This window comes from Leuciscus leuciscus, assembly GCF_965113295.1.
Source record: "Leuciscus leuciscus genome assembly, chromosome: 4".
Lineage (NCBI taxonomy): Eukaryota > Metazoa > Chordata > Actinopteri > Cypriniformes > Leuciscidae > Leuciscus > Leuciscus leuciscus.
Genome location: NC_138728.1, coordinates 29637372 through 29709460, shown reverse-complemented (window position 1 = coordinate 29709460; position 72089 = coordinate 29637372). Strand labels below are relative to the sequence as shown.

Genomic DNA, 72089 nt, shown 5'->3' with positions numbered 1-72089 from the left:
TCCTTGATTGCTGCAGTGAAACCTGATTGCGACCATGGGTGGGAAAAGGACGTCGAGGTGCTGGTGTTCCTTTACTGGCTGGCCCATGCAGCATCATAGCGGGTGTCACTCGCCTTTGACATCCCAAAGTCTACAATATTGTGCACAGAATGAGCAAGGCAGTCATCTGCATTTTGAGGCAGCTTAGCACTTTCCCCAGCGCAGATGACCTGGAGGCAAATTTTGCCCAGCTGGCAGGGTCTCCAGCTTTTAGTGTAGTAGCTGGTGCAATAGATGGCCGTCACATTCGCATTAAACCACCAGCAAGTGACGTCCAGTGCTACTTCAACCAGAAGCTGTTTAATTCTGTACAGCTGCAGGCCATCACTGACCACCAGGGGAAGGTCCTCAACATTTTTGTCGGGTATCCTGGGTCAGTGCACGATGCCAGGGTGCTGAAGAACAGCCCTGTGTACACTGGCCGCCTGTTTCCACCTGCAGGAAAATGCATCCTTGGAGATGGTGGGTATCCTTGCCTGAGTGTGCCCATCTGCCTCATGACGCCATACAGAGAGCCTGTACAGGCTCGCTACAACAGGAAGCATTCTCGTGCACGGAACATCGTTGATTTTTTTTCAAGGCCCTGGAAGTCAGCCCTGCTTTTGTGCCAGATGTCGTTGCATGCTGCACGGTGCTCCACAACCTCTGTCTTCTCAATGAGGAAATTGTTGATCCAGAAGTGGAGGATGACGATGGCCCACCTGAACCCCGCAACACAGAAGCCAGCGCAGGAGAGCACGAGCGGGACAATCTAGCTGCAGCGGTGTCTGCACCAGGCAACTGTGTGCCTGCTCTTCATGAGCACGATTACCTGTAAGACACTTCAACAGGTTAAGACACTAAAAATCGGTTCTTGTTCTCAGATTGACAGTGTTCCAGCTTGTCTATGTTAGTTATGTTACACTCAAAAAAATGAACGAGGAAGGTTGTGCACTTTACATAATATATTTATATTTAGTTTACTTATAATAATTGTGTTTGTTGACTTGAAATGTTTTTTTTCTATTAAGGTCCATTTAATTATGTCTCAACTTAACAGTACAAAATCCTAACGCGTTGTCTAAACACAAACCATTTATGTTAAGTAAAAAAATCCAGATGGTGGCAGTATAGTGCGACGCCAACTGCCATTTTGCCCTAATTTAATTTGATTGTGTTCAATCTGCTTATATGTAAAATGTAAGTTTACTTAATCCGTTTGTGTTGGATTACTTGAATGATTTGTGTTGCATTAACTGAAACTTGGCGGTGCTTGTTAGTTCCCAGCATGCTTTGCATATGGTTGAATTAAGAGAGAATAAATGTTAAAATTAAGTGTTATTTTATGGGGTTTTTTTGAAAATGAGAAAAGGGGAAGACTTGATTGTGTGTAATTGTGTTTAATGTTCAGTTACATTGGAATTATTAGAACCATTTAAATTACAGTGGGTTACCATTGTGGAGAAGAGTGGAGCATTTTGTTTGCTGTGGACTGATTCAGTTACTTTTAAATGTTTTGGTTGAAGGAACATGTAAATCTTAGCATTTAAGATGCTAATATGTATTACTGCTAGCTGATAGCTATTTATAGTCTATCAATTTAATTATGTGTCACTAAAATGAATGAAATATTAAATAAGATGGATGCAAATTAAGTAAATTAGTTGGGCTGACACTATTAAATTAAGCTGTGCCCAACCATAGTAAATAAGTTGAATCAACTTTAATAAATAAAGTTGACCCAACGTAAGTACATTAAATTGGAATAACAGAATTGCATAATGCTGAAATAAAGCAAGTTAATCATGTGGAAATCCTTTCCATGATTTTTTTATGTTCATTCAAAGAGTTATTTTTTTTAGTGTAGTTATTATGTAAATAGTTAGGTGTGTGTGTGCTGTGATGCGTACAGTGCAGTGGTAGTAGTTAGAGAGGTGCATAGCTATCCGTGTGCATCTCTCTGGCTTACAGTTCACTGTCGCTGGACAAAGCCTCTCCATCACCAAGACTCCTGTCGGGCCTTCTCGCGGCTGCACATGGTAACTGGGGATATTGCAGACCCAGGCTAATCGACAGGGGATAGTGGTCCATAGAGGTGACACCCACCAACCACTGGCACACTGCCTTAGGCTGTGTGTGAATTTGTATACCAAATCTTTAAGATTCTAGCTACATATCACATATTTGAGCTTAATGTTTTGCAAATGATTTATTTCAAGTGGAAATCCAAAAATTACCCAAGGCGTAAAATCCTCATCTTGTACACATGCTTTGAAAGAAACATATATTGAATTATTTTAAAGTGATATCCTACAAATGAGATTGCTAGTATCAAAGTCCCTTTAGATCTTTTAGAAACCTGTGAAAATGACCTTACTGAAGCTGCTGAAGTTCATTTTCTTTCCTCATGATGACACTATAATAAAAATGTTTTAATACTTTTCCTTTTGGTTGTGCTTTAAGCTCTATTATACTACTTTATGCCAAAGTTATTTGACTTTGTTTTAAGCTTTGTATTCTGTATCCATTTAAAAGTTAAATACAGAAAAATAAAACAAATACATTTTACCGGTGTCTGGAGTGTGTGGGTATTTCTCTACAGTGCGACACTTGTTTCAAAAACCATCTGGAATCTGCTACAAAATACACACACAAAACACTTAAAAAATATTAATTACTCAATGCCACCTATTAAGCACTTTACAACTGACAATCTAGCTACTGTAAATCCCTGGGAATTAAGTGTTTTGTAATAAAACTTGTAAAAACAGCATGACACAGTGAACTTACTAACACATTAAATGAAAAGAGAGTGTGTATCATTTGATTCCTTAATTAATATAATTTTTTTGCAATTATTTCTAAAAGCTGAAGAAATCTTTCCTCTCTCTCTTTTTTCTCCCTTTCTCTCTCTCTCACTTCTCGGTCTCTTCTTTCTTCTCTCTCTCTGGCCTCCTGTTCTAGTCTCTTCTCATGCTCTCGTTGCTCTCTTTCATCTCTCCATCGCCTCTCCTCCCTTTCAATGGCATCTCTTTCTCTTTCAGCTTCCCTCTCCTCCATCTCTCGGATCAGCTCCTCAAAATCTTTTGTTTTCCTCCCTACTCTTTCTTGCTCTGACCTCACTGAGGATGGAGAGGTAACAGCAACATCCGGGCCAGATGAGGCAATAAGGGTGGGTGGTGTGATGGAGGGTCTGCACCCTATTGCCTCATCCATGGCAGAATAACATTTCCAGGATGCTGCTGTAACCTCCCCATCCTCAGTGCTCACCCCAGTCTGTGGACTTTTCAGATCCTACAAATATTTGAAAACAGAATATCAAGGCAGTCAATTATATTGTAAAACATATGATTCCTTAAATGATTGCATTACAGGGCCAAACATGTTGGATTCAATCATGACAGAATTCTCATTTTGGGGTGAACAACAATAATAATAATAGAAAAAATAGTACTTTATTTTTTTGTTTACGGTTCTCCCATTTTTTTTTTAATCTGAACAGCAGACATTTTGCCCTCTAGCCTCTGCTCTGTGATAAAAACTCTGCAATAAATGCACAGAAATCAAGCATAAAAGGAATGCAGTAAGAGCTTGTGTAGAAATGTTTACATCTACAACTAACTTACCATTGAATCTACAGCACTTTAATAAAATTTAACAGGCCAAAGCAGACGTTTTTGTCTAAAGCGATTTACTGAATAACTTTTTTATATGACTGATTCGTCCATTTCTCTTGGGATGTAGATAACAGTTAACGCCATTTTGTGGTTATATTCGGCGACCATTAACGTTATACAACATCATGTGCATCAATTAACTTTGTTAATTATGTGCCCAGCAAGCACGTTATCTTTACCAATGCCTAATTTCATCGTGCTTAAATGATATTTAAAATATGCGCTCCCTGGGTGGTTAAATAAATATGACTCATTTAACTTACATTCGACTTACATTAGCTGTTTATAGTACAAACTCTTTTATAGTTTTTAGAACATGAAGCAAGACAATAAAGAATGAAGATCATTTTCTCAAATGAAAAGAAAAACATTACTAAATGCAAAACTACTACTAAAATTTTAACAATCTGAACTACTATTACTGTTAAATGTAAACTAATTGAACAAATAAACTAACTTAACTACTATTCCATTTTTTTGTATTCTTTGTGAACAAAGCTAATATCAAGTGCATGTCTATTCATGTGCTTGATTTCCAGGTTTGTGGGTAGTCGCTCCACAGAAAAGTTAGGGTTTTGTGGTCTTCAGACACTCCAACAACTTATATCAGTTGAGTCACTACCTCCCTCTCGGCAATCTGGATTTTAACAGAAATGTAATATACACTTTAGGTTTACATCCCCTAAAAATCACAGTGAATGTATGAGCTTGTAGATATGTGTGACATTGCACCCTATTAATTACACAAAAAAATAAAAAATATTGCTATAGCAGAATTATTAAAATTATATCAACTCATGTAACCAATATGTGGTTAATGCTACAAATGTAAAATTAATATTAATCAAACTATTTATTTGGTGCTTCTAACTTAAAGGTGCATTGCGCAACTTTTCATGTTAAAAATACCCGTTTTCTAACCCATACATGCTTAAACAATTGCCTGATGGGCTGAATGAGCCCTTCTCTGATCACTGCGATTGTCTCTATAATCCTGTACAGTAAAATAAATAAGGAATTTGAGACTGGGCGTGACATCATGCGCGTTCACGGCACGCTCACCTGGCTATGTCTGGCAGGTTTGTGTATTCGCCGCCATTCTCCGTAGAAGATGGATTCTAAGAGACCGGCTTGTAGTTCATTTCAAACACCAACGCAAACTCCACGTAAGATAAAAAAAAGAAAACTTTTGTCTAGTGCAAAAGACAACCTCTGGTTGCAGTTTCGCTTGCCGCCAGAGGGGGCATAGTTCTGCAAAAACTCAGAGACTTGCGCAATGCACCTTTAATGTTAGACTGAATAACCTTCTTACTCTATACACAGTACTTACTGGGGGTGTAACGAGACACTCGATTCAATTCATATCTCAATACCGAATACAATACTACCACACTATTTTAAGCCAAAATAAAGAAGTGTGTGTTTTGTGCTTTTGTATTATTAATGTTCTGCCAATTAAAATGCTAAATTTGGTATGAGCTTGGGGTGGTGGACTAGCCTAGAAATCTAGACGCACCCTAGCGGTAGCAAAATGTATTTTGCAGTCAGGGTAGTCTAGCAACTCTCCATAGACTTTCGAGCTGCAAAAACCTAAATTGGGTCAGGCCAATCACGTCGCTTATAGACTAGGCGGGGCGGGCTTAACATATGACGACAGAGTTGCGACGGTTACCTGCGACTTGAAAACAAAGAATGACGGCTGCTGGAGAACAGTCTTTCGAATCGGCTTTGTCCGCGACTCTGGAGGACTTGGAGTTACGTTTTTCTTTGAGAAAAGAGCAGAGAACGGCACTTAAGTCATTCTTAAAAAAAGGAAGATGTGTTCGTCGTTTTGCCGGCCAGATATGGCAAAAGTTGAATCTATCAACTAACGTTAGCTCCGCTGTTGGGAAAACGCTCTGGTTGGTTGAAGCGCTGTCCTATTGCGTGCAGAGGGAATTTGAAAGACAGTCGTTTATCCCGCCCCTCGGATTGAGCCGTGTCTATGGAGAGTTTCCAGACCTAACATCTTGATGTAGGTCTGGCTTGCCAGGCTAGTGGTGGACTTGACTTGAATTTGAACACAGAGGGCAATGGTCACATCAGAATAAAAATATTATTCTAAAGCTGAAAATACAATAGAAATATATGCTTTACTCTGTCACTGGCTACATATAATGTAAGCCCTTTTTTATTGGTATCAGACGTTTGGCAATATCAGGACATTATTATAAATGATATTTAACGTTATATATATAGTAGTTTGATGTAGTACTGTCTCTGAAACTCTGTAAACGTTCCAAATTGTTTTTCCCTTAATCACGAACCTAAATGTCCATGTTTACTACTGGATGTGTGTTGTAGTTCATCATATAAAGCCCTCGTGCCTCTTCAGAACACTTGGATTTGATCTTACATGAGAGTGAGTACATGATCACAGTATTTACATTTTTGGGTGAATTATACATTATAAATACAGTAAGCTGAGTCTTGGATAACACACTCTATATCGCGATTCACATCAACGATACATATTGTAGCAGTTTTATATTGCGATATCTCCATATAACAATGTGTCTTTACACACTTAGTACTTACTGGAAATTAGTTCTTGCAGTTTTTATGGAATGGAGTTCTGGATAAGGATGCACCATGTTAATCAGAAGAACGTCATCAGAATCAACTGATAAAGTATTAAATTATTGACATCAGCCCGATATGAATAATAACGCTGATATGCCATGCTGACATGTTGAACAAGTGGCTGCAATAACTCCTGTCTCGACACAGTACGTCATAGTATGATGTGCTAAAGAACGCTTGATCTGGAAAATATCTTCTGTGTAAAAACATTTGGTAAACGTCAAAGAAAAAGCAGTTTTACATGCATGTTGAATCATAAACCTCTTAAAGACATGTTCAAGATGTCTATTTAAAATGTGACAGGATATGTCTAATAAGAGACGTATTGCAGATGAGCAAAAATGCTCAAATCTGAAATGCTACATCTTGATGTAAATGCAAACATTAAATAGACATCTTTGTAATGTATATGTACCATCAGGGATTTGACTTATATTGCCTAATTGATGCAAACCTGACACCTTGTAAATCAGCCTTGCCCTCTTCTCCTCTTCAGCCGCCTGTTTTTTGAGATCCTGAACACTACTGGATCCTTTGCAGTGCATCACTCTCTCCTATCTCTCTGTGCGAAATACAGGGGCTCAACCCCCCCGGATTAACCCATGAGACCCCCTGAAAGCCTCAAGAGCAAAATTTGAAGGGGGTCTCAAATTTTGTCAAAAAAATAAAAAATAAAATATTTTATTGTCACCAGTGTTAATTTCGTAAAAAAATTTACGTCAAGGCGATGAGAGACGACACCCACGTCATTAAATGATAACTGTGACTATAGCAACACATGCAATATCGTTGACAAAAAAAGATGAGACTGAAATGTGTTTAAAAAAAAAAAAAAAATTGACCCAAACCACTTATTTTTGTCGAATAAAGGAGAAGACAACACATTACAGACTGTTTTTACGAGCGTTCATGCTTACGGTATCATTTAAACCCCAGTCAGAGCTTTTCTGTTAAAAGAGCACGTTTTCTACTCGGTATCTGGCAACCATACCGCTATCTACACTTTTGAAGAAGCGCGGATGATCTGAAAACACAGACAAGTAAGCTGGAGTTCCGCCATCTTCATTTGAGATTTTCATTGAAAAGATTTTATCTCGACCCTACCAGGACATTTGGGCCACATCTGAGGTTTCCTTGTACCTCCATCATCTTCACTGCTTGTATCTGCAGAATAATAGTTAAAGAAGTAATTCAAGTCAAATCACCCCCTTTACAATGTATGGTCTAGATTTGAGTTGTGCGAGTAATCTGTTTATGGTTGAACTGTTCATTTTTAATAACTTAAAGAGTTAAGGCCATTGCACACTGAGTCCGAAATTCGCATCCGAAATTTTCGCACGTTAAAAAAAATATTCGACCTCACGTTATGTCAATCACGCTTGCACACTGTCTACGAAACTTTCGTCCGTAATAAAAAAATTCGGATCGGGTTCGATTTTCTGCGTTTTTCGCATCCACAGCCAGTATTTTGAGAGTTTTTTTGGACAATTCAGAGCCACCGTACAAGCGAACGACAAAATCCACAATGGATTGAGCAGCCAATTCGATTACTAATCATGTATTATTTGGGTATAAAATATAACCTGTATACAGCTGTTCTGTCTGCCCAGCGCTTCCGCCGGCCGTGTGTGTGTGTGTGTGTTCGCGCGCGCGCCCATACCTTAGACATATACTGCCAGTGTCTTTTCAGGATCGATTGGTTCACGGAAATTGGTGGTCTTCTTTTTGGCTCCAGTATCGCTAGCAAAGCATCAAACTGTTCCACTGACATTCTGAGGTAAATTTTGAATCGTTTGGGATAATTTCGCAACTCTTTGATAAGGAGGTGAAACTCCTTCCTCTCGGCGCAATCTCAGGATTGGATGGACCCAATATTTCCTCTTTCTTTTTCTCTTTTTAAGAAGAAAGAGGGCAACAAAAACAAAATCATCCTCACTGCTTGACGAATCCATTTTGTATTTTTTGCGTTTTTTCCCGCAAAGGTTTAATAAATACGCATCGGACTCAGTGTGCAAGGTTTCTGTGCGTGACGAATTTTAAGGCTGACGAACACGAAAAAACGCATACGAAAATTTTGGACTCAGTGTGCAATGGCCTTTACTCTTTCCAGCAATTGAAAAAATTAAACTGGCCTTCTTTTAAAAATTCTCATTTATCTTCAGTTTCCCTGTTGCATAAGGGCCCGGTTTCACAGACAGTGCTAAGCTTAAGCTAGGACCAGGCCTTACTTCTTTTATCATATTTTAAAAAATTACATTACTGGTATCTTGAGACAAAACAATGGCACTGACATATTTTAAGATGTCAGTGAAAGTTATATTAAGGTAAAGGAATAGTTCAACTAAAAATGAAATTGGTTATTTATTCACCCTCGAGTTTTTCCAAACCTGTATATATTTATTTGTTCTGCTGAACACAAAGGAATATCTTATTAAGAATGTTTGTAACCAAACAGTTTTTGGGCACCATTGACTTCCACCATTGACTTCCTGGAAGTTTCTGGTTTGTCAAGTAAGATCCTGATAAGCTGGTTCAGGTGTGTTTAATCGGGATTGGAGCTAAACTTTGTAGGACAGTGGCCCTCCAGGAGCAGGATTGGACAGATTGACTAAACTGAATGAATAACTTAATAAAATAATTATGTGAGCTGCATGCACTTTTTTCCGACACTGGAGTGATTCACAATGTATTGCCATATTTTGTGTTTCTGCAGAAGAAGATGTGGGCAACATCATGAGGGTGAGAAAATAAATTGCATTCTTCATTGTTCATTTAAGCAACAAAGCAGTGCAGAATACCTTTAATCTTTAAGAAAATAACTCGCTTTGTCCACTCGCCCTTGGAGACGGAAATAGTTTCCCCTTGAAAAGATGTCCGCTTCATCGCCGTGTCTTGGTGTGATTGTGGATATTGGGCCTCTTTGGCAGCCTTTTCGTCCTGCTCTGTTAGTGAAAGTGGAGCTGCCCTGAACTTACAGGACGAGTGGACAAAATATCATTCTGACGGCCATACTTGTTGTTGACCGTGATTTTTTTTTTTGAAAATATGTCACACCCTCTTCAAAATTTGGTGCATCACTGTTGGTTGATGATGACAGATATAGATTTGTTCCGTCACTGAGCGCACTTGTTGTTCTGATGTTAAATTATGAAATTATAATTTTTCTGCCATCTGATGTGAAGGTGGTGCTGCTTTGTAGGTTGTCCAGTTTGCCACATGACTGCAGTGAATCGTGCCAGGTTTGAGTAAAGGCTTGGTGTTGCCATCTTGAGGGAAAGAGAAAATACACAAAATGCATAAGAATACTTATAATAAACATGTAAAAAAAAAAAAAAAAAAATATTTTTTTATTTTATTTACCACCTGTCAGAGGTAATAAAAACAATAATTGTATGTCATTAGTCACAACAGTTATCAGCTCAGCTAACAAAAAGGTTCCCCCTGACGATCAAGGGGACGTTCACAGTTCGCCCAGCGGCCATTCGGGATGTTTAGGGGACTTTTATTTTATTTTACTTTTCGGCAAGCCAAAGAAAACAGACATGTGAGAAATTGTAAGGAACAAAGTACATTTATTTTAACTGAACAATTGTAGCCTAAAAGTGATGTGCTCCTTCCGTGTGTGTGTCTAAAATGTTGTCTTGCAATAAAACCCCAAGCAATCTTTTTAAAGGTGAGGGGAGACTGCATTATCATGCTATAAAAAAAAAAAAAAGATCTGTGGGGTATTTTGAGCTAAAACTTCACATACACACTATCAGCGACTTATTTTACATATTGTAAAAAGTAGCATAGGCTAATAGGTGCCCTTTAACCTAATATTTTAATTTGTAAAGTGTGAGTGGGTAAATTTGGACAGTTTTTACCCATTGTGCATTTGTGAAAATGCAAACATCATACACCTCGATCTCTACATAATGTAACTTATGTAACTCCGTTTGCATGGCGACTTTAGAGACAGCTTAGAGATCATGTACTCACTGTATGAAAAATACCCTCTATTCTTGTTTTACTGTGACATCAAGTAATGTAAGTTATCTTATGACATTTATAGATTGTTTTTAGTATGATCTTTGATATTATTGCAGTGTTTCCCATAGGTTCAGAATTTACTTGTGGTGGGCAGGTGGCACTGTGTGGTGCTTATTGAGCGGGTTGGGAATAAACTAGTCAAACAAAGGTTTATGAACTATTAATTAAAGAAAATACTCAATATCATTAACAAATAATTTAGAAATAATGTGGAAATTCATATTATTACTCTTGCGTGACGTGACGATGGAACTCGCCGAGTTTCGGGGTCCTACGACCTTCCGTCTCCTTACGGCCACGCGTCCCTTTTTTTTGTAACCTTTCGACCCCTGTCAGCTTCTAAAAAAATTTAATGGGGCGTCATTCGTTTTAAATTCTAAAAACATGTATTAAACCACCTCTACTGTACTAAGCACACTCAACTGGACACTCAACTTTCACGTTTCAAGTAATTTCAGTGCTTAAAAAAAAAAAAGGACCTGTAAGCTAAAAATAAACAAATAAAATGAATAAATAAATATGTTTCTGTTCCTATGTCATTTTCATTAAAAATCAGACACCAAATATAAAAACTAGATACTGTAAACTTTCAAATGATTTAGTTTGTCAATATTACTTTAGGTTTAGACTAAGATATAATTGTTTTAAATGTAAAACGCCCAAAATTTTGCTGTGACCTTCCGGGACCTTATTCAGGGGACCTTTCGACCCCTGACCCTACCTCATCCCAAGGGGCATCAGGTGGGGCCTCGGCCTGAGAGAAGTCGAAGACCATGGGGATGGCTGGCTTAAAGAATAAAAAACTTAATGTATAACACCAAACATTTTGCGGTGACCTTATGGTAAGATTTAGGCCGAAATTATATATTTATATATATTAGGGGTTCCACGACTACTGATTTCTGCTAGTCGATTTCTTATCAAAACAATACTCGAGTTACTCGACTACTCGTGGTTCATGCTACTGTAAATTAAAAGACATGAAATAGTTCTTATCAATAAATGTTTATTAATTCATAGCCTAATGCAACAATTACATAAGTAAAATCTCAAAACATAATAATTATGACATTACATATTTAAATTTTCATATAACAGAGTAAAGCCAAATAAATAACCGTTTTTGCCTTTCATTTCAAACGCAATGTCTGCTTTAGGGGCTGTTCACATATCACGTCTTTTGAGCGCTCAAGTTTGTTATTTCAAATGTAGGTGTGCGGCAAGCACGCTCATAATAGTAGTCGCGGCGCGCTCATTTTTCCAGGCGCGCCTATGCCATGGCGAGATGAAAACATCTCAACTTTTCAGAACTGCAGGTCATGAGACAAAAACCAACCGATAAGCTTGCATTTCCGTAACAATATCGAAAGCTCGGCTGAACAGCTGATCATAGCTGTACAGGGCTGGTTTTTATTTATCATCTCCATAAATATATCTTGTAGTAAAGCTAATGCAAGGGCTAGAAATCATTAATCCTTTGCTGATACTTCCTTGTCATCATGGAGAGCGCAGTTCATGGTTGCATAGCAAAGACAGACCGCAAGCACTAGACGTGATATGTGAACGGCCCCTTACAGAGTTGGCAAATTACAATATTTGTGTCATCCTTGATGAAATACTTACACACATCTGATGTGTGGTGTCTGTTGGTGATGTTCGCCATTTTGAATTCATTTATGGTTAATGGGCGCTCGAGTAGTCGATTGTTTCCGAAGGCGCTGACTAGTGGTTGAAGTAGACTACTCGACTAGTCTGTGCAAGCCCTAATATATGCGGTTTATAATTCAAAATAATTGCACAATAACGCTTTATGAGCAGTGTGTACTGTGAAGTAACCAGACTGTACTGTACTGATCAAGGCAGAAAATTGTACATTGATACAATTTATAATAACACTTAACTGCATAAATTAAGATTGATATGTTAGACTCGAGTATCTCACCTTTATAGTCTTGAGTCAGCGTTAATGATCTTCTCAACAAAATGGTGGTTGCTACACTCACTTTTTTTGACCCAATAGCAACCGTCTTTAACACTAGAAGTGCCATGGCGGTCATTTTGACCTTTTTGAATTTTATATCTGCAATAACTTTGTTGAAAAAATCAAAATCCTGCTGGTACCTGACTTTTCCTAAAAGTGTCTGTATTTTAATTTAAAATGTTTTTCATATAAATTACACATACACATACAAAAAACAAACAAATGAACATATTTACCTATATCTGAATTTCACGGTATTCTTTTGTTACATTTCCCGCGGTTGACCTTTGTCTCTCAGCAACTTGCAGAGGAGCTGAGAGCACAGTTCATGGAGGAGAAAAGCATTATGTATGGCAGTTGGCACAAGGTTCCAGTCAGCAGCAGAAGCAACCACCGCAGACACCAAAGCGGAGGCAGTGCCACTAGAAGCTGCAGTCAAAACAAAACCCACGACACCTGCTGCAAATCCGTGTGTGGAAATTGTGCGAGGAAAAGAGAGGTCACTTGCCTTGACTGTGAAACTTAAATAGCCAAGCACTATATTGATGTAAATAGTTACCATACAATTTGTAATATAGGCTAGTGTTTTTATGTTTCTGTAGCCTACGCTTCCTTCTTGGTTCTTCTTTGTTTTGTTTTAGATCAGCTCGTTTCCAGCTTTTTCTATTCACCTTATTCCGCCCCGCCCACTTTTAATACTTCGCGCTTCCGCATTTTGTCATCCGACTTCCGCTAAACTGACACGGCACATCCGGTAGCTATTTCAGTAGTTAGAAGATTGTTTATAGTTAGCCAAAACTTTATCAAAATGACAAATAACGTTAATACCGTAAATGTTTAAAATTGGGAGCACGGAGAAAACTTCGTACGACTATCAGTTCGTCTCACATTGTCTCATCCATCGTCATTGTTAACGTGGCCAGAGGTAACGTTAACCTATGGGAATATTTAACTACGTCCTGTCAGGAGTTGATGGAGCAGCAATGAAACATTTTTTTGTAAATAAGAAGGAATGAGAATATTTAGGGTTAAGGATAGGAGATTAGGTAATTGGTTAAATATGAATGATTAAATAAGTTGTATAAAATCAGTTGTAAGAAGTGTTTGATGTTTTCAGGAAGCTAGAGACACCTTCCACTGACCTTCATGTAGATACATTTCACCATTTACATTTCATAAGTAATAAACCAAGATGGTATTCATTTGCAAACTTGACGTGACTTATTCCTTCTAACTAGAAGACTTAAAGGTAGGGTAGGTAATCCTGTTCAGAAACACTTTTTTTTATACTGGGTGAAATGGTCCTTCCATCCTGATAGTAGTCAATACATTATGTGTTTAGAAAAAGGAATGAAAAAAATCAGACCTCTGTAGCAGCTGCAGGACAGTAAAAACTCTGACCAATCACTGCCATTCGGTGCGAATGTAAAGAACCAATCAGATGCCTTCATGTCTCGTGCCCGCCCCGAGCCCCACTGCGCGCGCTGCCCGGCGTGCACTCATCACATGTCACCGTTCCCGGAAATATTCAGCTCAAAGCACCTGCATATGCAGTCAGCGAAGGCAAACAAGGCAAAAACTACTTCCTCGGACCCTGCCCGCACTCTTGAACGACCTCCTCTGCTTCGCCCTCGACCCCGGACCTGTCCTCGAACCGACGATGCGGTACTTGTCTCCGGACTCGGAGTGTACGTTAGTCTTCATTAGAGTCAACAATGTTTTCATCATGGAAACTCTTACATGCAAAACACCGTATATGTTATGAATCTTACACGAAATTCATCTTCATCACAGTGTAACTGATGGTAATGGAAAAACGTGTATCAATGCAACCTGTTTTTAGTTTTGCCTTATAAATATAGCTCGTTACCGAATGAAACTTTACCATTATCGATATGCTAGCTTGATAGTGAGTACTAAAAGAAATCTTATTTGTTTATATTCATAGTGATAAAGTTAGGTATTTTATTACATGTGATTCTGACATGATGTCACTGTATGTACTGCGCTCCTTCCTCTCCACTCGTCTCAGGTAATAAATGCGTCTTGTTCCAGCCTGAGCGTTTGGCGTCGCGCGTTCATGTGTTTTGGGGGCGTGGCTTTGGAAGGAGCTCAGAAGGGAGGGGGTGGAGTGAATGGAAATAATGAGCTGTGTTTATTGCAGATTAAAAGGTCTACAGTCACTCGATTTTTATATTTTCTTTTTCAGAGTACTTACATTTTAATTATGTATTGGTATATAAAGACAGTTTAAACAAATTTGGAATGTTTTTTTTTTTAGAAAAATGATTACCTACCCTACCTTTAATTCATTTAAGTTTTAAGGGGAATCTACAGAGCTTTATATATTGTATTGTTTTATAATAAATGACTGACAGGTAACATCTGGTCACATTGTAAAGGTTTATAAAAATAACTATTCAAAACAGGTAACATCTGGTCACATTGTAAAGGTTTATAAAAAATAACTATTCACAACAGGTAAAATCTGTTTTACAAGATTCACAAGAAGGACAAGTTTCACCTTCCTTTCATAGAGGAGATCGGTAATGGTGAAGCCTCTGTCTGCCATTACTTCATTGCCTGGAAGAAGTTATTAAGTGCACGATATTGAAGAAAAATGCGATAACTCATTAAACAATGCGATATTCGATATGCGATACGATAATGCTTAAAGTATATAAAATTAACTTAAATTAGATTTAAAATTATATAACCTACATATGTGTTTCACATTCTTTTTGTAACAAGAAAACATCCCTTCAACTTGTGAAAGTGAACATCAGTGTTTTACTGTATATAAGAAGTGTTATTTTAACATCAGTGTAAACCACAGGGTTCAGGTTATCCTACATTAGGTCTATTTAACAACAGAAACTGAATCAAATGTAAAAGTAAAACACTGCTTAGTTTTTCTCTGTATGAATTATATAAACTGATTAAAGTTTCTTAAAGCTAAAAAAAATTATGCATATTGTGATATATACACTTGCGATATTTTGATATATTGTGCTCTACATGTTGTGTTTGGAAACTGCTCTCTGAAACACTTCTCCATGATGTCAAGCCAACGCAAAATCACCTTGCTTACAATGGACTGAGAAACACCAAACCTTTCAGCAAGATCACCCTGCAATAAATTAAAGGGATAGTTCACCCAAAAATGAAAATTCTGTCAGTAATTACTCACCCTCATGTTGTTCCAACCCCGTAAGACCTTCGTTCATCTTCGGAACACAAATTAAGATGTTTTTGATTAAACTGAGAGCTTTAAACAGAATTTTCATTTTTGGGTGAACTAACCCTTTAAGACGTAGCTTCATCAGAGTCATCAGGAGCTGACCCCAAGTGTGTAGCTGAAAGCTGTTGGTGTATGAACTGGTAAGGTGCTCGGCAACTGAATGGAACGCATCCAATGTCGACCCTGTGTAGAACTGACAAAGGAGGTCTTTCTCATCAGAGTTATGTACTATGGCACTGGCTCAACACATTGTGTTCCCATTTCAGATGTAGGTGGCTTCAGGTTGAGTTGAGATTTTGAAGCGTAGTTGTGGTCAGAGACAGATGGATCCTCCCATTGTGTTTCTGCATCACAGGTCTGAGGCATGTGGCTGTGATCATCCTCACAGTTGTCCACTGCAACACTGACGCTCATCGATGTTCTATGGAAGTAACCATAAACATTTTGACATTAGTACTTAAAATAGATCATGAGAATTAATTTATGATGGCACTCATACTTAGAACAGTGTGAAAAGGAGAGATGCATTAAAAACGAGACACACAATCTCCTAACTCTACGTAGGTCAATATCAATATCTGAGTGAGAGATGTAGCTAGCTGGCCTCCTTACAGGAATAATGTGAGCTATTGTAAGACTGTAATGTACCATAATATATTGTACTATCGTGAATATTCATTCATTCTTTATTTCAGACCCTTAGGTCCATATCACAAAGTAAATGAAATAGAAGAAATATGACATATAGGTGATATAAACAATGCCAAACATTTCTTATATTTCGTTTACTTTGTGATATGGACCTAAGGGTCTGAAATAAAGAATGAATGAATATTCACGATAGTACAATATATTATGGTACATTACAGTCTTACAATAGCTCACATTATTCCTGTAAGGAGGCCAGCTAGCTACATCTCTAACTCAGATATTGATATTGACCTACGTAGAGTTAGGAGATTGTGTGTCTCGTTTTTAATGCATCTCTCCTTTTCACCAATGGGAATCATGCAAGATTCGTTGTATTTTGTGAACGGCTCGTTACTAATCTTAAATGTATTCATAGAACGGACTTCATCTAACGTTAGGCTAACAAGCACATAGATAGGTAAGTTAGGAAACAACAGTTAGGTAAGTTAGCTTACCTGAATCTGACAACCTGTTCAGCACCCGTCGGGACTTCTTTACCAGAACATCGTAGCCGAGCCTTTACTCTGGGTAAGGGTGTTCGTTCGTCAGTCTGCTCCCCGTCCATAAAATGGTACGAACACACATAAGAGCGCTTGGGTGAGCACTTCAAGTTTAGCGCCTTCCGCCACTGCCTCAGGTGCTCCTCCTCGTCGTCTTGAGGTGGTGGTGGGTGTAAATCATAAAGTACACGGCAACATTCCGATCGCTTTACATTGTGTTCGTAACACCGTTGGTTAAATTGTTCTATCCTCTTAATCCAATTGTTATGGCTAACTGAGCATATAATACTTAACATATTTTACCGTTACAACTATAGAATTCCGCTAGAAACTAGCGCAGGTCCTTTCAGCCGGAAGTTGAAGTCCCGCTCAGCCGGAAGTAAGATGACAAAATGAGCGTAATGGCGTCGCCCTTGTTGTCATGGAAAATAAGGTGAATTAGCCTATTTTCTCTGTTATTATATTAAAATAAAATGTTTTATAATTAAATAAGATACTTTGTAGATAGTTGTTATCTTGTTCTGAGTTAGCCTATGTTGAATGGATATGGAAATACAGCCGTTGTGAATTTGCGATAATTACGGTAGGCTACTAATGATATTATTATTTATAAATGTATAATTAAACTTGTTGAAATGTACAGTTTGGTGTTGTTTTGTTTTTAAAAGATATCCTAATACAATAAATGCATTAATCTCTCAAATGGGTATTTATCATTAAAAATATAGAGTTTGGAATCTAGCGGTCAAAATGACCGCTTGCGGCAGTTCTAGTAGTTATGGAATTCTGGCACTTCTAGTGTTAATAACCATGCCAACAAATCGCCTGATTCATGAACAAGGAACGTCCATTAATCTGATTTGCCCTGCCCACTTTTAAAATAATTTTTTTCCATTCTTTATTTTAAATGTGTTTATGCATTTTTTTTTGCATAAAAAAAGACAAGACAATAGGTACTTTTCAAACATTTATTATAACAAAAACACATTACAATGGAACAGATTAAAAACAACACATTATAAAGGAAAAACACATTAAAAATGGGAACACATAAACAGAACTAAAACAATTGTGTTTGTTGTGTGACTTCAATGGGGACAGCTGGATCATCGCGTACTTAAGGCTCAGGTTTGAAGGAATGAAGACCCTCGGACGGCGCGTCGCTGGGCTCGGCCCCTCCTGCAAAGAGCGAGAAAGGCAAAGAGTCAACGAACACGCCCACTCATCAGACAAACGTTAAATAGACTCACCAGAAGATGGACTTACTGAAGCGAACTCCCTCGTCTCCGGGTCCTCCTCTGCCATCTGCGGAGGGATGGCGGTGGGGGTCGGCCCGGCCGGCCACTTACGGGTCCTCCTCGCCCCCTTTGGCCCGGAGGAGGTGGCGGGGTGCTTCGGGGTCCCCGGGGGGGGGGCTTCCTCACCCACCTCGGCTGCCACTTGGCATCCAGATTGAGGGCGTAGAATCTGTCAGCCGAGGAGGTGTCGTGGCACATGAACTGTGCCACCTTGTGCCTGTCCCCGGGGCTGTGGGTGTTCTTGGCCTGTACAGAGAGAGGAAAGCATAGTTAGAAACAAACACACGCACGTCAGAAATTCACAAGGCAGAAACACAGAGAGAGATAAAACAATTCACATTGATCACGTAGCAGCCGTCCATGGTGGCCTTCTGTGCTGCTTCCACCTCCCCAATGGTCATGTTTTGGAACACCCCACCGCGATGACCATTGCCCGTCACATTTCACTAGACTCATAATAATTCATAATAATGTATTTGGCTGCAACAAAAGATAATCAATTAATCTGTAAATTATAAAAAGGCACATTTTATTTCCTATATTTTTATAGAAATAATATTGTATACTACATCTTGCTGCAGATACTATATATATTAAGTGACATTAAGTGACAACTTGGATATTTTAGTTATTTCAACTAATTAAATCCAGGAAAGTTATTATAACGCATAATTTTAAATTAGAATGAAAACTGACAATCTAAAAATAAAAGCTAATTTAAGATATTAATACATACTATAATGGTAGACAAATAATACCAAAATAACACTGGCAAGTATGAGCCCAACTGAAGATTTTGCCAAAAAAAAGCCTAAACCGTGCACATGAGGGGAACAACATGGATTTTGGATATGTGTTTCCAAACAAGAGATTCATGAGATGGTTTCAATCTGCTAGTTGTAGTCATGCTTTCAATGTCACTTTTGGTCCAGGAGTAAAAAAATCACCTTGGGGGGTAATTTCCATTGGGTTAGAAAATAAAGTTGAATCTATTCTAATCTTAAATCTGCAGGCTGAGCCCAGCAATCCTTCATAAACAGGGCCCAAATACACCATCCTCCTCACAGGTCACAGTGAAAGTTTCGTAACACAGTCATCTATATTTCGTCAGGAGAGAGGAGACAAAATTAGAATTAAATTTTAATGATACACTGTTAACAATTTTCTTGTATTTTTACAGTACAGTACTAGCAGCACGGTTGCCAGCAAGTTACTGTATTTTGATTTACAGTAATTGTACTATTCAATGTACAGTACACACGAAAAGTTCTGTAAACTACAAACAGTACTGTACTGTATTTTTACTGTATTTTGTCAAAAAAATTCTGCTTCTGCTGTAATTATACGGTATTGTACTGCAATATCTATATTTATACATTATTGCTAAATATTATAATTTTCTAATTACTAATAATGATATTATATTTATATAATATGTAGTTATTACAGTATATAAATCTATAGGTAATAATATTATAATGCAACTTCAGAATAACTGCAAATCAAAAGACAATCCAAACAATGTTCTTGTCAAAAAAACATTTTTATTCATCAATTACTGTACGTTCACACCGCCACCGGCGAGAGTGGCAAAATTCGCTCTCGCCGCCCTGCCAACGACGCCGGAGAAAGATTCGGGGACGCTCTGATGTAGATCGAAGGCGTGATCTTTTTAAACCAATGTTTAAAGGATTGCGTTCTCTGGAATCCTCTCAGGCGGAGGACTTCTATTAAAACCTGTTCATTTAAGAACATTGCATGTCCAGTGCAACAGCTGTTTACAGGTATAAACAGCTTTTAAAGGGATAGTTAAAGAAGATATTTTAAAGAATATAGGTAATCAAACAGTTGACGGTAGCTATTGACTTCCATAGTAGGAAAAACTCAAAACTATGGAAGTCAATGGCTATCATCAACTGTTTGATTGCCAACATTCTTTAAAATATCTTCTTCTTTTGTGTTCAGCAGAAGAAAGAAACTCATACAGGTTTGGAACAACATGAGGGTGAGTAAGTGATAACAAATTAGATTTTTGGGTGAACTTCAGGATTGGGTTACACAAAAGAATTACAAGTAAACAACTAAAACAAGAACAAGTGTCCCACTAACAGTTTAGTTTGAAGTTTTCCACTCAAACTCCATCAAGGACTGAATAAAGCTATTTACATGAGGGTTGATGGTCGTCACAGTCCTCTGAACCACCCTCTTGGTCCTCTTGCTGACTCTGGCAGTACACTTTACTCTCCGACTGGCATTGCCGTTTACAGGGTTGATTCTGACCAGGAACCTGTTAGCAATATCATACCAGTCAATAAATATGCTTAACCCTAAAACCGTATTCTGGACAAATGTGGGCAAAATAATTTTGATTTATTTTTAAAAAATACTTCCCTTGATCTGAGCGGTACAAGACTTGGCTACTTTTCCTAAGTTTGCCTCCTGAACACACAAAAAAAAATTTGACTCAATTCTACAATGTTAAGTGGGTGAAAAAAAAAAAACTCCTTAATCTCGTATTTGGGTCAAAAATGGGCACCCATAGAAATGAATGGGAAAAACTGTAATTTAGAGCATTCTTCTTGTTTTTTTGTAAAAAAAACCCAATAGATCCAATACAATGCATATCTAACATACACACAAATGAAGGGCTGATCCTGTACAACATTCTCATCATGGCAAAAACTCACACTCATACACACACACACACAAACAATGCATTCAATGAGCCTATGACAGAGCTGGGCTTATATATATATATATAAAAAAACTCACACATACAAAAACAAATAATTGAATGAGCCAATGTCTGACCATTTTTTTGGTATGATCCAATCATCCACCTGGCTCATCACCCTCTCTCTCTCTCTCTCACACACACACACACACACACACACACACACAAACACACACACACACACACACAAACAATGCATTCAATGAGCCTATGACAGAGCTGGGCTTTTTTTTTTTTGTTGTTCAAATAAAAACTGAATTGAATGAGCCAATGTCTGACCATGTTTTTTGGTATGATCCAATAAACCACCTGGAACCTGACACCTTCAGAGTCAGATCAAACGGCTACTGCAAGGTTTGTTGATACTTCCAAACAAAACGTTTATGTAGCATATGCTACCTAAACCTGCAGTGGCAGTTATTTTCTCAGTTCACTGCAAGCAGCACAATGAGAAGGAGGTTTAGTGCAGCAGAAACCCTGGATATTCTCCTGGAATCCAGTGGGGAGGAAGGAGACCAGGCAAACTGTGGTTTGGAGTCAGCAGAGGATCAAGGATCTGAAACGGACAGTCAGACTGAGTTTGACCCAGATTATGTCGACACAGATGAAGACTCCGAGGTAGAGGATCCTGGTGTAGCAACGTATGCATCCAAAAATGGGAAAATTGTCTGGACTGCTACTGCACCTGACCAGACACCAGGGAGAGCAGCTGCAGAGAACATCATGAAGATGACTCCTGGGCCAACGAGATATGCCTGTTCACGGGTTGAGGACATAAGGTCAGCTTTTGAGCTTTTTTTTCCTGAGCAAATTCAAAAGACACTGATAGACATGACAAATTTAGAGGGAAAAAGAGTCATGGAGAGTCATGGAATGAGATGGATTGGGTGGACGTACAGGCTTATATTGGCCTTCTATTGCTGGCCGGTGTCTACCGCTCCCACAACGAGGCCACAATGAGCCTGTGGAACGCAGAAACGGGGAGAGCCATTTTTTGTGCTACAATGTCTCTGCGAGCATTTGAAGTGATGACAAGGGTCATTAGATTCGACGACCGAGAAACAAGACCTTACCGATGGAGAGATGATAAACTGGCAGCGATTCGAGAAATATGGGACAAATGGGTTGAAATTCTAGAAATTCTCAAGCAGTTACAGTCGACGAATGTCTGGTACCGTTTAGAGGACGCTGTAACTTTAAGCAATATATGCCAAGCAAGCCAGCCAGGTATGGCATCAAAATCTGGGCAGCTTGTGATGCCAAAACCAGTTATGCATACAATATGCAAATATATACTGGCAAGCCAGCTGATGGGCAAAGAGAGAAGAACCTGGCAATGCGTGTTGTCCTCGACATGTCCGTGGGTCTACAAGGGCACACCATCACGTGTGATAATTATTTCACGTCATATGCCCTTGGCCAGGAGCTCCTGAAGAGGAAACTGGGCATGCTGGGAACTGTGAGAAAAAACAAACCTGAGCTCCCATCTGCGCTGGTAAAGACAAGGGGCAGAGAGAAATTTTCTTCAGTATTTGCCTTTACCAATACACACACACTTGTGTCTTACTGTCCCCAAAAAAACAAAAATGTGCTCTTGATGAGCACAGTACACGAGGGAGCCACGGTCAGCACAGGTGACGAGAGGAAGCCGGATGTAATCCTGGATTACAACAGGACGAAAGGTGGAGTGGACAGCCTTGACCAGGTATTTTACTATTTATAAATTTTTTGAATTTTTTACAAATTTTCCTATAAAAAAAATTGCTTGTGGTTTATAATTTGTAACAAATGTATGAATTGCTAAGTGAATAAATGTAAATGTACTTTTGTCAGTATAACGTTTGATTTTTATTCTTTTTCTGTGTGTATTATTCAAGATGGTCGCTGCTTACACCTGTAAGCGAAAATCAAACCGTTGGCCAATGGTTGTATTTTCCAACATGCTCGATGTGTCAGCTCTCAACGCCTTCGTCCTGTGGTCCGAAATAAATCCTGGCTGGAATGCAGGAAAGTCCTGGAGAAGGCGGATCTTCCTGGAAGAGCTTGGTAAGGCTCTGGTGTCCCCCCAGATTGGGAGACGGAAGAGCGTTCCCCATGGAGTGGCCTCTCTGAGGATGCTGAACCAGATCAGAGGACAACCCTCCTCAGAAAGCATCCCTAGCACATCCACAGCAACTCCCCCAACAAAAAGAAAAAGGTGCCATGTCTGCACTTCCAACAGAAAAAAAACCAGCACTGTATGTGATAAATGCAGACAATATATCTGCAAAGAACATTCAGTTACAATTACCTGCAGCCACAAGTGCATGTAAATAGTGTAAATAACTATTATTGTTTGTTCTTGTCAAAATAGTGTAAATAACTATTATTGTTTGTTCTTGTCACTTATTTAGTTATTTTATGTATGTTCTTACCTGTTTGGTACTAATTAGTTATTTAAATTTGATGTTTTGTGTTTGAAATAAATGATAAATGATCTACTACTTTGTCTTTTCCTTATAGCGTGGTCATATTTATCTAAGCATATTTTGGCATCTTTGTATAGTCTCACCTAACACAGATATATATTTTTTTAAATTACAATTTTAACTTGTGATAGTCAAAAACTTAAGAGATCAAATTCATTTATACAGTGGTTCATAGAGTTCAGCCTATATGCAGCCATTAAGTACTATAGCCATCTAGTGGCTATTGATATTATTGTTTCTTTGTTAATTTAAAATACCAAAATAAGACACCAGGTGACAGCAAAGTCACTTCATCTTTAGGTTTTAGCTCTAAGAACTTATTGGAATGATATTTTAATGTAGTTAAAAATATATAAAAAATAAAACATAAAAATAAGCATAATTTACATAGAAAATATGGTACTTTTTGAAGTAAATAAATTCAAAAATACCCCCAAAATTTAAAAAACACACCATAAATGGATAGACAAAATTTTATCGAAGACAGTGATATAACATTTATAATAAATAAAAAATAGGATCACACCTGAGTCCTCTGTGCCCACATTTGTCCACAATTACAGGATTAAGGGCTATAAAGTGAATATGGTTTGAGGGTTAAAAAAAGAATAATGCACTCAACCTTGTCCTCAAATTCCGCCCATCCTGCAACTTTTAGTTCTTCTGTTGCACACCCGATTTAATAAAAATACAAAAGCGAAATGCAGAAAGAAATTCACTTGCCTCTGAGCAAGCTCTAGTGTACATGCAGCAGACTCCTGGTACTCAATGTTAAAAATGTAGTAGCTTGCAAAGAGCACTGCAAAGGCGAGTATAAAATTGTCACTGTTGTCCAGTGTCAATAGAACTTTTCCCTCAATGGACAGCATCCACCTGGATGCTGTCATTATTGAATGTCCTGAAAATGAAAGAACACAATGTTAATTACCTACAATGTTTTATTCTGAAAACAACCTTATGTCAATAAACTCCATGAATGACTTCACTCCATTCTTAATGGTACAATTTACATATTACCGTTTGTATTAATCTTAAATTAACTTAAAGTATTTTGATATAGGTGTGTGTGTGTGTGTGTGTGTGTGCTTGTGTGTGTGTGTGTGTGTGTGTGTGTGTGTGTGTGTGTGTGTTGGGATATGTGGTTTACACGGACAACACGCCGGACATTTCACCTGGGCTCCCCGGACCTAAGGGTAATACGGGGACTATGCCAAGGTCCTCATAAATCAAAGAGTGTAACTGCATTTGTTAGTGTCTGAACAACATAAATTCTCTTTTTCTTTGAAAGTCCTTATTTACCACTTGACCTGATTTTGAGTGTATGCCAGTGTATAGAACAGCGACCCCACAGCTGGGTTTTATATTGCAGTTTCATACACATTTCTGATACACACGGTGCATTTTGGCGGGCCGTCTTGTGATTGGCTGGTTTGCGCACGTGGGCGGTAACAAACAGAAGTCGACGGGAAGCTCCGCCCACAGCACATGGCCCAGCTGTCGCTAATTAAATACCTAATGGACCACACCTCGGAAGTGTCAGCTCGACGTCGTTGGGTTTACTGGATTAAATACATACAGGTAATAATTATATTTATACATATAGTTGCATTTTTGCATGAAGTGTTTCCTATTTGCAAGAAATTGTAACTTGTAACTTACAATTACTGTAAAATGCTATATATTTACCACAATATTAGCTGAGCTAGCTTGAGTGGCTATCAACATGTCCTGCTCATTAAGCCTCGGGCTAAAGAGGTGGAGGACATCAGGTAGAGATGAGGACAGAAGTAACATTGCGAGCAGGTAAAATTTGGTAGTTTTGTTTTTAAAATGAAAGCTAGCTAGGTTAAGTTGAGCTGTGGCTACCGCATGGCTTAATGAGCAGGGCGAAGCTAGTTAAAGCCTTAACTTTTACTACAGACATTGTGTTTGTTTTATAGAATTAAATATTTTCTTAGTAGCCCAACATTATTTTGTTTAAATATGAAGTTGCAGTGACACAGGAAGGCTGTGATATCATTAATATGAGTACTTTCAGGCCATTAAATAAATGTAATGTGTTTATGATGTTCTGTTAGTGTACTAAACCTGTAAGATAAATTAATTGGTACCATAGTAACCAACCACAATGATCAATATACAAAACATGCTGTGTGTAGAGTGTTATTTAAAAAAAAAAAAAGTTAAAAACAGTGTTTTTATATTCTTGACTTTATTTAACTAACTTTGTGAAATTGTTAGTTCTCATATAAGAAATGCTTTAACCATAGAACATTTCACATACCAAAACACTGTACATTTTCCATCAAGCTTCAGGTGGAACATGATTTTTATAGCTTTTGTTAGCACCACCTAACCAGCACACCATAGATGATACTGACCATTACAGAATGTAAGAACAAAAACAATGAAGTCATCAAATGCTGTGTTCATCAGAGTGTAGTTTTCATAATCCACGGTCTACAATATATATATATATATATTTTTTTTATACAGGGCCTTGATGATGAAATGTCTCCAAAGATGTGTTGTACCACAAATCCCCCATCCACAACTGATGATACTGAAGAGGTATGTCCTCACAAAAGATAGATTTTTATTAATGTCTTGCACTTGATTGTTAATATCAGAAAAGTTGTCAGTGAGTTTTAAAGCAAGGTTTTCCTCTGTCTTTCTGTCAACACTAGAATGGTTTCTTTTTTTATTCAGATGTCAAATGTCCTCTCTAGTGTCACGCTCCCAGGACTTTCTCTTTATTGTCCTTTGTCTCTGTTTGATCTTCTACAGCTGACCACTGAGAGCAAGTGCACCCATACAGCCGTCAGCCACCCGAATCAGACTAGTCCAGAGCTCGGCCCACTCACCAAGGTTGGAGAGGTAAATTAAATTTGATGTACAACTTATTTGTGGCAAAATGTTAAATATGCCAACCTATTTCAATATATGTGTGTGTGTGTGTGTGTGTGTAGTCACCTGAGTAGAACATGCTTTATGTGGACAGTCGCCTGAGTAGAACATGCTTTATGTGGACAATGGAATGGAAGGACAGTCAGTATAATATCTGAGTGTATGTGTGTGTGTGTGTGTGTGTGTAGTCACCTGAGTAGAACATGCTTTATGTGGACAGGCGCCTGAGTAGAACATGCTTTATGTGGACAATGGAATGGAAGGACAGTCAGTATAATATCTGAGTGTATGTGTGTGTGTGTGTAGTCGCCTGAGTAGAACATGCTTTATGTGGACAATGGAATGGAAGGACATTGTCTAAACATGCTTTTTCAAGCTTCAGTCAGTATAATATCTGAGTGTATGTGTATCAAACACTGAACCCCACCCAAACATGACTTGGGAGGTCCATACAGTTTAGAGGGTCCCGTCCCCAGAGGCATCACTTTGGTTTTTAAGAACACTTGGACTGCCTGCATTGGATCTGTATGTTGGTTTAATGTGAATGCTAAGTTGTTTGGTTACATGTAATGGAAAGGCACCCATTCAACAGCACTGATGAAAATTCATGACAAGATGTCATTTAAAAGAATCATAGCAAATCTAAGAACTATAAAAGGACTAACACCTCACTCCATGTAAAAGCTTAGTCAATTATTCTAGAAGTGCAATCATTCTACGAAGTTGGCTGACAATAGATAAACAACAAAGTAATCAAATGCTGTATTCATCAGTGTAGTTTTCATAGTCTACAGACTGTAGTCATGTGGCCTGTTCAGTGACTAAAGAACCGTTTCAGAGACTACATGTTTTCCACAAAACACTCACTGAAATACAGCCATGATATCTTTTCACTGAATGCTACACAGGGAACATCTTGTCTTCAAGATATTTATTATAATTGATCTTTTTTTGTTGTTTATTCTTTTTTACAGGGCCTTGATGATGAAATGTCTCCAAAGATGTGTTGTACCACAAATCCCCCATCCACAACTGATGATACTGAAGAGGTATGTCCTCACAAAAGATAGATTTTTATTAATGTCTTGCACTTGATTGTTAATATCAAAGAAGTTGTCAGTGAGTTTTAAAGCAAGGTTTTCCTGTGTCTTTCTGTCAACACTAGAATGGTTTATTTTTTTTTATTCAGATGTCAAATGTCCTCTCTAGTGTCACGTTCCCAGGACTTTCTCTTTATTGTCCTTTGTCTCTGTTTGATCTTCTACAGCTGACCACTGAGAGCAAGTGCATCCATACAGCCGTCAGCCACCCGAATCAGACTAGTCCAGAGCTCGGCCCACTCACCAAGGTTGGAGAGGTAAATTAAATCTCATGTACAACTTATTTGTGGCAAAATGTTAAATCTGCCAACCTATTTCAATATATATGTGTATGTGTGTGTGTGTGTGTGTGTAGTCACCTGAGTAGAACATGCTTTATGTGGACAATGGAATGGAAGGACATTGTCTAAACATGCTTTTTCAAGCTTCAGTCAGTATAATATCTGAGTGTGTGTATCTAACACTGAACCCCACCCAAACATGACTTGGGAGGTCCATACAGTTTAGAGGGTCCCGTCCCCAGAGGCGTCACTTTGGTTTTTAAGAACACTTGGACTGCCTGCATTGGATCTGTATGTTGGTTTAATGTGAATGCTAAGTTGTTTGGTTACATGTAATGGATAGGCACCCTATTAGTTATACTGGGCTACAAGAAGTCAGCTCCAGGCACTGAGGCTAACCACAAATTCTCCATCTACAATTTAAAAATATGAAGAAGGTATATCTTCATATACAGGGTTTCCGCGGAGTCATAAAAAGTCATAAAACGTCTTAAATTTAATAATCTGAATTTTAGGCCATAAAAAGTCATAAAAACGTCCGGATTTTCCATACAAGGTCATAAATTTCATTTAGCCACGTCTTAAATTGATATGCTCGTTCATTCGTTGGTTCTACCATTGCTTTTCCCCCCTGAAAATGCGCTGGCGGCATAATGTTAAATGCACAGGTTAAATGCGCCAAAAGCGGAACGCTCATTTGAAACGCGCGCCACACGAACCATTTACCCGCTCGGCTCCAAGTCCAAACGGCAGCGCAGCGCGAGCTCAATAGAACTGATGCGTTTACTCTGATCGTCTCGGTCACAAGATCCAGTGAGAAGTGCTTGAATTCAGCGAAGAACACACTGTCTCAGTGATTTAAACCAGTTTAAAGGCAGATTAAACAGCGCTGACCAACAGGAGAAACTCTGCACAACGATACAGTCTGAAGGCTTTTCCGTCTACAATCTCCCATCATTTATCATGGATTTACTGTAACGTTAGCCTAGTAATATTAACTGCACCATGTGGGATATACATATTGAATTTTATTATATTATTAGTGCTGATAATGTATTAAAGGACTAATGGAATATTTACAGTATTTAATAATGTATTTAGGCTACTGTTTTTCATACATTTCCTGAAGATATGTGCCATCAAAGTTAGGCAACACAAACCTGTTTCAAGACTTGGCCCCTATTAGCACATGCAGAAACTAAGTAATTATTTTCCCAATAAAGATATTTATTTTGTTAAGGACAAATGACAAATGTTTGAATGTCCTACCTCAGATTTGTGAAATGTTCACCTGTTTTAGCAAGTGTTTGTCATTATATTTTCTGACAATAAAGAGTAAAGTTAGTTTAAAACCACAATTAAAGCTCTGGTTTCTACAACTTTCACTTAGAAGTAACAGTCTGCCTTTAAACTTGAAAGAAATAAAGATTTGACATTTATCGTGATAATTATCGATATTGACTAATATAAAACAATTATCGTGATAATTGTTTTTGGCCATATTGCCCAGCCCTAACTGAAATCTCCCGGTCTATCACAATGGGAAAGTGTACATTTAACGAGCCATGGCTCAAAGATGGTGTGTTTAGTAGTTGGCTCAAGCCTGTTGCAAATAATCAGTATCAAGCATATTGCACACTGGGTAAGAAGGCGTTGGAGCTGTCTTTAGGCATTTAAATAATACATCTTGTTACTTTCAATGAAAGTCAATTAAAAAAAAAAACTTTTGAAAGGAATTTTAATGATTTTTCGTAATTCGTGTAGGTCATAAATTTCAATCATAATGGTCATAAAAAGGTCTTAAAAAGTCTTAAATTTGACTGACCAAACCCTGCAGAAACCCTGATATAGGATATGCTTTAAATAAGCTGCATTCAAACATTCAAAGGAAAAAACTAAAACTCAGATAATATCTACAAGGGCTAATTTCTGTACAAACCTTCAATTTCAATCTCATCCAGTGACTTCCCCTGCATGCTGGAAAGGTTTCCTTTCTCCATTGACAAAAGGAGTTTGGAAATCTTAGCCAGTTGTGTTGTGGGAACTGGTAATCTGTAGAAGTCGCGGTGAACACAAATGTGTTCATCAGTGTAGTTTTCATAGTCCACGGTCTACAATATTTTTTGTTTGTTTTTTCCTTTTTACAGGGCCTTGATGATGAAATGTCTCCAAAGATGTGTTGTACCACAAATCCCCCTTCCACAACTGATGATACTGAAGAGGTATGTCCTCACAAAAGATAGATTTTTATTAATATCTTGCACTTGATTGTTAATATCAGAAAAGTTGTCAGTGAGTTTTAAAGCAAGGTTTTCCTCTGTCTTTCTGTCAACACTAGAATGGTTTCTTTTTTTATTCAGATGTCAAATGTCCTCTCTAGTATCACGCTCCCAGGACTTTCTCTTTATTGTCCTTTGTCTCTGTTTGATCTTCTACAGCTGACCACTGAGAGCAAGTGCACCCATACAGCCGTCAGCCACCCGAATCAGACTAGTCCAGAGCTCGGCCCACTCACCAAGGTTGGAGAGGTAAATTAAATTTGATGTACAACTTATTTGTGGCAAAATGTTAAATCTGTCAACCTATTTCAATATATGTGTGTGTGTGTGTGTGTGTGTGTGTAGTCACCTGAGTAGAACATGCTTTATGTGGACAGTCGCCTGAGTAGAACATGCTTTATGTGGACAATGGAATGGAAGGACAGTCAGTATAATATCTGAGTGTATGTGTATGTGTGTGTGTGTGTGTAGTCACCTGAGTAGAACATGCTTTATGTGGACAGTCGCCTGAGTAGAACATGCTTTATGTGGACAATGGAATGGAAGGACAGTCAGTATAATATCTGAGTGTATGTGTGTGTGTGTGTGTAGTCACCTGAGTAGAACATGCTTTATGTGGACAATGGAATGGAAGGACAGTCAGTATAATATCTGAGTGTATGTGTATCTAACACTGAACCCCACCCAAATATGACTTGGGAGGTCCATACAGTTTAGAGGGTCCCGTCCCCAGAGGCGTCACTTTGGTTTTTAAGAACACTTGGACTGCCTGCATTGGATCTGTATGTTGGTTAAATGTGAATTCTAAGATGTTTGGTTACATGTAATGGATAGGCACCCTATTAGTTATACTGGGCTACAAGAAGTCAGCTCCTGGCACTGAGGCTAACTACATATTCCCCATCTACAATTTAAAAATATGAAGAAGGTATATCTTCATATAGGATATGCTTTAAATAAGATGCATATAAATAAGATACGCTATAAATAACAAAATGCAATAAAAGGGTAATCATATGTATGAGGTAAATTAAATGTCACATTGGTATTGGATTTAAAATGATTGGATATCGACATGTAAATATGAAATATCTTTCTGTCCAAACTATGTGGCGTAAATATAAAATATCTTTGTCCAAACTATGTGGCATAAATAAATACTACAATTAAATTTTTCGCCAACAGTGTCAAAAACACCGCCTTGTGTGCGCAACAGTATCCTCCTTGGACAAGTGTGTTCGTTGTGTGGGACCCGTATCTTCCTTCAAGTGGCTTGGCTATCGATGCACAGGTTAGATATTTAGTGAATTAGTATAGAGTGTAATGTGTTGTGCTCTAACCACTTAAATAGACCTGCAGTGTTAACATTATTTTACTCAAATGTGTTCCAGTTTGTTCAGGGGTCTGGCATAAATCCTGCCTCAAGCAAATTAAAAGAGATGACTTTAACAGCACAGCACAGGTGAGTATCTACTAAGTGAGTGTTGAACTTGAACTGGCTATAAGATTCAATCACCATGTCAAATAATTTGCTTTCTCACCAATTCAGGCGCAGCAGTCTCCTAAGGCTTCTGAGGATGAACTGCTGTCAGATCAGGACAAAATTCCACATCCAGAATTGGACCAAATATCATCTGATGATGCTGAGGACATGTCTGACAAGGAATACATACCTGATTCAGAGTCAGAATATGCTTTGTCACTACTTGCCAGTAGAAGAACTGAATGTGGCATTTGTGCCATAAATGTCTTCCTGTTTGCAAGACCAACGTCAATGAGCCACTACAGAGGACATGATTGTTTGCATGTTCATGCAAGCCAGTGTGGAGCAAAGCACCCTGAGTACCTTAGGTCAACGCAACTCAGGAAACATGTTGCCACACTCTCACAAGTCCTTAATTTAAAACACAATGAACTTGATCAGGTTGCAGATTTCCTGGGTCACGACATCCGTGTTCACCGCGACTTCTACAGATTACCAGTTCCCACAACACAACTGGCTAAGATTTCCAAACTCCTTTTGTCAATGGAGAAAGGAAACCTTTCCAGCATGCAGGGGAAGTCACTGGATGAGATTGAAATTGAAGGTTTGTACAGAAATTAGCCCTTGTAGATATTATCTGAGTTTTTGTTTTTTCCTTTGAATGTTAATTTATAATCATCTAGACTTGGCGTAGTCAGCATCCCTTTCCAAGAAAAAAAAAATCACCTTTCATGTCCAAGTATGAGTCGAGGACTACTATTCAGAAATATAAACTTAAGTCTACAGTATGGCTGGACAGTAATTCAAAATTATGTTTGTGTAGGTGCAGTCGAATTACTTTAAATATGAACCTAATATCAGATTGTGTAATCATTTATCTTATGTGCTCATGGACCACATTAAACATAAACGCAGGTATAATAGCTCAAAACTACTCAAGTAAAAATAGTTACTTTGCAAAAAGTGGCAAGTACAAAACCAAGTACTATCTTTTCCTTATTTGATGTGGCTATTTCAACCACAGATTTTTATGTCCAGCTATTTATGAGAGTTTTACCAGAGCTGTAAACTATTTGAGTAAATGTAATTAGTAACAGTACAACTACAAAGTAGCCAAAAAGTTATGCAATTACAAATTACATTTTGCATGGCACCTAACTTTTTCTGCAGCAGTTTGTTTTTGCTATATAGAAGTGATATTTCCATCTAAGTGGCATTGACTGAACTATATCTTGTGCGTTTTGCCCTTACTCACCCAAACTTGTCAACAAGTCTACTTTACATGAATGCGAGTGCATTAGTAGGTGCTAAATCGCAGACGTTTGATTTAGATGAAGTCAGGACTGCAGCCAGTGATGAGTCCAAAACCAGCACATCCAGTGCAAGTAGACTTTGACTATTTAATTTGACTTAACATAATTTTTTTTTATCCACCATATTGACAAGGCCTTTTTGAAGGATATTGGTTTACGTGTGGCCTTTTTGTGCACTTGAGCTTAACTGAGACTTGAGAGTTTGTAGACGTTTAAATAGATAGTTCACCCAAAAATGAAAATTGTCATAATTTACTCACCCTCAGGTTGTTCCAAACTTGTCTTTGTTCTGCTGTACTAGTCAATGGCTGGCAAGATCTGCTTGGTTAAAAATATATAAAATATCTATCTATGTGTACAGCAGAACAAAGAAATACAGGTTTGGAACAACTTGAGGTTGACTACATGAAGACAGAATTTTCATTTTTGGGTGAACAATCCCTTTAAGAGGCTGTTGTGTCGACCCTGATTTATTAGACTATTGAGGTGTTCAGTTTTATTTAGATTTTAGAAAATAAACATGACTTCTCATTTTACAAATCAATTGTTTCTTATTTTCACCTGCCTGTCTCAGGTGTCAAGGACTAGTGCATCCTTTGAGCCTAGATTTAGTAGAAGTAAAATACTAAAGTATTGTTAATCACTTTTACTCGTATTGGTAACTTGTAATAGAGTAATTTATGCTGCAAGGTATCTGTCTTTTTACTCAAGTATGGTTTTCAAGTACTCTTTACACCTCTGAGTTTTACTAATGCCATTTTCCAGATGAGATTGCGTTAAGTGATGCTGAAGACAGTGGGAGCGAATCTGATGACAGCAACACAGATCTCACCGCATCAGAGCTTGGAACTGTGGAGCCTATGGTTTCTGACTCTACAACCACAGAGCAAGACCATGACATGGGAGACTTTGGTATGTTAACTCAATTCATAGTCACTGCTGATAAAATGTATATTTTCCTGTGACAAAAGTAACTTGTTAAATTGTTTTCAACAGGATCAGTGTCATTTGTGTCGTCCACAGTAAGTGAGAGTGTACCTCCCTCTGAAGGTAAGATTCAGATTCGTTTATTGTCTATGCACAGAAGAAACACAGCGGTTTATACCCTACAATGAGATTCTTATTTTGCCCAACTCCCTTAAAGGGATACTTCACCATTTTTTCATATTAAACTGTTATTCCCTTAACTAAGATGAGTTGATGCATACCTCTCTCATCTCAGTGCGTGCACTCAATCGCTCTGGCGCGCGGCGACAGTTTGATAGCACTTAGCTTAGCCCAGATCATTCATTAGGGACCAAACAGAAATGAAGCTAGAAGCGACCAAACACCTCCACGTTTTCCCTATTTAAATACAGTTACACGACCAAGTATGGTGACACAAAATAAAACGTGGCGCTTTTCTAAGCGGGTAAAAAGGATAACTGTAGTGTATGGCGGAATAGCACTGGGAGCACTTCGACTAGGTGTAAAAAGCAGAGCCGGACAGTAACGGAGTACATTTACTTGAGTACAGTACTTAAGTACAATTTTGAGGGATCTGTACTTTACTCGAGTATCATTTTTGGGGAGTACTCATGACTTTACTCAAGTACATTTGAGAGGCAAATATTGTACTCTTTACTCCACTACATTTCTATCCATAACCGTGAGTACCCGTTACTTCTAAAAAAGAAAAAGAAAAATCTCGGAAACCCTCAATTTGTTGTTTCCCTCTCAAACGTGATTGGATTGTGCAGGCGCCACTGATTGGGACAGCCTATCAGCAATCACCTTCAGCTTTCCGCCAAAGGTCAACTCCATGGTCAGATTTAGATAAGAGACGAAACCATGGATGAAACAATGGATGAAGACGCAGCAGGTCCGTCCCGGGAATGTGCCAACCCGTGGCCCCACCTCGCCAGACTATTTCAATTTTCTGAACAAGTTAATGATAGTTTTCGCTTCAAGTGTTTGCTGTGTTTACCAATGTAAGCACTGTGGCAGTAGTAATGCAATATTTAGAAAATGTACTCTTGTACTCTTGATACTCAAGTACTTTTAAAAACAAGTACTTCAGTACTTTTACTTAAGTAGACATCTGACTGTAGTACTTTTACTTGTACTTGAGTAAAATTTAGCAAGGTGTATCTGTACTTTTACTCAAGTAATGAAGCTGTGTACTCTGTCTGCCTCTGGTAAAAAGTCACGTTGGTTCTAATGACAGAAGTGAGAGGGAGAGGATTTTTCAAGCGTGACTTTTTACTGCGCCAAGTCGAAGTGCTCTTGAGTCCCAAGTGCTATTCCGCCATACATTATAGTTATCCTTTTTACCCGCTTAGAAAAGTGCCATGTTTTATTTTGTCACCATACTTGGTCATGTAACTACTTGTGTAACTGTATTTAAATAGGGAAAACGTGGAGGTGTTTGGTCGCTTCTAGCTTCATTTCTGTTTGGTCCCTAATGAATGAACTGGGCTAAGCTAAGTGCTATAAGTGTCGCCGCGCGCCAGAGCGATTAAGTGCACGTACTGAGACGAGAGAGGTATGCATCAACTCGTCTTAGTTAAGGGAATAACATAGTTTAATATGAAAAAACGGTGAAGTATCCCTTTAACATTATTATGCACGTCTTTGTGATGTATTCAACTATCAAAATGCAAGAGTAATCTTAAAGAAAGAGATATAAATGAATAGCCCTAAATTTAACTCTACTGCATTTGTACAAAACATCTTGTCTGCAAGGGAGCATATACACTTACTTTATTATCAGGAAATGTATACTGAATTTGAGGTAAAAGTAAAGTTACCTCCTCCTCTTCACATGTTCTCTTGATTGCCCATGAGTATGTTCTATTAATTCTCTTTTTAGCAAGTTGGTTAAAAGACTAAAAATGAATTGGTCTTGATGACTGAGTCACAACATGCCACAAAATCTGGAAGATTAAGAGGTTAAAAGTAGTATTAAGCTGATTGTTACGTACAGTTTCAATATCAAGACTAAACTTTCAGACCAAGTTCCAACACTATTTAGTTAACCTTATGAAATCAGATTTAAACTGAGAATCAGACCTTAAACCCCATAGTCTTGGTTTCAATTAAAATACGGTGTGTTAAAGTACAATGCCAAAATTACTTAAGACACGTTACTAATTATAGTATTACTTACTGCAATTAATTCAAATAGCAAAAGGTTTGGCCACATAAATAGATGAACAGCAGACATTCTAATAATACTCCATATTGTCCGCACTCTAATGTGGGCTAGTAAAGTTGGTGAAATCACATCGAGTGAGACACCAACTGATACCCAAAGTGAATTAAGAAAAGTAAACTGCAATTTCTTGTCAACTGTGGCATTAACTGACCTCATGTTTTGATGGCTTAAACTGGACAACACATTTAGTGATCTATTCATTTTTGTTTGCCTATCTTCCAGGGAAGTATGCTGATGAGGAACATGGATCCAGAAGAGTGGCAAAGAAAGTGTGGTCTAAGGCTGAGGTCGCTGCAGTAATGCGACACTTCAAAGGTCATATAAGCAGGGGAAAACTGGCCACCAAAACTGAATGCAGTCACTGCAAACTGGTGGAAGACCCCGTGTTGGCACAAAGAACAGTGCAAAATATAAGGGACTTTGTTCGAAATAGAGGAATAGCTGCAAAGAGGCAGTCAGAAAAAGAAAAGATTTAAATACACTGACAATTGTGGTGGTGTTTCTATGTTTGTGTTAAAGGAACACGCCGACCTTTTGGGACTTTAGCTTATTCGCCGTATCCCCCAGAGTTAGACAAGTCCACACACACCCTTCTCATCTCTGTGCATGCCGTAACTCTGTCTGACGCACCCACCGCTAGCCTAGCTTAGCACAAACACTGGAGGTAAACGGCTCCAGCTAGCATACTGCTCCCAATAAGTGACAGAATAACGCCAACATTCTCCTATTTACATTTTGTGATGTGTATAGTCACAGTGTGTATGAATAACAAGGTCACATGATACACAGCCATCTTCTAACCGTATACATACTGGGAACTATATTCTCATAGAATTAACTATATAGAAGACGAAGCACTGCTGGCTGGAGTGATTAGCACAACCCTCTGAGCGAACTCTCTGCTCCTCACCACGGGCTTCTCAGGTCCTGCGAGCAAATCCTTCCGCAGTAGCAGTGCTTCGCCTTCTGAGAATATAGTTCCCAGTATGTATACGGTTAGAAGATGGCTGTGTCTCATGTGACCTTGTTATTTGTACACGCTGTGACTATACACATCACAACATGTAAATAGGAGAATGTTGGCGTTATTGTGTCACTTATTGGGAGCAGTATGCTAGCTGTAGCCGTTTACCTCCAGTCTTTGTGCTAAGCTAGGCTAGCGGTGGGAGCGTCAGACAGAGTTACGGCACGCACGGAGATGAGAAGGGGGTGTGTGGACTCATCTAACTCTGGGGGATACGACGAATAAGCTAAAGTCCCAAAAGTCCAAAGTTCCTTTAATGTTTTAAATAGAGGCCGTCACAAAAGCAAACTGTAAAACAGCTTTTATTTTATTTTATATATTTTTTTATTTTTTGTTATGAGCAACCATGGGTCTTTTGAAGTTGGGTAAGAATGACTTATTTTACCTTTTTTGCTCCATTCTCATTGTCATGGCACTGGTGTTGTGTGACAATCTATTGTTTAGCTCTTACAGGCTGTTATCTGGCTGTTAGTCAGTGTCACCAACTAACAATGGTGATGTTAGAGTTGTGCAATAAAATAATAATTCAAGTCCCATTAATGCTTGGTGGTGTCAGGTTAATGTGTATTTATATTAATGTGTATTTATGTTAATGAGCAAGTGACGTCATTGTCCCTTTAAAGTCCCAATAATGTTTGTTTTGGTCCTTATAAGTCACATATTCTTCAAAAAGAGAACTGTCTCTATAAACCACAATAGTTTTAGGGTGGTGTGTATCACGCTCTGAAGGGTGTATCTGAAGTCTAAAGTGTCCTGAACTTTTTCCAAATTTTTTTGAGTGTTTTAATCTAACTCTCATAGCTCTAGGACCTCAGGAAAGGGTAGTCCATCTAAACCACCACCGGGCCTGTTTGGAGAAAAAGTCTGGCTAATCCACATAAACCAGTATGTGTGTGTGTGTGTGTGTGTGTGTGTGTGTGTGTGTGTGTGTGTGTGTGTGTGTGTGTGTGTGTTTTGGGTATCATATTTCATAGATCAAGTTTTTATAGCTCATATACTGTATGCAATTCAATGATAATTGACATTAAAAGCCTGTTGTGTCATATTTGTAATTTACATTAACATGAAAAATGCAAGTAAATAAATAAATAAACATTAATAAATGATGTATAATAATGAATGTATACTTTATATAAACAAACATTAAAGTTAACAATAAAAATGCAAAAGAATAATGTATGATAATTACCATTAATATTAAATTTAACATGAATAAATAAAGTATAATAATTCATGAATAATATATATAAACATTAAAATTAACAATAAAAATGTAAAAAAAAAAGATATGATAATTAACATTAATATGAACATGAATAAATGATGTAATAATTAATGTAAATCATATATAGGCCTACAAACATTAAAATAATAAAAAATAAACAAAATTCAAACAAAAGTCATATTTGAAAAAAAAATCTTGAAATTGTATTATTTGTCCTAAAAAGATGGAAAATAGCAGAAAAAGTCTTGAAATCAATTTTGACCTCTTCCAGCACCCATACCTTAAGTGCACGATTAGACGCGCATACTAAAAAAAAAGTGTGGCTGGCTTGACCGTGTATTTTCAACGCGCGTCTAGTAGGGGTGTGAACCGACACTGATCTCATGGTTCGGTTCGATAACGATTATCATGTCATCGATTCAGTTCAATTCGATATCACGATGCATCACGAAGCACTGCATCCTCAATTAAAAATTTTACTTCAAAAGTGATGTGTGCGCGCATGTGCTCGCCTGTTCGGGAAGTCGCAGTGACAGAAACAGTGACATTCCAGTTTAAGTTTCAAGGGAGTAAAGCTTGTTTATGCCATTAAGAAAAAGAAAATCTGTCAAATAAATTTTGTTTTACAGAAATGTTCATTTAAAAGCAGCGCTCATTAAATCAGTGTATTATGTTACCATTAAAGATGCGCGCATCAACCGTCGCCAAGTCCGCTGTTGAAGGTGACGATCATCCATTTATAATCAGGCGTAACAACACAGAATAATTGTAATTTGACCATCGGGTGCGGATACTTAAATCAGAGAAAATTATTGGGGCGGGTGGATGATTTGTTTTTGGCTGTGGATTCGGGTGACGTTGGAGCTCATCCGCACATCTCTAAAGCAGTCAGACTCTGCCAGGCGTTAACAGCTCGGGGTGAAAACGGCTAACGTGGTTTATCAAGTTAGTGGTATTACCTCCAGCATATTCTATTTGTGCGTGACATGAGCGCACACAGCGCGTCTTCTCCACGACGTGCTTTCCAGGTTGTTCATAAAAGCCGAAATGTGCCCAGATGTAGGCTTTTAAAGTAGTTGGAGCATTTTTAATTTCTCGCACTCGCGTCTCACCTACCTCTGCCATTGTATGCTACCGCCACAAAGCACATACGTGACAAATGACGTAAGAAAAGCGTCAGTACATTATAATCGGTTATGGTCTATTACTGAACCGATACCGAATCGTCCTCGTCTGCATCGCGATGCATCATAGAAACGATTAATTTCGACACCCCTAGCGGCTAGCTTGACCGCAGTAGTTGACGGTAAGGTGTAGTTTTGTTATTTACTTGACATTAGCCAAGTCCTACTCCCTAGTTTTGTTGTTTTTAGGCTTTCCATTGCATTTTGTTTCGGCTGTAACGTTAGGCCTAACTGTTACTGCCACTTTTCCTTCTGAGGGAAAATGTACGTTATTTTGCCAAACATCCATGAGTAGCGTGGATTTATAATTTTTTGGGGGGGAAAAACTACTTTTCGTATGAACATGAATATACACAAATTATTTACACACATACATACAGTACCGGTTCAAAAGTTTGGAAACATTAGGCCTACTATTTTTAATAATCAATTGGATGGAAGTTCGAACATTTAAATGCACTGAGTCCGTTTAATCACCTTCTAAATGAATGTGCTTTCTTCACTGAAACACAGAAAAACAGGCATGGAAAGGGATAGGGCTCAGTGCATATTTCTTTAGATTGTTGTAGATTTGTAAATGAATGTGTCCCGTGCACTAAAGTTTTTTCTCTCTCTCTCTCTGTTGTGTGAGTTTCTGATATTAAAGGCGTGGTGAAAAGGTGAGAGTTGCGCCATTGGTAATAGTTGGACCATATCATTGGTAGCCACAGCACCACTTTTAGTGATGCTGTTGAGTTGAGTTAATTTCAAAACAGTAATGAAACACTCTCTCTAGCTACAACTACATTAATCCGGAAACATTTGAAAACATTGTTTTAATTTTAAGATGTTCTCAGACTACAGTATCGTTCCAGCATTTTCCAAAAGTTTCTTGTTCACACTAAGGTGTTGGAAGACTCTTAATTCATGTTTCTGCGCATGCTGTAAAATGTAATAAAAGCTGATAGTGATGATACGAGAGACCAGAAATAGCTGTTTTCTCAGGACAAAAAATAAATAAATGTATGGAAGGAAGGCCAAAACATAAAATAAAATAAAAAGCGTTTCAAAAGTATCTGGATTAATGTAGACGTAGCCCCTCTCGCATACACACTACCACTCAATCGTAACATTCTCTTGCATACAGAGTCTTTCTTGCAAACTCCCTCCACAAACATGCTCTGCCAATTTCCGCTATTCTGATATTAGTAGTCTGTTTCATGAACTTTTCAAGATACCTTTTCATTGCCTTTTCAAGATAAACCCCAAGAGATCGAAAGTGGAGAAGAGCACTTCCAAGAAGGCAGCTGATGGTCACTCCACAGCATGTCAAACTACGCTCCTGAGTACTTTTTGTTATCTGTGGACCAAGTCATAGTTAACAGCCACATCACCAGGTTGATGTTTGCCTCATACAACTGCTTGAACATTTCATACCCAGCAGACCAAGGAGCAACCCTGGAGTTCTCGCAAAGGTAAAAAGCAGCAATGTCAGTCAACAACTAGGGCTGGGACGATACACCTATCTCCCGATTCGATATTATCACGATACCTGGGTGCCGATACTGCAATATTGCGAATCTTTTTTTTTTTAACACTAGACCATGGGGAAAAGTTAAATCATACACTTATACAGACTGTACATGATGTATAAGATGAGTCATATTTACAAAATCAATTCATCACATTTTTCTGACTTATTTTAGAAGCATCATACAGTACTACATTCTCTTTAATAAATGATTCAATAACAAATACATTTTTTAATAGTCACTTGTCTCCACCTTGTGGTGAAACAATGTAATCGATAAATGCGTTATTTTAAACAAGTTTTTATCAAAAGCTGATTTAATCTATCGCTATCGTAGACATCAGTGTTTATATTTGAACTTTAAACTTTTATCCCTGTACTTCTATGATAATTTGAACTATTGTATCACAGAAATTATGATACTATGAGGAAAAGACTGCCGTTTCATGACAACTCTCTCTGGGTCAGCGGCAGCGCCAACACAGATTTGAATGTTGCAATATATCAAAGGTTTAATAAACAGACGAAATGGAAGAAGATCGCGTGGGTGTTTGAATCGAGATCACAGTCTTTTAAAGATGAATCGTGCAGCTCTACTGTCTTATCTCTCTCTCAGCATATGAGTAGCGCTGCTCGTCGTGTCAGGTCAGGTCAGGTTCCTTTATTTGTACCAGTAGGTAAATTAAGTTCCAGAGAACAAGTTTAGGCTATTTCTCAAACATATAAACGATAACACCATACAAACAGAACAAGACACTAAAATCACACTAAAACAATTTACTCCATCTTAATACTATTCATAAAATTAATCACTACTGGAACAAAGCTGTTTTTGTATCGTTTTGTTGCACACCGTAGTACTCTAAACCGTCGATTGGACGGCAGATACTGGAACTCATAATACAGCGGATGCAGCTGGTCACTCAAAATTGAAATACCCATGCGCTGTACCTGCCTGGTATACAGCGAGGCTGGGTTCAGTAGTGGTTCCCCAATCAACCTACTGGACCATTTCACAATCTGGTTAATCGAGTTCCGGCTCTTTAAAGTTAAGTTCCCGTACCAAGATTCCAGAGAAAAGGAGAGTATGGATTCAATAAAAGCACGATAAAACACACTCAACAGTGTTTTCTCAATTTAGAAATTTACACAGTTTCCTTAAAAAGAACAGACGTTGATGCCCCTTTTTACACACCGTTTCACAGTTGGCTTCAAAACTCAGCTTTGAATCAATGATTGTCCCAAGGTATTTGTAAGACTGCACACACTCCACACTCGTGTGAGGGCTTTTCAATGCATTCAATCTCACAACGCTTTCACGCGCCCACTTAAATTACGTCACTCAACACTCAAAGATAACGACACATTCCATCCTCTGTTGACACGAAAGTAACTTCTGTCAACCTCATCTATAAGCAAGGGCAAAAATAAAGCAATTTAATTTGAATTAATATCAATTCTGTAATAAAAAAAATATAATAAATTGCGATACCTAGGTGAATCGATTTTTTTCTCCTAGCCCTATCAACAACCTCTTCTTTCTTTCTCTCTCTCTCTCTCTCTGTCTCTCTCTGTCTCTCTCTCACACACACACACACACACACACACACACACACACACACACACACACACACACACAAACAACGTTCTCTCAATCACTCTCACACGCATCCTCACATACACACATCCTCACACTCACTCTCTCTCAAGCCTACTCACATACACTCACACACATCCTCACACTCACTCTCTCAAACACACCCTCACATACACTCTCACACACAAAAGATCCTCACATACACTCACAACATACACTCAACATACACATACACTCTCTCACACAGAACACATGCACATCTTTGTTGCCAATGTCCACTACAAGCATCCCCTGTGCAAATTCCAACTATTCTGCTAATTCTATTGCTAATATCCTCCTGAGACCCAGCCCATTGACTTATGTCCACACAATTAGAAAACAGTATTTAAGCCTAGTCAAATGCAAATGGCATGAGTTGATCCAACAATGGAGCAGAACAGAGGAAGAGGTGGAAGAGGAAGAGGTGGAAGAGGAAGAGGAGTCTGTGTCAGAGTCAGAGGTGGTGGGCGAGGACAAAGACCAAGCAGATCAATAATTTCAAATGACATTCGAGCAACTGTCATAGATCTTGTTCTGGTGCATGGCATGACTATGAGGGAGGCAGGGCAACGTGTGCAACCAAACCTAAGCAGGTTCTCAGTGGCTTCTATAATCCGGACCTTCAGAGAAGAAAACAGGTAAAGTATACTTGTCTCAGAAAGGGGACAATAAGACATAACTTTTCCATGGTACTGTGTTTTTAAAACATTTACTGAATAAAATGTGTGTGTATGTGTATACTTCTAACTAAATGGGGTTCTTTTTACAGAATTGAAAGACGGCCTCATGAGGGTGGAAGGACACGCATGTTCTCACAACACCAGGAGACACTTATTGTGGATATGGTCCGTCAGAACAATGCAATTCGACTGCATGAAATACAGCAGCGGATTGTAGAAGACAACGTACATTTCAAGGGAATAAATAGTGTGAGTCTGTCAACAATTGATCGTGTCCTGCAACGCAACAAGATAAGGATGAAAGTTTATCGGGTACCATTTGAGCGAAACAGTGAGAGAGTGAAAGAGCTACGATGTCAATATGTGCAAGTAAGTAAACTCAGTACTAGAAAGTACTGTGTAGTTTGGGAAGCAGCACATGTACTGTATACATCTTACTGTGTCATTTATGGAACTAAATGTAGTTTTCACTGTGTACAGAGAATCTTTGAGCTTGACTCAATGGCTATGCCTCATGAATACATTTTCATGGATGAAGCTGGATTCAATCTAGCCAAAAGGAGAAGAGGTCGCAACGTGATAGGTCAACGTGCCATTATTGAACTTGATTTTGATTGAAGTTAAAATGGTTTTGGGTCAAATGTTTGGTTTTGCAAGAGGAGTCAGAGGTTTTGTGAATGTAGCTTGAAAATTGGGTTTTGTGTTCACAGTTTAGAGAAAAGGAGAGCAGTTTTCAAGAAATGTGTCTTAGCAATTCAGAAAAACTGTAAGAGATCCAGTAAAGAAAGCATTTGAATTCGCCACAGAAGTAATAACATCGCTGCGAGATCTAGTGAGAAACATTCACATTTCTCCGTTATTAACGGATCGCGTTAATAACGGCGCGTAGAAACCAGGAAGAAACATTGTGCCATGAATGAACTATCCAGTGTCCACAGAGCAGCAACATTCACCATGGATTTACTGTAGTAATACTAACTGCAACCATGGAAGTTTGGCAGGAATAGTAGGCATAATGCCTTCAAGTAACATTACGTCGGTTTTATTTTGACATTATGAATACAATTGCTGCCCTCAAATCTGAACTAAAATAAACCTTTGTTAACTACTACTATATTACATTTCATTTTTTCCAATGAGCTTTTTTGTTTTATATGCTCCTAAGAAGAGTCAATTATAGCTCTAGAATTGCTCAAAGTAAAAAAATATCATACTTTATGATGTTAGTTTTAATAAAATTTTTTTTTTTTTTTTTAAATTTAATCAAGGAAATTTCTCTGGCATTTCTTTCTTTTTGCTGTATCAAAAACGTACCGAACCGTGAATTTTGTGAACCGTTACACCCCTAATGAAAAATATGCAGAATAATTTTAACTATATTTTTAAACTTCAACCCCCCCAATGTTCAAACCAAATCTACGCCCTTGTGTGTAGACCTATCTCTGCTAAATGAATTTAACATACGTTTGTGATGCCCTTTATTTTTTATATTTTTTATTGTTTTATTTTTATTTTATTTTTGGGTTCTTTTTATTTAAACTATATTGTTACGAAATGTGAAAATGTGTAAAAGTTATGTGTCAAGGACTTGATATTGAATTCTGTAATTAAAACCATTGCGCATCTTACAGCAAAAAAAAAAGTTTTTTTTTTTTTTTTTTTTTTTACAGTAAGTTAAGCTCCGAAATATATATTTTAAACGTTCCAGGGAGTTTCTTCTGATGCTCTGTTGAAATAATAAAGAATAATTTTTAATTTGTTTAATTATTTTTTACATTTTTTTTCACAATATCCGGATGACGGAGCTCGCACCAATTACTTCTCTGGAGTCGTTGATTAAGGTAGGCTAAAATTATTACCTCATGAACAAGTAGCCTATAAATGTACATGCAAAAGTGAAGTCAAGTATGTAACGTTATGTTGCTGGGGTATTTTCATGACTGCCTTATGCCCTATTTTAACTTTTTTGTGACATTGCTTTGGTGTTTCCATTTGTCTGATATAAAACCCTATAAAGTGCTAACTGCATGTCCTAGCATGTCACATGTTAGTGTAGCCTACTAGTTCACAAACTTTTTCTCAACTCTTCCTTTTCACTTTTCGTGTATTTTAATAATGTGATATTAACATTTGACATGCATTAGACATGAAATTGTCACATTTTTCCTTTATCAATAGGACTATGTTCTGTCTCTCATCTGGGCAACACACACACACACACACACACACACACACACACACACACACTGTATTACATTTATTCATTTAGCTGACGCTTTTATCCAAAGCGACTTACAATTGCTAATTATGTCAGAGGAGCAATTAGGGGTTAAGTGTCTTGCTCAGGGACACATTGGTGTCTCACAGTGGATTCGAACCCGGGTCTCTCACACCAAAGGCATGTGTCTTATCCACTGCGCTACCACCACCCTACCACCACTGCTTACACAATTTATTATTGTGTAAATGGCAGTTAAAAATCAGATAAATGTTTACCCTTATCACAAACAAAGTTCAAAACTCAGAAGAATGACTGGTTAAGACAATTTGACCATTGAAATTAAGAAAGCATTTAGCATCCCTTGAATAGTGTGATTTTAAATCATAGTGTGATATTAATTCAGAATGTTTCTATCGGTATTTATTAGCCTGGGAAAACCCAGACTACTTCCGGCGAATTTTAATTCTCTCTCCAGGATAGTCTGGAGAAGAGCCCATTCAAACTCATTTCTGTGCCGCCGAAATCGCGGCACCAATCAGAAACGTTTGGGGAGGGATTTACATGATGACGACAGCGCAGCGACGCTGAAGGAGATTTCATTACAAAGATGGATGCCGCCGTGGAACATCACTCGTTCGAATCATAGACAGTATATAAACGAATCAGTTATCGCGTCTGTTTTGAGCGATTTAAACTTACCGTTTTCGTTAAAACCGGAGCAAAGAACAACACTCGAAGCATACGTCATCTCCTTCATCGATCTGATTGGTTTTATGACTATCCAATTGCGCCCAGAGGAATTTGAGCTACGTCGGTTGGTGACGCCCCTTTGGAAATGAATTGTCTACATAGCTTCGCCAGACCCTACACTCAGTTTCAACTGAGAAGGGTCTGGTTTTAACCAGGCTAGGTATTTATGCCTATATTATACATAAATAACTTTCTCTTTTTTCTTTCTTTTTTTCCTCAGACAACATGGTTTCTAATCAAAAGAAATGCCCCAACTGCCCCCAGGTCATGCCCTGTGCCACTAAGGTTTGTAAGGCCTGTGGGGCAGAGCAGCCCAAGAAGGCTTGTTTGATGAAGAGGCTGCAGGCCCTTGATATGAAGAAGGGGGAGTGGCTTGCCAATCTTAAAAAAACCCACAATGAGGCAGCCATGCGGGATGAAGCCATCATTTTGGTGTGTACAATTAACACTACCTTTTTTAATAGGGTCGCACTCGCCACATTTACCAGTCCTGATTGAGTAACATTTTTGACAGAAGATAATAATACATTTTTCAAATTATTTTATTTTTATTTTTGAAAAGAGCGATTCAAGCCAGATTTCTGAAATATAGGGTTTACCGACCTCTAAACATTTTAAACACCAAATGCAACTTGAAGGTTCTCTTTCACACAGTTAAAGCCTAGTGCAGGCGTGTTAAACTCAAATACACGGTGGTCCAAAATTAAAAACTGGGTGCACATTTCCAAGAAGCTATATACATTAAAATAGAAAGATAAATATGGTTTGTATACTGTGTGATTTTGATTGTATCAGAAGTATTAAATATTAAGTATTAAATATTGAACAGTAATGAAATTGCACAGAATATCAGTGTTATCAAAAGTATTAAATGTTAAATATTGCACAGTAGGTGGGTAGAAGAAAGGTATAAGGGTTCGGGGGGGGGAGTGTGGAGTCAGTGCCTGTGTGAGTTCAAATTGGTTATGGCTTTTGGGAACAGGCCAGCAGATTTAACCATTAAGGTCACTGACTGTTAACTTGAAAGGCATTAATGAACTAAGTAACCTTTGCCAAAAAATCACTCTCCAGAACATTCTCATTCACGGTTCCATGCTGGTGGAATGATCTCCCCACCGTCATCCGGAATGCAGAATTCCTGACAACATTCAAAAGACAACCGAAAATTCATTTATTTCGTGAGCACTTAACCTTAAAAAAAACATACAGTATGAATAGGTTCACCAAAGTAAAGAACAAAGCTATATTGTGTATTTTACTAAATCCTGGATCCTAGATGTCCCACCTTCCTCCTCGTAGAACTAATCCTGTTATGTATTTGCAATGAATTGAAATGCATTGATTTTCAGTGTAAACCTATTCATTTGGGGTGGTAAACATGAAAGATGGGTGAAAAAAATCATATACAGGGCTGAACATTAATGTTTGCCCTTGGCTACCAAATTCATACAAGTGGCAACCAGATTTTGACTTTTAACCACTTTTAAAATTTAACGTTGAGTCTTTGATCTGTTAATAATTCTAACATCAAATTCAAGCCAGAGATTATTTTTCATACACAGTAAATTTGACAAAATAGAAATTCACTTTTGAGGATGACTCAGTAATTTTGCTTTTGCTGGTCATACGTGCATTTGAATTATGTCAATCTGATCAGAGGAACTTAGTATAATATGACATGTAATAATGTGCAGTTTTTTGTCAATGTTTGGTCTTACAACAAATTTCAAGTCTTGCCTCAAACTGAATTTACACTCAGGTTTTTTGATAACATAAATTTGTTATCCTTTACAAATAAATGTCTTTGCAGCTTGAGAAGCTACATGCAATGGGCTACAAGCCACTCCTACTCCTTCAGAAGGAAGGCAATGGGAAGAAACCTAAAATAACTTCCCTCACCCCAAGATGTGAGCTGGACCTGCTGGCTACACAACACCTCAGCAAAATGTCAGCATTTTATGAGTTGGTTTGTGCAGGTGAGATGTACAGTATATGTTTTTCAGTCGCCATACAGTGTACAGTTGATTGTCAATCCTTCCCTATTTTTTCAGCACTTATCAAATACCGTATTTTCCGGACTATAAGTCGCTCCGGAGTATAAGTCGCATCAGTCAAAAAATGCGTCATGAAGAGGAAAAAAACATATATAAGTCGCACTGGACTATAAGTCGCATTTATTTAGAAATTTATTTCACAAAATCCAAGACCAAGAACAGACATTTAATCTGGAAAGGCAAGTTATTCAACTACACAGTAGCACACAGAACAACAGGCTGAATAGGTGTCCGGTATGTTAACGCACCCCACATTAACAGTTATTCAGCTACACAATAGCTTAAAGAACATATACCTGGGAGGCTGAATAGGCTAAATTAACATAAGACAGTGAGTCCAACAAGCAAGTTACCAGTAAACAAGTTCACCAAGCTCCCGCGATCTCATTCCACACATAGACAGTATATAAACGATTCCACATCACTGAATCCATTGAATTTTCTTCATCCTTGGTGTCGCGTCTGAACAACTCCGCCATAGAGCGCCCTCTCGCGGCTGTAGACGGTAATGTTTTCATCTCAGTCTGAATTAATTTTGATATACAAGTCGCACCTGACTATAAGTCGCAGGACCAGCCAAACTATGAAAAAAAGTGCGACTTATAGTCCGGAAAATACGGTACTTATATTTTATAAAACAAATGACAACCTTATTACATTTCAACGTTGTGGAATGTTGGTTACATGGCAAGACAATCGTGGCAAACAAGACACTGTCCACTGAAGGTAGAACTACTTTTTGTTGTGGAGAAACTAAGTCGAAAAATAAATAAATAAACAATACTCTGATGTTTTAAGGTTATAATTCCAGCCATATTCAATACATAGCCCTGTTAATATAGGTTACCAAGTGTAGTCTGAAAATTTGGTAAAACATAGTTGGGTTTTCTTTAGATGGCAGTTCGGTGTATGTTGCACCAAGTTTCCCTGTTTTCCCCATTGTTTTGCCTTTAGCTATTCACGCCTTAACCAAAATCATGTAAACTTGCATCCAGTGTGAAAAATAGCCTATAGCCCATTTTTTGCCTGTTTCAGAAATATGTAAATGCATACAAGATAAGAAATATAGTCTTAAAATTATTTTGTGTGGGAATGTCAAATAATATGCCTGTTTGAATTTTTATAATACATTATATTTCAGCCTCATTCCTACTTTTTTTTCTAATCAAATTTGAACAGGTTGGAAGGCGAGTGAGGACACTGTCCTCACCCTGACCCTCACCCCCTGTGACGAGCAGGGCACCTCAGGAGAGGCGGGGCCAGAAATCCTCGTGGAGGAGGCGGGGCCGGAAGGCCTCGTGGAGGAGGCGGGGCTGGAAGGCCCCGCTGTGGTGACGGCAGGCCTTTTGGAGAAGGTGGGGCTGGAAAGCCCTGCTGTGGAGGCAGAAGGCCTTGTGGAGAAGGCAGGTGAAATACATCTACCTAAAAAAGGTAACTCTTACAGCTAACTACAAAGCTCTTAAAGCAACATTCCACTGTGTTTTAGTTAATTCGCTCACTTGCGGTCTACCAGAGAGTTAGATTAGGCAGGTACATATAATTTTTTTGTATTTGCATGCAACATCCCAGTTCGACATACAGTATCCCCCTATTAGCCTCATTCAATTGAAGTCGGAGGGGCCGACTAGCATGTAAGCTAAAGGCTAGTTGTCTCCAACTGAAATCATTACCTTAGATTGGCCCAAGTACTCCTGTGATTTGGCCAAGCTAAGCTAATGATGTCAGTTGTTACAATGAATGGAGTTTATTGCACACATAAGAAAGAGGATAGTATGTACTGTATCCAACAACTTTTTCAGCAATTTTGCTGGGCAACTTCTCAACCGATTGATTTAGGTCTGATTGGGTGTTCATGATCATTTTTGTGGTAGGACATAGGTTACGTGTGTGTGTGTGTGTGTGTGTGTGTGTGTGTGTGTGTGTGTGTGTGTGTGTGTGTGTGTGTGTGTCTGTTTTAATGAACATGTATAAAAAGACATACCTAGATAGTCCTTAATTGTTTGCCACTCCATACTTAGTTTGACATCTGATTTCTTCAAAACCCCAGGGTCAACAGGGAAGAGAAAGCGGAAGTCAGGCATGTTTTGCATTTGTCAGTTTTTTTTTAATGATATTGTTATTTGTAATAAATTCTATGATGAGCAAGACCGTTTCTGAATTGTTTGCCTTTTTTGAGTGGATATATGTATTTTTCCTATCCCACAGAGGCAGAAATGGATAAAAGCAAAAAAAAAAAAAAAAAAATACGTTTAAATGACTTAATACATTTGCATTCAGACTTGATATTTGATCACTTTGATGTGAATGCTTGACCTGGATATGTTAATGATGTTGCTGTGTTCCTAATCTGAGTTTTGATGCCTTCAGATTGCTCCTACCACACAGGCCTGGGTATTTATCCAATTAGGAGTGCTCTGAAAGAAAGAGTAAGAAAGGTAAGACATGCATAACTGAACACCATACTACTCTTTATTTGTTCTATTTACGTCAAAATAAAGTCAAGATGTTAAGTTAAAATACCCGTGCAGTCTCTTGACTAAAATACTTTAAATATCATGGTAAAACATGAAACAGGAAACATGGTGGCTGTTACCAAAGCCTGATGCAAAAAATGTGTAAGCATGTATTGTTGTTCCTGTCATAGGGCAAAACAGAATTACTTATTGACTGGGAGCCTTGTGAAGCATGGTATGTGTTCTACTATATGACAAATACAGAAATAAGATTGCTCTGACTCTCTATTTCACTCTCACTCTTACACATGTTTTGAAGTCAAACGCTTTTACCTAGACCTGTTTTGAAGAATGTGCAAATGTGTTTGAAGTTAACATTCCCAATCTAATAATTGAAATATCACATGTAACGTCATTCTTTCCCTTCTGTTTTCAGTGGGAAACAGTGGACTCCTACTTGGGAGTTTGTTTAAGTTTTTTCATTTTGTTCATTTTGTAATATATGTAGTTTTATTTATTTTTATTGTACATTCCATATTCAATAACGTTTTTTTATAGTAATTTTGTTATATTTCTATTCAAAATAAAGTGTTGTTTACAAGCCCTGAGTTGAAGATGGTAGATGTTCAACATTTTCTGCCATTTCAGAACTGGATAATTCAAGAATGCCTAACTCCATACAGAAACAGGTTCTTCTTTTGATATGTGGTTTATCAAGAGGTTAGTAAATTATTCAACCGAGCAAAATGTGTTCACAAATGGAAGCAGGACTCTTCATTCTCTCTATGAAGACTCTTCAATACATGCTGTAAGTCAGATGCAATTTATTGTAAAAAAAATAAAAAAAAATAAAAAAAAAAATCCCTCACAGATGACAGTGTTAATTATTTTAAATGAATGTGCAATATCCATAATGGTCATCACAAACACGTTTCCAACCTGGCAGTTTCCAACATTCATACAATAGAAGGTGATGTAGTGTGATTATTTACAATATTTGATAATTTGTGATTGTTTTGGGGGGTTGTGTGTGTGATTGATTTAGCTGAAACTTTATATTCTTGGTGTTTTAAATGACCTTACATCTGTCCCTTTACTGATGTTTTACCAGTCACTGCTCCTGATAGGCTGATGTGGTCCCACTCCATTATTTGGTTTCAGTTCCATCAGTGGTCCTTGGTAAGGTAGATAAGTAAGTGTTGTACTGTTTTGGACATCCTCAATTTTTTACTTTACCAACTTCTGTACACCCACTGGAAAATGTCAGCTGAGCATTACACATTTGTCCCCCCCCCCCCCAACCAGAAGCAAGCTGAAGAAGCCGGTCTTTCTCATGTCCCACTTCTCTGTAGAAGTACCTCTTCACTGTTTGGTCGTTGATCCTTGGTAAGTACATCTTTCACTTTCATTTCACAGCCACAAAATATGTCTGTGAATGACTGTAGTAATTTAATAAGTAAGGGATCATGTGTAGAACGCCAGTCATTATATTGAAAATAACTCCCTACAAGGCGAACAGGTCTTGCTTCATTCTGAAGGGACTTATTTCCCAATAATGACTGGCATTTTGGCCATAAATCTATGTTTTTCCAATTTGATTTTTAGGCTCTCCTGTTATATTGTGGTGGTGAGACTGTAGAAGGACCCAAAAAGAAGACCCAAGACTATAAGAATGCTCCAGTGGACAATGGTGGTGGTGGTGGTGGTGCCGCTTTTACCTCATGCCGCTTTTAGCACACGGCTGTCCAATCAAACAGCCTGTTAAGCCTAAACACAACCCCACACACCTGTCCACCTGTCATCTGCTTGCATCCCTGTAGTTTCCATTAAATGTATATTAAATTCAATTTTTGCAAAATATTGAGATATTTTTGTCACTTTCATACATATATGCATAGAGAAGACAATAATTTTGAGATACTTTTGTCACTTTCAAATAGACAACATTCAACAAAGTACAAATTAATTAAAAGAAGCAATGTAAATTAAATTAGTATGCATTACATTAATAAATATGGAATAGTTTTTAAATTTAGTATGTTTACAGTGTTTTATTGTTAAAGGTAGTTGTGCAGTTTGTGATGTGAGTTTATTTGATGGTTGTTGATGTTTACAGTCAAATAGATTATTCCCACTACTCCGGGTGTGCCCCAAATGTGTGTGGAGTGGACACATTTCCTTCTAACAATGACTCAGTGCGTAATTGGGTGATATTATAAGGTTCTGTAGTTTCATGCAGCCTGTTTATTGTTCTTTATACCATGGGCTGTTTAAATACTCGATTCTGATTGGCTGGAAGGTGTGCACAGGTTTAATGCACAGGTAGTTCCAGTCAGTTTGATTACAGTTATGCCTGGCTCACACTACAGGAGTTTTAAAATCCTAACCGATTTTGAAATCTGGTTGCAGCACACACTTAAGGAGAATCTTTGCAGATTTTCGTCCCTCAAATCTTAAACATGCTCACACTACAAGGTTTGAAAATCGCGGTGCACCACACACTACAAAATGTTATTAAGATTATCGTGCCAGAGGAAGCGCCTCACGTGATCTCACGCAGCAGATCTGAAGTGGAAAAGCATGGAAACATATGGGACATGCATTGCCATGAGACACACACACACACACACACACACACACACACACACACACACACACACACACACACACACACACACACACACACACACACACACACACACACACACACGCACAGAGACTTTGAACCTACCGGTACTTTGAGTTAAGAGCTTAGATCGGGCCCAAAAAAATCAAGCCCGACCCTACCCGAGCCCATATTACAAAAATTGGCCACTTAATATTTAATATTCAATTATTTTAATTGTCACAATTAAAGTATTAATTTTATTAAATTGACCAAGCACAGCATTCAGCATTCAATCAAATATTGATTAAAGATTTATTATTATTAGGCTAATAATGTTATTTCAACATAATATCTCGTTATTTCGACAACAAGCGTGCAACAAGCGTGCAACAAGCTAGATGTGCATTTGTAAATCCGGTGACGCGTGCATTGATTTTATTAATAAACTAGTGTTTTCTGTCGGCTGCAAAGATGAAGTTGACGATCGCCATCTCCGTAGTGAACGCGCCTATAGAGAGAAATGCACATGGATTACATAATCAGAGAGTAGCCTATTTCTTTTCGTTTTGAATTGTTTCGTTTAAAGACATTTAAAGATTCGATGTATTTCTCATGTCTGTGAGGCATACACTGAGTTTCGGTTAATTTATGATGAGATGCGCTCCAGTTCACGAGCAATGCAAGTGACAGCGCAGGCGCCTCTATGTCATGTTGCATGATTATTGTCTGCTATATTTGCTTCCAGGCAATTGGCAATTGGCAATTGGTTGATAAAAAAATTATATAAATTAAGAAACAATTTATACAAAACGAAATTCACTTTAAAGAAAGGCTTTCTACAAAGCAAAACGTAATGAAGTGGTCAAAATCATGTCTGACCCACTCTATGTCTCCCGATACATTGCACATCATATCTTACTCGTGCTGTTCACTTTTCATAATCAACATAGCCTAAATGGAAAAAAAATAACATTATAATATTTTAACAAATAGCACAAAAAAACACAAGCATTTTTGGGGGCGGCCACAGCCCCCTGGCCGCCCAAAACGACGGGTGTGCCTTCATATCAAGTCATATTGGTGAAAAGGTAGCCCTGACCAAGGAAAGCGAAATCTTTCAAAAATCATCCTTTTAAGGATATTTCTCATGAATGGCGTCAGCGCTGGTCAATACAATAAATCAATGCCGGCGTTGATCATGGAGTGACGCATCAGCTTTAGCGTTGTCCTGCTCAGAGTCTTGTAAAGTGGAGCTCAAAGTTTAAATTAAATATTAAAATAATTAACAGCTTGTTTCATTACATCTAGCACCTATCTGTGAATGCATCCGCATTTTTACATTTCCGTTGAAAGAACAGTTTAATGACTGAGTGACAGTCTCTAATGCGCAGAGACTTTCAATGTCAATACTGGTAAAAATATCAGCAGAAAGCCTCTCGTAAAGTGAGATTCAAGGAATTAACTGTTATATAACAATGGTCTAACAAGCTCATTGTCATGTTTATGTTGTGTTTATTATATTATGTGGACCCCCGACCCTTATTTTGACGTGTTGTATCTTCATTTTAATCCACTTCGTTTTAACGCGCTTTTTACTTTCGGTTTCATGAACATGTACTCGTCTTTGTGCCTGCTGACCACAGCGTAACACTCATTTATTTAGCAATAAATAAATGGAGATAAAAACGCATATCGAGTTGAGTCACTCAAAATTATCTCAAGGGAAATTCCTTCAGCACGACAGCCCTACTTGTTTCCTGGCTATTTTGACAGCACTGACGTAATCACAGACTTGCTCATCCCGATTTAAAATCTTAAATATCAAACATGTTTGATATGATCGGGGCGAGCCCGATTTGTGTGAGAGCAGATCGGCAGGTGCAAGATTCGATCTGTGAACACCTCACATTACCAGATAATCTGCGCCGAACATCGGAACCGATCAAGGTCCTCGACAAGATTTTTTCTCCGATTCTCGGGAGGGGGAAATCGGGCATAAATCGGCCTAAAACTCCTGTAGTGTGAGCCAGGCATTACAGTTCGAAATGAATCCGCTACTATAAACATTGGTAACCATAGTAACACGGTTACACTTGCAAGCAGAGTGAGAGACTCATATGAAAACGTTTATTTAGGTAGGCTAAATGGATGATTTTTGCATATCGTTTAATTTGTATGGTGAATATGGCAATTTTGAGAAATGGGCCCAGGCACAAGACGAAAAAGAAGACTTGTTGAATGACAAAAAGCGGCACAAAGAATTAACAATAAATAAATGACATGATTAGTTCAAATAAAGATTGCCTTGTCACTGTCAGTGTTGCCTGTCATTCATAAATAATTTTAATAAATCCATTAAAGAATCATTAAGTTAGCTATATGCTTAAGCATCGAGGGGACTGTAGCTGCTAGACTTTAAAGAGATGCACACAGGTAACGTTAACTCGCGCACGCATCTCTCTCTCTCTCTCTCTCTCTCTCTCTCTCTCTCTCTGTTCCTTCTCTTTCAGTTCTCTGTCTCTCTCTTTTAATAATGAATTTAAATAAATGTGATAATTCATTCAAATAAAAGCAATCCGATGGCTCTACTTTATTTAAAGTGGACGGAGTGCTAGAACTAACGAGCCGTAACTTAAGAAAATAACCGTCATTTTTACACGTCTGTTAAAAAATTACACTGTAAACATCAGTTACAGCTTTAACTTGTTTTTAACTTGGCAAATAACCAAGGTATAAGTGGGATAATCCACAGCTAGCCATGCATTAAAGAATTTTAATGCACTTCGTAGAGGCAACCACCCTCCGCTTCGCGTCGGGCGGTTCTTCGCCTCTACGTCGTGCATTAAAATCCTTTAATGCATGGCTAGCTGTGGATTATCCCTTACTTAGCCAAGCTGTACAGGGTGTTGCCTAGCAACAGGGGCCAGAAGTACACATTTTTGATATATTTTGTATAATTACACTTTTAATCGTTTGTCATTGAATGATGTGGTTCATATAACATAATTGCACATGAGATGGACCAATAACCGATATAATTATAAACCATATCTTAAGTAATTAGCATAACACATTTCAGAAAGATCTGACAGTGTTTTAAGGATTCAAGCCCTTTTAAATGTGCCATTTTTTACACCTTCGGTGGGCTCTACTGAGATAACCTGGGGTCCAGGGGCAGTAAAATTTTCTCAGATGCTTCCTTCTATCTGGTTAAATATCATATGTAATTTTATTGCCACACACACACACACACACACACCAGGCATATCATATGCAGAGATACAGTACAATTTCATGAGCATGTCATGAACAATAATCACGACCACAAAACATAAAGATATGTGCAATTTTGGCAAAATAAATTCAGATGTATATGTTTTGCTAAATATATCCAGTTTCATAGCTAACCTGCTTTGGCAAGTCAAGGGCTCAGAGACAGCATGTGGACAGTAATTTTCGGGACAAACCAGTTCACTAAATAATTCTCCAACCATTGACAGAACTGGTTAGGGTTAGGGTTAGTCATTGTCACAAGCTATAGGCTTTTAGAAAAATATATGGTTTTGGTAGTTGAATCAGCTGTCCTTCAGTGGTAAATAGGCCAAAATGTACCACCTGTAAAGTTGGTTCCACAATCTACAATATGGGGCTATGTAAACTGTAACCCATATGCTAAAAGCCTGTGCATGTCAATTCAAATGAATTAAGACATGTTCTATCCTCCTGCTTACTTCGGTGCATCATACTGCATACATAGCCCCATATTCTATATTGATGAACTAATTCTCCAATGCATCAATCTCATCCATGCCCTCATCACCTCCAGACTGGACTACTGCAACAGTACTCTCTATGGCAGTATTTACCATGCTCCTGAAGGACCCCCAACACTGCACATTTTCTTTGTCTCCCCAATCAAACAAATTAAATGTATTATTATTATTTAATGCCTCTAGTGCTGCTCTGTATTTGCATATACACTCACCTAAAGGAAGGATTATTAGGAACACCAAACTAATACTGTGTTTGACCCCCTTTCACCTTCAGAACTGCTTTAATTCTACGTGGCATTGATTCAACAAGGTGCTGAAAGCATTCTTTAGAAATGTTGGCCCATATTGATAGGATAGCATCTTGCAGTTGATGAACATTTGTGGGATGCACATCCAGGGCACGAAGCTCCCGTTCCACCACATCCCAAAGATGCTCTATTGGGTTGAGATCTGGTGACTGTGGGGGCCATTTTAGTACAGTGAACTCATTGTCATGTTCAAGAAACCAATTTGAAATGATTCGAGCTTTGTGACATGGTGCATTATCCTGCTGGAAGTAGCCATCAGAGGATGGGTACATGGTGGTCATAAAGGGATGGACATGGTCAGAAACAATGCTCAGGTAGGCCGTGGCATTTAAACGATGCCCAAATGGCACTAAGGGGCCTAAAGTGTGCCAAGAAAACATCCCCCACACCATTACACCACCACCACCACCAGCCTGCACAGTGGTAACAAGGCATGATGGATCCATGTTCTCATTCTGTTTACGCCAAATTCTGACTCTACCATCTGAATGTCTCAACAGAAATCGAGACTCATCAGACCAGGCAACATTTTTCCAGTCTTCAACTGTCCAATTTTGGTGAGCTCGTGCAAATTGTAGCCTCTTTTTCCTATTTGTAGTGGAGATGAGTGGTACCCGGTGGGGTCTTCTGCTGTTGTAGCACATCCGCCTCAAGGTTGTGCGTGTTGTGGCTTCACAAATGCTTTGCTGCATACCTCGGTTGTAACGAGTGGTTATTTCAGTCAAAGTTGCTCTTCTATCAGCTTGAATCAGTCGGCCCATTCTCCTCTGACCTCTAGCATCAACAAGGCATTTTCGCCCACAGGACTGCCGCATACTGGATGTTTTTCCCTTTTCACACCATTCTTAGTAAACCCTAGAAATGGTTGTGCGTGAAAATTCCAGTAACTGAGCAGATTGTGAAATACTCAGACCGGCCCGTCTGGCATCAACAACCATGCCACGCTCTAAATTGCTTAAATCACCTTTCTTTCCCATTCTGACATTCAGTTTGGAGTTCAGGAGATTGTCTTGACCAGGACCACACCCCTAAATGCATTGAAGCAACTGCCATGTGATTGGTTGATTAGATAATTGCATTAATGAGAAATTGAACAGGTGTTCCTAATAATCCTTTAGGTGAGTGTGCATTTGATGTATGTTTAAAATTATTTTATTTTTTTGACAATTGATCAACAAAAGTTCTGAAATCATACATAAACCATTAAAACGTCCATATTTTTGATTGATTATGATAATATAAAGAGGTGTGCTGTGGTGAAATAAACCTAATTATGCTTATCTTAGGTGTGGGAATTTTGACGCACAAGATATCTTCAAACTACCGTTCAGAGAGCTGACATATGTTGACCAAGAAAAGTTCTGAAATCATACACAAACCAATAAAACATCCATATTTTGATTGATTATGATATAAAGAGGTGTGCTGTGGTGAAATAAACCTAATTATGCTTATCTTAGGTGCTGTGGGAATTTTGATGCACAAGATATCTTCAACAACAACCGTTCAGAGAGCATATTTTTGACATGTTTGTCAACAAAAGTTCTGAAATCATACACAAACCATTAAAACATCCATATTTTGATTGATTATTATGATAAAAAGATGTGTGTTTTGAGATAAACCCAATTTCACTGACCTTACCAGTCGTGGCTAGCTTGATGTACCGGATATACTTGTAACACCTTGTACAGTATATAAGTGTTACACCCATTCATTTATGAAATGTCAGCATGTGGCACATATTTTGATTCAGGGACCTCCAGCTGCTTGTGTGTTGTCAGGAGGCGGAGCAGAAGATTGGAAAAAATGTGATTTCTAGAAAGCGCTCTAGTCAGTGAATGTGTAAGGTGTGATTTTACTTAGCTCATATATAAACCTTACAAGTCCAGAAAAGTGGAACAACAGTGTAACCCTGACCAGGCTCCTTTTTGCCCAGGCAAAATGAAATGGGAGACCACACAAAAAATAGTGCTTTATTACAGTAAATATATGAGATGAAAAATGAGAAATAAGCAATAATCAGTATAAATGATATGGTATGAAATAAAAGTGTGGCGTAATCAGTCATATGGCAAAAAGGCGAACAAAAAGAAAAACAATGTGATACAGGAGCAGAATAGCAGCCATAAAAGTCCCTCACACTGCCCAGGCTGCAATCAATCGATTACAGACACCTGCCCGGTAGCTCCTCCCTGAGAGACACAGACACAAACAGAGTAAACATTAAACATGTCCCTATTCAAACTCTGGAAAACAAATGTAGTATTAATGTTATCTTTACTCAATTTGACAGGTTACATAAATTAAGGGTATCAAAAAAAATTACACTTTTCACATAATCATTACCTGCACTCCTCCTCTTCATTTTCACTGGTGTCTGGACTGCTGAAATCACTTTCATTTTCCTCTTCCAGCTCTATAGCAGAGCCCTGATGGCCCAAAACAGCCTTGTATTGAAGATGCACCTCTTTCAACGTATCCGAAACTTCAGATAGACGTCTTCTGCAGAAACAGGAAAGGCCCTTGTTTTGCTCGTCTGTAAGTGAAAAGTGAAAAACATCCAAATTACCATGACATACATTTACATTAATTCATTTAGCAGACGCTTTTAGTTAAACCCACAGTAGGACAACAATATGCAAGTGCTATGACCTTTCTCAGTTTGAGCTAAAGCAGTACAGAAACGTTTTTGGGTTTATTTTTTGAAGAGAAGAGTAATGTTAGTATACTAGATCAAGTGCTTTTGAAAAAGATGCATCTTCAGATGTTTCTTAATAGTGGCTACGGACTCAGCAGCTCTGGTTGAGATAGGCAGATCATTCCACCAGCAGGGAAGTCTGAGAAAGAGATTTTGAGCCTCTTTAAGATGGCACCACAAGACGTTGTTCACTTGCAGAGCGCAAGTTTCTGGATGGCACATACCCACCTTGCTTTGTAATATTTGTTATAACTCATCAAAATTAGATGGTCAGTGTAATGTTTTTCAACTGCTTTCTAGTAAGATATGTCTGTTGTTAGGTAAAGTTAAAGTATGGTGTCCTTATCACCATTAATTCCTTGTTTGATTGGTATGGTTACAAAGATCAAACTTGCCTTCCTCTGAAGTCTTTCTTTTAAGAGTTGCCTGCAACTTCTGCAACCATGAGCAGTGCTGGGCCATCTCCTGAACAAGTATTGTCCTTTCCTCCTCCAGTCTCATTTTCAGCATGGCTTTGTTGAACATTTTTAACTTGTCTTCGATTTGTGCTACAACAGAAGTAAAGAAAATGTATAAATAACAATTTTGACTTGAATCTTTACAAAATAAATCAGATGCCTCAGGAAACTCTGCTTACCGCTGCCATGAACCTCCCACGGCCATGTTGGGGATGGGTTGTCTCCTGATAGTGACTGCTCCACTTCATTTAGATCAATTGCCATGGCAGGCTCATGACTGTTATATGTCTCTATGTCTTTCAATAGCAGTCTCTTGCTCTCAGCAATTTTTCTCCGCAGGCGGTGACGGAACTTGCCGCTATCTGTAAGACAAGCAGAAGGTATAAAAAAATGACCAAAAATACAGTGAGCAATTATCTATAGACAATGTAATTCTACCATTTTGGCGGTATAGAGCCTGCTTCCGCTGCCTCACGTTAAGGTAACGTCCCTCAATGGACTGCTCTAGGGAAGTACCTGTTGTATCTGGAAACACAACACAAAAACACAGGCTTACAGAGATAGTGGCATGCAGTATAGTAAGCAATAGACAGCTTAAATATCATAATCTATGATCGCCGCCAATGAGGAAGCACAAAGTGAAACATGTTATTGGTTCAAACTTACCACCAGCTGCCCATTCCCTCACATCAGACACCCACACTGCTTCATCGGTGCAAGCCAAGCTTTCTTTAAGCTCCGCTAGTCTTGCAGTCTCCTCCTGAAGCCTCTGGCAAGTCTAATTCGACAGTTAAACAATACAGGTACACAAAGCTACACAATAACCACAAATTGAAACCATTTACAGAGAACACACCTTCACATATCTTGCAGACAATGCCCGATGCAGTGTTGTGAATTTTTTGTAGTTCCAGGCTATAGCATGGATTGTAAGCATATCCACACGTGCTGTTGAGAGTAATGTTGAGTGAAAATCATGCAATAAGCAATAAAAAAAAAATTACATTAGAAGAGAAATTCTACAATTATCTCCTTTCGACATGTATTTAGTTGTTAAGGCACAGCGGGAGAGGTAGCTGTTCACCTGTTCAACTTCCTTCCCTGCAGTTGACCCTGCTCCTTCTTGGTTTTTGCCACTCCATGTAATCTAGAAGAAGGCATGTAAGGGATAATGTAATGTCCGCCGATCATATCGGATAATAAGTAACGACAAGGCGAACCGGACCCTGACGCGCAGCAGAGGGACTTATTTTCCGATGATAGTTAAACATAATAAACACTGAACATACCTCACACTTAGAGGAATGTGCTGTAGCGTGCATGACGCTTAGGAAAGGCCTGGTTGATGTTAGCCCCTGGAGATCAGGAAGGATGTTTGCTGATTTGTGTAAATATGGCCAGTATTTACACATTACATCCATGGCGATAAACCTTGGCTTTAAACTCATCAACTCCTTGTGCAGATACATGGGGTAGGCAAAGATTTCACCTAGGGATATAAAAATTATTATTGTACATTCTGAAGAGAACATCATAATGGGAAACTCAACCAAGCAGGGGTATATAAGCTGCATACAAATAACAACAATACAAAGTTACATTTAACAGCAAACAATTTATTATAATCTCACCTCTGAACATATTGAGCGCTTTAAGGAGGAAACCATGCCGACACACCGCAACCTCCATGCCCTCTTCGTCCAACTTGAAGGTCCTCCTAGAAGTCTCCTTCGCTGCTGTCCATGAGGAGCTCCCACATCTGCCTTGTCCAGGTAGCTGTGATGTAAATGAAACACACTATAAACATACTGTATATACTCCTTGTAATTTGAAGCTGAGGGCAGTTTGTTCTAAGCTCATTTCAAGAGCCATCCGTCTCCCCTCCATGTAATTGTCATCTTGACAATCGGTGACACGTGTAGTGGTCATCACAGAAACGAGGGGCAGACAGAAAAAGAAGGACAGACACAGAGATGGACAGACAGAGATAAGAGACACAGACAGAAATGAGAGACAGACCGAAAGACAAACAGTGCACAAATCCAGAGAGGTTGGCGCTTAAAAGGGCCTTTGGTTGTGGTGGTGTAAATAATGGTAATCTACTAGTAGGTGGGTAATGTTGGAAGAATCTAAAAACAAAAACAAAAAAACACTCGTTTACGGGGAGGGAGTTAATGGGACAGAGACAATGAAATGACTTAACAATGGATAAAATATAACATTTTTGTGACTGTTATGCACAGAGCTAAATATACCTTTTTTTTAATGAGCACTGAAGTGCTCAATTAAAAAACTAAAATGGACTTGGTTCTGCTCACTCTATTTTCTTTAGCGAATTTTTTTCTATTTTCTCTATTATCTTTTATTTCATATTGAAAAATTGTGATTAGCCACAATAGTAGTTATGAATTTGTATAGTTTATTATGGATTTATGTGGGTGTTTATTATATAATTTTGTGTGGATTTTTAACAATGATACGATACGCAACACCGTTCTTCATTCTGAACATTTAATGTTGGATAATAATTGTGGGCTAATGTAATACTGAAAATCTTATATTCCCCTATGATTGTAGGCTACCTACCTTACATGATTATATGCGACAAAAATGAACTTGAATTCAATTAACGTTAGCTAACTTTGCTAGCCTGCAAAAATCGATATTTTGGTGCAGAAAGCTATAAAGTCTTCTATCATTTATCGTCATAAGAATGAAATGGCCACCTTACAAAGTTTCTAAACACAACTTCTTGTCCTAATTCAACAGTTTTTGATGTGTAAATGTAAGAATAGTATCCATCTCTATTAATTAACTCTTCTATTTACCGAGTGGAAAATCGCAATGGACCTTGGGATCGACCCAGACGGTGACGTCAGAGTTATTAATTAGAGGATTTAATAATAATAAAAAATACAAATAAAACTGATTAATTGAACACAATCGTAGCATATGACATATATATTTATTAAAATCAGCAAACCTCTGATAAAAATACGTTATCCAGCATGCTCTAGTTAAAGCAGTCAGCGTCCTAACTTACCTATGACAAGAAAATGCTTAAACTGCTTACTTGCACGCGCCTTGGAGCGTTGTTAAACTCACCTTTTAATGCCGTTTTACCTGCAGTTGAGCGTTGGTTTGGTCAAACTCACCTCTGATTTCCGGTTTACCTGCAGTTGAGTGTTGTTAAAATCACCGCTGAACGCGGTTGCACACCGTGTGCGTTGTTAAACTCACCGCTGATGAACGCGCTAAACCTTTGCGCAGAGGGCACTTTGATATCAGATTGCGAGGGTTTTTAAACATCAAAAACCTGTTGGAGGGCCAGATAAAAATGTTCAAGGGGCAGCCATTTGACTCGCCCTGAATATTTTTTTGGGTCGTGCTGACCCAAGACGTCAAATTTCAACGCTGCAGGCCAGGGTTCCAGAAAGAATCGTGCTGTTTCACAAAAGATTAATCCCAATTGAAATGCATTAGTTTAAAAAACGTGCTGAAATTACGAAAATAACGGCAGAAAGAATCGTGCTGGTTGCACGAAAGATTCATCCAATTGAAATGCATTAGTTTAAAAAACGTGCTGGAGTTACGAAAATAACAAAATTAACGTGTCCCTGCCACGAATAAATAGATTAAATTACGTGACCACATCACAAACTGCCGTGAGACTGGGTTGCCACGGTAGTGGACATTTGAGTTTCATCCCTCTCCTTGGAATCTTTTGTGCAAGTTTCTTAATTCCTGCTGTACTGTACAGAGGACATCCTGGGCTTTTCAGTGATATGTTATTTGATTGGCTTGGAGGCCGGGAACCCCCTCTATCTTTCAATCCAAAATGGACGGCATAGTAACAAGCACATTTTATGGAAAGATAAGAGGTGAGTCAAATATTGTTTGTCTATGGTTTTGTTACTATGATAATCATATATTTTCTTGTTCATTAAGCTGTTAGGATCATATATTTAGTTCTGATAGCAACTACATTATTTATCTTTGAAAAAATGTGCCATTTTATGAATGTCAATTATAGTAGACATCAGGACTATCTTCATGTAAATAATGACTCCACATAGTTATAGGAAACAGAACTAAAACAGAAAGAATTCTTTACAAAATAGTCGAGGGAGATTCAGATTTAGAGTTGTCAGATGATGAGAGAGATGAGGATGAGTTTCAACCAGTGAGAGAAGACGGTGATGAAGAAGAGGAAGACGGTGCAAAAGGCTCAGTTGAAGGGACAGATGCAGACACAGACACAGATACAGACAGGGATGAGCAGGAAACTCGACGCCCTCTGTGGGCCAGGAGTAATTTGTATGTTTGATGCAGTTCCACAATTTTAAATTCAGCTGCATTGAGTATTTAAACTGTTCTTTGTGATCGCATGCTTAGCTTCTATCGTATGTCAAGCAGGACCAAGAAATGGACATTGCGTGTGATCAGTCACTTCTTTGTTGTTGCAATCACAAACTCCTGGATACAATACAAGTCTGACAGCAAAGCTCTGAACAGATCATCCAAGAACACACATCAGTACCTGGACTTCAAATTAGTCCTAGCTGAAGAGCTGTTGGAGAGTCCGGAACTGGATAACAGCTGTGAAGAGAGTGAGGATGAGTATGAGCCACCATCTAAAATGAGGATCCCACAACCAGAGCCATCTGTGCGCGGACTAGGAGCCATGCACATGCCTGAGATGATGGATACCAAGCATGCAGAAAGATGCAGAAATGAGGGCTGCAAGAGCAAGACGTACATGAGATGTACCAAATGCAAGATGTTCCTCTGCATTACCAAAAAGAGAAATTGCTTCCAGGACTATCACCACTAACAAAGAACATACTAAGAACAAAATGAAGAGTGAAGGAAAAAGTAGATTGGATTCAGTTTGACAGAAGGAAAAAATCCACAAAAAATCAGTTTCACATTAGTTCTACCAGAAAGACTCGGGATAACTAATACTGTGATGATGAACATTTATTTAAGAGCTCAGCAAACAATCAAGTTCTTTGGCGTAGGCCCCGTCCGTAACTCGCATTCCGAGGGTACGGAATCTGCATATCCTGCCTGAAGACGAAGGTGAATACTTTACCCCTGCGAAGTAAGGTAGGGGGCCATCTGGTGGTGGTGAGGTGGAAGGAGGAAGAGGACATCCTGGCGTCTTCAGGATGGAGGGGAGAGCCCGTCTGGAGGTGTTGGGGAGGATGGAGGGGAGGACCCAACATAGTGGTGTTGGGGGGGATGGAGGAAAGGTCCCGTCTTGGTGGTGGATGGGGAGGATGGCGGTGGTTGAAGCGACAGCATCTGCGAACTCAGACATGTGTAATTACCACCCTTTTATACTGGGCTATTAGGATATGATTGGATAGATGAGAAGGTAATAAGTGACATGAACGATTGAGTCTTCCTGGCAGAAATTGCGCTAGGCTTCATTTCTATGTTCATTGTTCAATCAACGCTAAAGGATTCAAGGGGACCAATAAAAGGATATGGACATAACAAAGTGTTAAGCTTTAATAGTAAAGATATCTTTGCAAAATGTAAGGAAAAGGATTCAAGAATGATAAATGTGTCTATTGTATAATCAAAATGTCTGTATTCTTGGCTAATAATCAATTTACAGCCCAAAATGTATGTATTCTTAGTAAAAAAACAAACAAAAAAACTCTATAATCTGGTAAAATTTGTATCTACCAAATGTGTCTGTTTTCGTACTCAAATTATCCTGTTGTCCACTACAGTGGACATGCTGTAAAAAAAATTAATAAAATAAAAATTGTAAATTGTAGGATGTTTTTTTTTTAACCCTAAACAGGTATGGAATCACAAAAAAATATGATAAGGAAAAAAATATTTTCCTTGGTTCTCAGGAGGATATATTAAGAGCATATTATACAGTCCATGATTTATTACTGAGGTTGCTTTTTTCTTTTCTTTTTCATTTGACAGATGCCATATCAAGATAAACCCAGAGAAGGGATCAAAAGTAGAAAAGAGCACATCAAGAAAGCAACTGGCAGTCAGTCCAAAGGTTCTTTCACTGATCAACAATTGCGGACTATGAATGGATGGAATAAAAACTTTTGGAAGAGTGTCAAATCTCCCTCCATTACCTTGCAGAAATTCTTGGCAGTGTCACAGACTTTGAAACCACTTGTTTGAAAACTTTTTTTCATGGTTTAGTTATTTGTTTTTTTCATGACTCATCTGGTTGAGGACTAATTTATCTGTTGACAAATTTTTATATTGATGTATTGTTCGAGTTATGTACTTAATTTTTATATTGGTATATTGTTGAATTTATTAAAAAAAATTTACATTGGTATATTGTTGAATTTATTGACAAATTTTTACATTGGTATATTGTTGCAGTTGTGAAGTAAATTTTGGGAAATAACTAAAAAACACTCTTTTGCACTTGAGGCTGATTACTTGAATTGTTGCAGTGTTCAATTCTATTGGTAATTTCATGGTTTTTACATAAATTTCCTTTTTTTTTTTTTTTACAGTGTAGAGTTTCTGCATCAGCAGGAAAATGAGCCAAGCCAAGATGTTTCCTGAAGCAAATACTAGCAGCATTGTTTTAAGGTTGCCACTGCATAATCAATATGAAGACTTTAGGGGATATATGAAGGATGTGATTGTACAAGCACCTACATTTGGGGTAATACACTCTAAAAAATAATTGGCTTAGTCAATTTCACAGTAATAATTAACTTGATTAACTTAATAAAATCTCTGAGTATCATTTACTTGATGGTTTGAGTTGAACATACCATGAACAACATAATTAGCTATAATAATTAGCTCTTTAACTTGCACTATGTTTTTATCATATCCTATGACAACGCTCTCATCAACTTAATAATAATAATAATAACTTTATTTTTATATAGCGCCTTTAAAGCGCTTTACATAATAGAACAAACTAATTAAAATACAACACACAAGAGAGGAAAAAATCTAATTTAATAAAAAATAAATAAAGATAAAAATACATTTTATTTATATAAATTTAAATTTAATAATATAAATATAATATTTAAAATAAAAAGTCAAGTAAAAGCTAACCTAAAAAAAAAAATGCATTTTTAAATGAGATTTGAAATTACTTAAGAGTCTGTGCATCTCTGATATTTGGAGGGAGTGCATTCCAAAGCCTAGGAGCGTAGGATTAGAAAGCACCGTCCCCTAGAGTAAGCAACCGAGTCTGTGGGACTGCCAATAGACCAGCTTGTGAGGAGCGTAAATGACGCATGGGTGTGTATAAAGTTAAAGGCGCAGACAGACACTGAGGTGCCAGACCATGCAGTGCCTTATATTGGAGCATAAGGATTTTAAAATCAACTCCGAACCTGACCGGGAGCCAGTGCAAAGACTTTAAAATCTGTGTAATATGCTAATTTCTCCTGATTCCAGTCAAGATCCTAGCAGCAGAATTTTGTACATATTGTAGTTTGTTAAGTGTGGTTTTAGGAACCCCAGCAAGAAGTGCATTGCAATAGTCAATGCAGGAAAAAACAAAGGTATTAATAAGCCTTTCATTCACTGAGAGGGATAACAGAGCAGAGTCTAGCAATATTTCTGAGATGAAAAAAGGAGTTCTTAATGTACCGCACATGAGAGTCAAAGGACAGACTAGAATCAAATATAACTCCCAAGTTTTTTTATTTAGTCTGTGCCTCCAAATCAGAGCCATCTATGTTTGAAAACTAGTGAGCCAGCTTTACGAAGCTGATGAGAGGTGCCAATAAGCAAGACCTCAGTCTTATCACTATTAAGACAAGAAATTTTGGGACATCCATGTTTTTATCTCAGAAATACAATGTGTTAAAAAAGGAACATCCAAATTTTGACCCAGCTTAGAGTGAATATAAATCTGAGTGTCATCTGCATAAAAGTGATAATTAAGCCCAAGTAATCTTAGTAGCAGTCCGAGTAGAAATTTGTAAATGCTAAAAAGTAAGGGGCCTAGAATTGAACTTTGAGGAACACCCATACGGACAGAGCCGATCTCAGACCGGAAACCACTCATACAGACAAACTGTTGACGATCAGAGAGGTAAGATCTAAACCAGGTTAAAACAGTCTCAGAAACACGGTTTCCAGACGGTTGAGTAAAAGATTGTGATTGACAGTATCAAAAGCAGCACTAAGATCTAGAAGGATAAGAATAGAAAGAGAACCAGAATCTGAGGCTATTAACAGATCATTGGTGACCTTGACCAAGGCTGTCTCAGTACTATGACATTTTCGAAAACCAGACTGAAGGGGCTCAAAAAGATTATTTACTGTGAGATGACTGTGTAGCTGCAAAGCCACAACATGTTCTAACATTTTTGCCAGAAATGGAAGATTTGATATAGGGCGATAATTATTTAGGTTATCCAAATCTGCATCCTGCTTCTTAGGAACAGGCGTTACAGCAGCAGTTTTCAATGCTGCTGGGACAACACCAGTACTCAAAGATGAATTAACAATGCCAAGAACAGCTGGGCACAGTGAGTCAAAACAAGATTTAAACAAGCTTGTAGGGAGGGGATCAAGTAAGCAAGTGGTAACTTTCATACATGATACCTCCCTAGTGAGCAGCTCAGAGTCAATTTCAGAAAAGGTAGTAAAGGATGTGCCAGAGAAACTAGACAAGCATAGTACAGGTATTGCATGAATAATTTTATAAACACTGTCAATTTTAGAGCTAAAGAAATGAAGAAAATTATTACACACCTGATTTGAGACAGGCAGAGAGGTACCAACATTAACTTTGAGAAGTCTGTTTATAGTGTGAAAGAGATGCCTAGAATTACTTTGATTATCTATTATCTGAGAAAAATAAACAGATCTGGAATCTATATTCCCCCAGGTGGTCTTTCCAAGCTTGATAAACTACATTCAGGCCTGAGTCACGCCACTTGCGCTTCAATTTACAGCAAGCTGCTTTCCTAAAGCACAGGTCATCATTATACCAAGGGGCAGAACGAGTAAAAGAGACTCTGCGTGACTTCAAGGGAGCAAAATAATCGAAATTAGAGGCAAGAACAGTATTCAAGTGTAAAATCCTATCTTCCAGAGGAGCTGACGGAAGACCACTAAGAGAGGAAACAACAGAGTCTGCAAAATCTGACGGATTAATTGATTTCCATTTACGGAAACTAACAGAGTGTGAGGAAGACATAAGCCGCTTTCTGACCAAGTAGTTACAGGAACTTAGTTATAGTAAACAGTTCTATGAACTACTCTCCCCCAAACTCGGTTTTGCTGTTTGCATTCGCACTGGCCAAGTGGCCATAGGAACTGGTAGGAGGGGTAAGGGAGTGACGCTTGTTGTTGCGACTTATTTTGACAGCGTGGCGGACCTTTATTTTGATGGCGCTGAGAACGCCAGAGCAAACAATGCTCGCATTCTGTGTTCATTAGTTAGCGATCTGTCTAACAGTACTGTTTAATATGTTATTAGATAGAACTGTTATACATAGAAAGTAGACAGTATATGAAAATAAGTTATTAGCCCATGCCGTGTGGTTGATGTCCAGTGTTGCTAGCTGAGCAGAAATATATTATCATGCTTGGTCCCCTCTGTTGCGTTGGATTTTCTCTTCAGCATAAAGTTTTAGAGGCCCATCTATCACTGTTTTCCATGTTTGTATAGTTAGTTTCTGGAGTAAATATATAATCTGTGTGTTTACATAGTTGTTTTAAAAATGGCAGGTGCTGGTGTTTTGTGTGCGTTCAGTCAGTGTACACTAACGTCACGGGTAGTTCCTATAGTGCTGGTTTAGACCCTACTCTGAAGTAGGAGCTAAATTAGTTCCTCCAAATGGAGTTCCTAGAACTAAAATCGTTCCTAGTCGGCGTGTTCGCACCGCAGGAACATCCGGGTACTTTAGCCAATAGTTCTAGGAACTGTGAAAAGGTTCCTCCGGTCGGAAAGCGGCTATAGAAGGAAGAGGCAGTTCCAGATTAAAAAAGATTGCCATTTGATCAGAGAGACCAATATCAACTGAAGATGGCTGTGATATAATTGCTTCATTTGCACAAGGTCTAATGTATGACCTTTGTTATGTGTAGGGCCGCTAATAAACTGTTTAAGATTAAAACAGTCCAATAAAAATAGGAAGTCCTTTGTCATCAGACAGTCATTTTCGTCAATGTGTATGTTGAAGTCCCCTAGAATGAGGATTCTCTTAAATTTATAACACAACATTGACAACAAGTCAGCAAACTCAGACATAAAAGCTTAATTTGCCTTTGGTGGTCGATAGACAGTAGCGATGGTAATTGCCTTTGGAGCAGAAATATTCAAAACAAGGCATTCAAATGATGAGAACTGTGGTACAAACACAGCGCTGATGTTAGATTGCAGATTATGAACCACAATAATTCCCTCACCTCGACCAGTAAATCGCGGGAGATCAAATAGTCAATACCCCTCAGGAGTGATCTGGTTGAAGAGGAGACCGTAGTTTTGTTTATGCCATGTTTCAGTTAAAAACAATGTCCAGTTTTCACTCTGCGATGATATCCGATAAAAGCAGGGCTTTATTGTTTACTGAGCGTGCATTGAACAACGCAACATTTACGGGGCTCTGGCACACCGCAGAAAGCAACTCCGATCAAACGAACGAAGATAAATTACTCAAGACTGCACCAGTATGAGACGCGCTTTTAGCATGTCCCCGACACATAGGCTCGCAAATGCTGTTAGAGGAAGAGAGGCCATAACTGCGTCCAAGACTCCGATGTATGTACCGTCTTTGTCTCGGCAGGCCAGCGTTACGACAGAGTTCATAAGCATCTTTTTGTAAATGGTAGTTTTGATTTAAGTTCAGCAACTGGTGTGCGGTGTACCTTAAAGCCCATCTTCGTGAGTTCAGGATCGCAACAGTCCCAAAGCAGCAAAAGTTCAAAGTAAGGCCACAGGGTTAACTCCTCCGATAAGGCTCTAGAGTCCTCCAGAGAACGCAGGCAGATACAAGCAATAATCCAACGAATGTGAAATAGTCCCGCGACATTGCAACAAGTCAGGAAACAGACAAACAGCAGGTAGAAAACCCTGCGTCAGCATAAAAACAAACAAACAGTGAGCGGCAGCCAAAGCGCACCAGCATACCCTCTATGCACCGCAACCAGTTTACGTCTGCAGGAACTTCTACATGTTCCTGCAGACCACCGTCTATAACACAGATGTTGGAAAAACAAAAGTCTCCAAGAGTGAAAGAACTGCGAGCTAAACTGCTAGATAACACCTGAGCTGATATCTGAAAGAAAATGATGCCCAACTTCAGATGTGAAGGGCCGCATGCAGATAGCCAATCACTAATTTCACATTTGAAGTTTGAGCATGGCTTCTATCCCACCTCCAAGTGAAGACTTGTTTGCATTCAACAAGGTTGCCGAAAGCAGTTTTCCACATCCTCTGGGTTTAGGAAACTTTTGGACAATATTAGTGTTACTAGTTCAGATTTTGCAAAGTTTCTTCATACTGATCGTTTTACTCAGTCAGATACAGTACAGTCTGTACCATCAGACCAATAATCTCTTTTAGATGCTGTTTGTTTTGAAAGTGTTCCAGTTCCTTCTAAAGAACATGTAAAGGACATGTGTGCATCAACTGTTGCAAAGTTGCGCTTCTAATACCATGGTTTCATCAATTATACTGTATGTGAGCTGGAAGAGTTTAC

At 38.3% G+C, this 72089-nt stretch overlaps 3 protein-coding genes and 1 long non-coding RNA gene across 5 annotated transcripts; 1 reads left to right on the top strand and 3 right to left on the bottom strand.

Annotated features, from left to right (window-relative positions):
• Positions 1-17834: 17834 nt before the first annotated feature.
• On the bottom strand, positions 17835-24194 carry LOC309497691 (uncharacterized protein). Of its 2 annotated transcripts, XM_082168017.1 has the most exons (4): positions 23985-24194; positions 20226-20346; positions 18028-18305; positions 17835-17940 (listed from the first exon to the last, which is right to left on the bottom strand). In XM_082168017.1, exons 1-4 carry the CDS (start codon positions 24146-24148, stop codon positions 17886-17888), a joined length of 618 nt encoding a protein of 205 aa, XP_082024143.1. In that variant the 5' UTR covers positions 24149-24194; the 3' UTR covers positions 17835-17885. The 2 variants fall into 2 exon arrangements, with proteins under 2 accessions (XP_082024143.1, XP_082024144.1); XM_082168018.1 differs by lacking the exons at positions 20226-20346; positions 23985-24194 and adding an exon at positions 18398-18540.
• Positions 24195-30988: 6794 nt separating this feature from the next.
• LOC309497684 (uncharacterized protein) lies at positions 30989-37373 on the top strand. Its single transcript, XM_082168010.1, has 6 exons — positions 30989-31119; positions 31220-31290; positions 31378-31915; positions 33390-33536; positions 33621-33674; positions 36043-37373. The coding sequence occupies exons 3-6, from the start codon at positions 31480-31482 to the stop codon at positions 36294-36296; spliced, it is 891 nt and encodes a 296-aa protein (XP_082024136.1). The 5' UTR covers positions 30989-31119; positions 31220-31290; positions 31378-31479; the 3' UTR covers positions 36297-37373.
• Positions 37374-60030: 22657 nt separating this feature from the next.
• LOC309496370 (uncharacterized protein) lies at positions 60031-61394 on the bottom strand (the record flags this gene model as incomplete). Its single annotated transcript, XM_082166364.1, has 6 exons — positions 61262-61394; positions 61072-61183; positions 60844-60930; positions 60585-60767; positions 60328-60495; positions 60031-60086 (listed from the first exon to the last, which is right to left on the bottom strand). The coding sequence occupies exons 1-6, from the start codon at positions 61340-61342 to the stop codon at positions 60031-60033; spliced, it is 687 nt and encodes a 228-aa protein (XP_082022490.1). The 5' UTR covers positions 61343-61394.
• Positions 61395-61489: 95 nt separating this feature from the next.
• Positions 61490-62137, bottom strand: LOC309497621. The gene is made up of 3 exons (XR_014205639.1): positions 62037-62137; positions 61695-61894; positions 61490-61552 (listed from the first exon to the last, which is right to left on the bottom strand). It is a non-coding gene; the product is annotated as an uncharacterized lncRNA (long non-coding RNA).
• Between the last annotated feature and the right edge of the window lie 9952 nt (positions 62138-72089).

What these genes read in the sequence shown, in the direction of transcription:
- LOC309497691 (XM_082168017.1), bottom strand. Translation starts at nt 24,148, where the DNA reads ATGACAGCATCCAGGTGGATGCTGTCCATTGAGGGAAAAGTTCTATTG. An exon ending in ACACTAGAGCTTGCTCAGAG is followed by an intron (nt 20,347 to 23,984) that starts GCAAGTGAATTT and finishes TATTGCTAACAG; the next exon opens with GTTCCTGGTCAGAATCAACC. An exon ending in TGACGACCATCAACCCTCAT is followed by an intron (nt 18,306 to 20,225) that starts GTAAATAGCTTT and finishes CTCTCTGTACAG; the next exon opens with GCCAAGAACACCCACAGCCC.
- LOC309497684 (XM_082168010.1), top strand. Translation starts at nt 31,480, where the DNA reads ATGTCTGACAAGGAATACATACCTGATTCAGAGTCAGAATATGCTTTG. An exon ending in GGATGAGATTGAAATTGAAG is followed by an intron (nt 31,916 to 33,389) that starts GTTTGTACAGAA and finishes GCCATTTTCCAG; the next exon opens with ATGAGATTGCGTTAAGTGAT. An exon ending in GAGTGTACCTCCCTCTGAAG is followed by an intron (nt 33,675 to 36,042) that starts GTAAGATTCAGA and finishes CCTATCTTCCAG; the next exon opens with GGAAGTATGCTGATGAGGAA.